The 72089-nt window shown below is 36.3% G+C and overlaps 3 protein-coding genes across 3 annotated transcripts; all 3 read right to left on the bottom strand.

The window, feature by feature from the left end:
• Positions 1-18150: 18150 nt before the first annotated feature.
• LOC108358477 (odorant receptor 2a-like) lies at positions 18151-19413 on the bottom strand. The gene is made up of 2 exons (XM_017609838.1): positions 18620-19413; positions 18151-18532 (listed from the first exon to the last, which is right to left on the bottom strand). The coding sequence occupies exons 1-2, from the start codon at positions 19411-19413 to the stop codon at positions 18151-18153; spliced, it is 1176 nt and encodes a 391-aa protein (XP_017465327.1).
• Positions 19414-29083: 9670 nt separating this feature from the next.
• On the bottom strand, positions 29084-32264 carry LOC108358483 (odorant receptor 7a-like). The gene is made up of 3 exons (XM_017609852.1): positions 31513-32264; positions 29398-29758; positions 29084-29166 (listed from the first exon to the last, which is right to left on the bottom strand). Exons 1-3 carry the CDS (start codon positions 32262-32264, stop codon positions 29122-29124), a joined length of 1158 nt encoding a protein of 385 aa, XP_017465341.1. The 3' UTR covers positions 29084-29121.
• Positions 32265-67710: 35446 nt separating this feature from the next.
• CCDC151 (Coiled-coil domain containing protein 151) lies at positions 67711-71516 on the bottom strand. Its single transcript, XM_017610219.1, has 8 exons — positions 71354-71516; positions 70826-71280; positions 70576-70761; positions 70011-70516; positions 69693-69945; positions 68217-68303; positions 67967-68129; positions 67711-67852 (listed from the first exon to the last, which is right to left on the bottom strand). The coding sequence occupies exons 1-8, from the start codon at positions 71439-71441 to the stop codon at positions 67725-67727; spliced, it is 1866 nt and encodes a 621-aa protein (XP_017465708.1). The 5' UTR covers positions 71442-71516; the 3' UTR covers positions 67711-67724.
• Positions 71517-72089: the final 573 nt, after the last annotated feature.

Raw genomic sequence — 72089 nt, forward strand, 5'->3', positions numbered from 1 at the left:
GCCATAAAGGAGTCTTTAATTATTCATAAGTGCTTTGCGGCCTGCATTTGTGTTTGCTTACCCTACACTGATATGTACATATGTACATACATATGTTGCGTATAGTTAAATGTAATGCCAAGATTGTGTCAAGTAAGAATTTGTAAATAGTTATGTGCTAAGCATTAGGCCCACATGTGTACTCAGGAGTGTGTGTGTTTACGATTACTTGCCATCATGCACTTAAACACGTCTTAGATATTTCGCCTACGGCAACACATGCAATTGTCACAATTATAGAAATGTGGCCGGATGTGCGGAAATGCATTGCTATTTACCTCACTACCTGTTTAGCATACCATCGCTTTTACAGGCACCTCGGCTTTGTATTGCCCTCTCGAGATTTCGAAATGGTGATACCGCACCCCTCCTAATTTAATTTCGAATACTAAATACAACGATTATTGCCACTCGGCACTTGTCAACAAATCATACATTTATTACTGCGCAACAGCAGCTACGTAGCGCAACAACATGCAAATCAACAAACAACAACAGCAGCAGCAATAAACGCCAAAACAATAAACATAACCATTATAATAATAATAAAATTGTTGCAGCAAAATCATCAACATTTTGCCGCCGCACTACAAATGTCTGGCATATTAAGTGTTTTATGTTGATGATTGTCACTGCAATTGTTGTTATACTTCGTTATTATTATTGTCGCACCAACTTGACAGCTGCATTTGTTGCATTTTCAATCTTAAATAATAAACACTTTCATATTTGTGTGCGAACATGCAGCGCTGTAAGGAGTCAGTGTGATGAAAGCTTTTGCGATGGAGTTCTCTCGCCCTTTATCAAAGTTTCTCTTATCCTCGCTTCTCTTCGCTTCAGTCTTTCCTTGCGTAACTTTTATAATAAATTCACATATTTCCAGGAACTTCTCACCCCATTTCCTTTGATAATAATTTATTTGGACTTAACGACTCTATTTGCATTGCCTTCACCGTTATCGGTGAATATACTGCCTTTAGTTGTTAGTGTTGTTGTTCTTGCCTTCCCCGTTTGTGGCTCTGTCTCCTATGCTACAAACGGACAACGCCATTGAAGTCATAAATCCTTGTCAGCGTTGCACACTGGTCATAATTGTCTGCTTTTTATCTCCTTCGGGTCTCCGCCTCTATCTTCCACTCTTTGAGTCAAATAGAAAAAAGCGTTGTAGCACTTGAGTGCGCATGGGTAATAAAAATATGCGTATGTATGTATGTTAAAGACTACATGTGTATAGATATATAAATGGTTCTGTTAAAATAACTTTGGGACGAATCGTTGGGTCAAAGGTTAATTAAATATGCTGTAATTTATATTCGGGAAAAGCCATGAAGCATGAAAGCATATCGAATGCGGTCTAGAAAAACTAGAATAAACGATGGTCGTCCTCTTCCCTGGGTGCAGAAATGCTGGGTATATAAACAGTCCTGTGACAGAACCCCCTAATACCCATAAGCAAGGTAGTCCAGTTGATAGAATTATTACTGAGGATAAAGTAGCTTGGGCCATCAGATCCTTCTAACCCTATAAATCTCCGGGTCGGGATGGTGTCATACCAACCGAGCCACAACAAACAATCGCCACAATGTCTCCCTGATTAACGATTATTCTTAGTCTGTAGATCACGCGACACCTTACTTCAGCGTGGACCAACTTTCTCACCGCAAGGATAGTTAGGTTGAATCAGCTTTGCACGGGTTTGTTGGGAGTATAAAGAAAGCGTTATACCACAAGTAATGCTCAGTAGCAGCCTTTTTGAACGTGAATTGTGCCTTTAACAATGCTAGTTTTTATCCATACAGTCTTCATGCCGCGGTAGGACTGCACACACTGATAAATTTCAGGGTCGAGAAACGATTTGAAAAAACCGAGTCCACCACCCTAGTCATGCCACCATCCTCGAAAGAGTGGGGAATAAGTTCAGTAGCTGTGATTATCATGTCACAGTCACGGACTTCGTCCGAAACTTCGTTACCTATTTTCCCGACGGAAGTAATGTTGTTGAAATCTCCGTTTTCACGAACGGCTCCAAAATGGACACTTTAATAATATCTGGCGTCTTCTTTGAGGACGCAACGTTTTCAGCTGGAAATACCGAAGATACCAACAAGCTCTAACAATACATAATCAATCTTTATTGGGTAACTGGGACATACGATGGAGAAATGAAAAAGCCGCCGAACGTGCTTGGAAAAGCTCTGAGATGATAGGGATGGGGTCAGCGAGCCAGATCGTTAAATCACCTCAATAATTATTGTTTTGGAAATTTTAATATTTTTTAAGGAATTTATTATGCATTCAAAAACAATAACACGCAAGGTAAATTTACTTATTTCATCGTATTAGCAGAGCTGTCAATAAGTGTGTATTGATTTAAAATATCTCGAATTACCTTACCACAAAAATTTTTGAAAAATATTAAGAAATTTAGTTAGTAGTTGTTGCTTTAATTTAGATCCTTTTTAGTGGAAATATGAACAATGCAATGGTTAAAAAGTTGCTTACCGTGAATGAAAGCACCATGGAAGCATAACATTATTTGTGATAATGCATGATGCAGTCATGAAGATGGATGTAAAAAAATGTCTGCTGAAAATTTTCTGCCGAAAAGTGGTTGGAACAAAAACAAAACAACACCTTTGTGAAGTTACCATGCACGTGTCCATCCCAAAATATGCTAATCGTACTAAATAATCTCGAAAATAATGGTATAACCAAATATATTCTCTATGTGCATTACACAGTGTAGTACGAGTATTTTACTCGTCTTCCGTTTTATATTTAATTTTAGAAATAAATCACTAAAAATTTGATATAAAATTATGCTCAAAATAACAAAAAACAAAAAAATTACAAAACCATAGTTTTTATTCAAATACTTAGTTATAAAAAAGTATTTGGTATTTTCCAGATTTGGTAGATCTTTTCAAGTGAACGGTAAGCATTTTTTTCGTCAGTGGCAACCCTGGTCACAAGCACAGTTTACGTCAAATGGGAGCAGTGGTGAATAAGAAGAAGTGAAATAACCTTTAAGTATTTGTATCATGTGTGGCGGTATATTTTGCTTTCAGAGCACAAAAAAAAATATCTTAGGCAAATCTATTTATCAGTAATAAATATGACATGGAATTACCCATTTACGAATTTAATAAACTTCAGGCAAGAGAAAGATTTTTGGGACTAAGTTGTTCTGAAACAAAATCAATATGAGATGATTTGCGCGTTTGCAATATTTTTGCTTATTCAAAAGGATCATCTAAAATTTTTGCTTTCCTTTTTAGACTTCCGTACTTTTTCTCATAAAAAGCAATGGTAAATCACATTTATTCTATAAATCTCAATCTTAATAATAAGCAGTTAGAAAAATCAAGTATTTAATTGCCAATAAAGCTGAAATAAGAAAAAACTTAAAAATTATATCCAATTAAAATCACAAGCATTGAAATAGCATCAACAATCTTCCACGAAAGTCTTAATTATTTTAAGTGAATTTTCTGCACTAAAAGCTAGCAAGACAATTATAAAGTGAAAATTGTAGGAGTAAGGATACAAAAAGGACGCTACGATGCACAAAAATGATGCACTACAACAATTAGTCTACTGATGTTGCTTCATATTCAGCACAAAAATCCGCTCACAATGTTTTAATCCTGACAGTCGACAATCAATGCAAGCAATTACAAGACTAAAACAATATAAACACACTTCATACGTACACCTGTGTAAACCTACATAAAAAAGGCACAGGAAGGCGTGGAAGGAGGCAGAAATGATTTTAGATGAATATTTTTGCCTGCTCACGTGCTAGGGCATTGGCATGTACGCATCTTCTACATACATATGTATATGCAGATATGTACATATCTAAGTATTTATGAATCCTGCTCATCCAGTGCAATCGTTATATTACTCTACTCGACTGAGTGCAAATGTTACAGGACTGTATATCATTACACACTTACTGACTACTACAAAAACAACAAACCAACATTCCTGTCTATAAATGCTGCTTCTATTTGTAGAATAATAAACACGATGCCATCGTAAATCCTCAATAGGAATGCTTCGAACAACGTGGCATTGAACTAAAACAATTTCATAAGCAAAGCAAACACAACAAAGGATATGCCCATACAAATTATTGTGAGCAGCACTCACTTAGATTTACAAGAATGCAAGTGTATGTGGAACAAAACTAAAAAAAAAAATCCATACATGCAACAACATACATCGAAAAATTTGCGCTGTGCGAAATAAATACAAAACAAAAAATGCATATTTGTGAAAACGAAAAACCATTGAAAAGATTTCTCTAGAGTGCAGTTAAAATCTTTGATTTCTCTTGATAATATTTATACATATGTACGAGCATATATTTTTAGTATGTAGGTAAGATTGTATCTTTGTCTATATGTATGCTTGTTTACGTATAAATACGGTGACCAGATTGCTGTGGAGAAAAATCAGTAGATTTGTATTGCATCGAATCCGAACATACAATTTTGTTTTTAGAATAAAAAGACATAACATATTTTAACACAGTTTTATTTAAAACAAAACAGAGAGATAAATACTTGAAAAATTATCGCAAAAATGTATACACAAAATATATGCGGTGGCGAGAATATCATTAGGAAGGGGAAATTTTTGGCAAATTTTGGCTACTTTTCTTTGTTTAAAAAATGTTTCTTATTTGTTTAGGAAAATATAGCTTACTATCTAAAAAAAACTATGTAAATCAAAATTTAAAAATTTTGAATTTTGACAAATGCTGTTAGAAATTTTAAACAGATTTTTTACAGCCAATTTCACGAAAGCAATTTAAGTGAAAAATGATTTTAATATTTTGAATTTTAGATAGAAATTGACAGAAAATAAAAAAATCATTTTCCATTTAATTTTCTGGTGAAATTGGCTGTTAGAATTGTTTTGAGTATGCGCATTCAATTCAAAGTGCAAGTTTGAAGTAGCTTGTACTTACCATTGATTTTTGGCAACTTTTTTGTTCGCGCGTTTTAATTGTTTTTGGGTACTCTTTTTAAGTTAATAAAGGAAACACTGAAAATCGGGACATAATCGGTATAAATATGAAAAATCGGGGCACTTATACGTCCCGACATTTAAAAAATATTCAGTGGCACAATTTTCTCAAAATCGGTACGAATGGTCACCGTACGTATGCATTTACTACTACATACCGGCTGTTGTTGCATTTCTAACTAAGATGCTAGAATGTGTTGCCCACTTGACCCTTAATAAGAATTCCAAGTCAAAAGCCTGCATAAAAGATGTTGTGTTGGTATGTATGTATGTACGTCAATGTACAAGTAAATGCCAATAGTTGGAACACTTGAGTGCTCCAATGTCCACTGGTGGTATTTCATTGTTGCCCTTAGGTTAGAATTGAAACAGTTTTGCGTTCTTGCATTTTATCAAGAACTTCCATTTCAATTCTCTTTGTAAGTTTTTAAGAGGACGCTTTGAATTTGAGTGCTCATTTGGGAGTTACGCGCAGATATTGAGCTTACAAGGTGTATGTAGTTAAATTTTGAGCATATTATATTAACTTTGGTGTATAGTAATAAATATTTTACAGTCACTTTATTTTAGTTATAATTTTTTAAAACTCCATAGCTCGATTAGTTTCTTACGGCCTCAATAATACCACCACTAACATGGCGATTTTTTTTATTACATTTCAAAGAAAAATAACCTTCTAAGTATTTAGTTACAAATCTCAACGGAATTTTTATTTTTTTGATTTGGGAAATTGCTGCAGTTTCTTCTAACAGCGGTAACCTTCGGCAGCCCTACGAGTGTATTTTTGTCATGAAAAAGCTTCTCGTAAGACTATTTTCCATTCGAAGGCAGCGTGAAATTGTAGGTTCTGCAAGCACTACAGATAGAGGGAGAGAAAGCTTTAGTAAGGTCACTCCGATGTAATCGGTTAAAGGTTTCACTGAAATTTGCCTCGACTGTCTGCAGCGAAGAGTGCGACTGCAAGAGGGCGTCTGTCTCGTAGCAAGCTACTGGCTATTTAAAGGCGTACCGGTTTCTGGTTGTGCTCTGGGTTTTGGACCAGCCAGGTAAAATAAACTTTAATTGAAAACAAAAAAAATATTTATTTAATTAAACGACTTTCTTTGCATTATAACCACCGCCAACACGTAAGTGAATATGATCTGAGGGCATGCACCTGAAATGTTTGGACGTGAAATGTTCTAGGTCACCTAAAAAGTTCATGATCAGTGTTAGACCGTGTAATATTCTTCTTCTTCTTTGTGGCTATAACCACTTACGCGGCTTTGGCGATAAAGCTCGCAAGTCTTTTCCCCACTTTTTTTGCCAACTGATACCAATCGGAAAAGGCCCTGACATCATAAGCGTGTACCATATTGACTACTTTCAGGGCTGGAGTATTTGTGTGCAAAAATTAAGATTTATTTTCGGAGCAAAAGATAACAATTATTTTCCAAGCATTTTGTAGTATTGTGTAGCCACTTTAAACTTGCACTTATTTATACTAGAATTCGTAGGGCTATAAAAGCGCATACCAACAAATTTTCTACAAAATTTCAATAAAAGTTTGAAATGTGGATGAAACTTTGTTGGTTTTTCTGGCTATTCTGATTGTAGATTCGGATTCAGCGAAAAAATATACTGAAATACACTAGCGTAGTGTCTCCGTTATTTTTTTTTGTGCCTTTGAATTGAGGAAAACGCATTGCAGTTAGTGTGCAGATAATCGTTATAGGGCCCCCAGATTTCCTCCCTACATTGACTTCGTAACACTTTTTTCAAGGTAGTCCCAAAAGCGCCGATTGAGGCTGCTTACTTCAGCCCCTTTTGGGAGTAAGTAGAAGAAAATAAAATGAAAGATTAGAAAATAAATTAAGCTAGAATTGATAACTTAAAGCGTTCTTCTGTAAAAGGGTTTTTATATTACACTAACTAACTAACGTTTTAGGTTTCCTTTATCCTGTTTTACAACAACAGTATTTTTTGGGCTTCAGCCATCTAAAGCTCTGTGAAGCCTGAGCTGTATAATAAACAAACTTTATGCTTAGAACAAAGAAAGAGAACCCATTTTGTTCAAAATTCATCCTTAGACAAACTTAAAAACAAACAAGTAAGCTACCAACAACAACAGGTGGTAAAAGTGAGCACAACATCACCAACAATAGCTACAACATTGACAACAAACTAATATAGCACTTAATAACTTTTCAATCAGTGTTCTCAATATCTAAAATATCCTGCATGTCCTTCAAAGCTTTTGGACAGAAACGTATCATCATCACTCAAGCAGTTGGTTGCGAATGACACGCATACATTTACGCACTACCTATTAAGCTGCACCACAAAGGCAGGGTATACACAGTTGCATACATACATACGTGCTATATGCATCTGCAACATCCTTGCTTTCGCGTGCTCTCACAAACTCGCCGCCAATACTGCAACTGAAAACTCTGCCAATCTGCTGGCAGGTCAGCAAACACTTATTCGTGTTGACTTCTTCCCGCCCACCAAAGTACCAAAGCAGCAACTGACCAAATTTTGTTTGCCTGGTTGGTCGTTTGTTTGACTTGAGCTACGCTTCTACTGCCAGCGACAGCGCCGATGCAACTTTCCTTGATCCTTTTGCCACTTTAACTCTTATGGGTTTCTTATTGTTGTTGTGTGTGTGTGTGTGTGTGTGTGTGTGGTGTACGAAATGCCTTTTCAATCGGCTGTTAAGCGTGTTCCCCATAAACCTTTGCATACACATGGGCGCACAATCGTGCAACGTTTAAACAGTGTACGGCAAACGTTAAGCCAACGATCACCACCACTTGGTAGTATTGCACAAACAACATGCATGCAGAAGGCTAGCAGGCTAACTCGTGAGTTGAGTGGCTGGATTTTTAAAATGTGTCACTCTGTTGTTGGTGCTTTTATGCAAATGCAGAGGACACAGTAAATTTGGCAAGAAGTGATGATGGCGACTGACATTAAAGCGCCCATCATCCTCTTGCCCTTCCACCAGTGGCCATCAACTGCCGCCCTCGACAACCAACCAAAGTGCATGGGCACAAACGGAACATGACTGAAATTGATTATTCTAACAATTTTGACCGTAGCGCACCCAACACGATTTGATATTCAGGAGCACTTTAGCCATTTTGACCGCAGTTTTCAACTGATTTTGCAGCAAAGAGTGTGTGCGTTTGTGTGTTTGCTTACATGCGCCTTTGTATACATAAGTATACATATGTACATATTTACATTAGACCGAACCTCCTTACAAGAAAACAAAAAAATCCGTCACACACTCCTGAGCCTAAATTATTTTTCCAAGTCGATTTTAAAGTTTTTCTAAAATTTTTGACTGAATCCAGGGGTCATATTTTCATATTTTTTGCTGACACCTATGTTCGTCAAAAATTGTTTTTTAAATACTTCCTTACAAAAAGTTTAATATTTTTTTAAATTTATTCATCTTAGGGTGGTACGCTAGGATGATAATAGCTGCGAATTGCTGTGTGAGTACTAGAACGTGGAGATCAATTAACTGAGGAACAAAAAAAATTTCCCCTGGAGCAAAGAAAACCGACATGTCACACGATCGAAAAATATTGATTTTCCAGAATTCTACACCATTTCTACGAAAAGTTGTTTTTTACCCATATAAAATACATTGAAAACTTTGACCGCTTTGAGCACTCCCTCTTTTTAACCGACTTTAAAAAAAGGAGGAGGTTATCAATTCGTTGGAATATTTTTTTTTATGTATGTTACCGCATAACTTTGGACCACGCCAACCGATTTCGAAAATTCTTTTTGCATCCGAAAGGTAGTGTCTCAAAGGTGGTCATCTGGCTTAGATCCGATCATTGGATCATGAAAAAATCAACGATACTCCTAAATTTTTATATGAGATTTGAAGTCGGTTATGTTTTTTGCTTACAAATTACTTGCTTTTATCCCAAAACAAAAAAATAATAGTATATATTTTGGGTATAAAACAATCCTAGGGGGTGGCGGCATTAAAATTCCGACTGTACTTTTTCAAATATATATTTGGACCACCCTAATATACATATGCACATACATACATGCGTATATGCGGCCTTGTTCTCAATAGTAGCGCAGTTAGTCGGTCCAAAATTCATGTCACTGACATTTTCCTGCTCTTTGATACTCACACACACATCTTAGCTACGTGGCCATCACAAGTGGTGAAGGGAAGCGTTACTTGTGTGTTGTGAAAATTTGTGTACTTTTATGTGCTTTTATTGGATTCACTCTGAAAGGGCCGTGAAGTCATATTTACATACAAAAAGTTCGTGATCGGTGAATTATTTTGTCATCCGTTTGTAGAGAAGAGAGGAACGTAGTTATTTACGGTGGCGGCAGACAAATAGGAGCGAGACATTTTAACAAGTTCTAGTTATTTTGCTTTTGTTTATCTAATGTTTATTTTTTTATTACAAAAGTGCAGCCCAATATCTTACAAAACCATGTAGGTAAAAATTTTAAACTTTGTACAAGATTTATAAAAAATCTAAGAATTTCAACAAATGCTAATTCAAAATTTAAACTTTTTATTCAGAATATAAAAAAAGTTCAGATATGCTTAAAAAAGTTTTCCAATATAAGTAAGTACTTTGTATAGAAAAGGATGCGTTTCGCCGCCAGCAAAAATAAAATCCGAAAATCAACGGTAAGTGCTACCGTAGTAAGTAGCTACCTAAAACTTGCACTTTAGTATAGGTACCAAAATTTAATCGGCTACAAAACTTAATTCCGATTAATAAGTTTCAAATAAGGGGTTTCGCACAGACGTGTTGACCGTCGTAAAATCAGAAGCTTAAAATTTTTTTTTATGTAAAATACAGGTTAAAATGATATTAGAGGATTTCTAACTACACCGAAATATTTTGAATCTGGTATAAAAAATATAAATTTAGCCCTCCTAAAAAATTTTAAGCTTAAGATTTTACGACGGTTAACATGTCTTTTGAATCTCCTAATTGTATTATAAAGTTATGTGTGATAAGATTTAAAGAACTTTGTTTTTCTATTTTTGTCGTCGTATTTAGTCACATTGTTCTAATATGCCGGGTAAAATGTTCGGTTTCGCCTGAACTTGGACTACGATACTCGTTCCCTTTTTTAAGGCAAAAATAAAGGCAAAGTTCTAAGGAAACTTGAAAGAAAATGAAATCTCTCGGCATTTGATGGAGACTGCCCAGGATTTTTGGGAATTCTTTTTGCATAATTCGTTGAGTCTTTGTGGAATCTTTTGGGTTTTTTTCTTTCTTTCAGAGCCTTTTGCGGGATTTTGTTGCTCTTCGTGATTTATTCTTTAGTTATTATCGGAGTTTTTCGGGATCTTTTTTGGGACTATTGTGATTCTCCTGAGTTATTGCGGTTTAGTTATATTTTCAAGTTCAAAAATTGGTGACAGGTAACAAAATCGTCTGAAATAACGTCAATTGACACTATTTCGCGCACTGGTGGGAAATAAAATCAATTGACATTATTTGCTCTTCAAGAGCGAAATAAAATCCGGTGACATTATTGCTCTTTCAAAGATTAAATTTGCGTAGCTTCGCGTCGTCCCATGCAAGACAATTTTTCGTTTTGAATCGGAATACTTTAAGCATTTTTAACGCTAATTTACATTTTTTTAATTTTTGTTTACTTTGTTTCGCTTTTGAAAAGGTAATAATGCCAATTGATTTTATGAGAAATAGTGTCAATTGACGTTCTTTTCGTTGACCTTGTTCGTGTTACCCAAAAATTTATTGAAGTTTTAACTTTTTTTTTGTGGATGCCGAAAATGAAAGCTAAGATTATTTTTAAATTAGCCTATTCCCTGTTCAAAGAATTGCACGCAAGAAACAAACGGGTTTATTGCTCAAATAAATAATAATCAAATAATTATAAAAAACAAAATATTTTTAATTCCCCCTTGCTAGGTACCCGTCAAGTCGTTCATGATAAGTGTCATTGCCGTTAGAAAAAAAATATCAAATCTAATTTTAACAAAAAATCATAGTTAATACTGCTTATTACAATTATGTAATAGGTTGACGTTTTCTTTAAATGATACAGGTGCACTTACTTAACAAGCTCCCGTTCAACAATAGAATAAATATTACAAAATATTCAAAATATTCAAAATATTAATATTAGATATGTAGATGCATTAAAATGAGCAGGACTTCCTTACTAATAGAAATGCACTCACGCATTTAATATCCCAACCGCAATTGTCCACTTATCATTCGTCTTCGGTGCACAATTTTCCGAAGTCAGCCATTTCCAAGTCACTAAATGTCACTCACACGCACCGTTACCCTAATGTGACTTAATTTCCTCCACGCTTTCACGAACATAGAGCAAACAAACCAAACAAAGTGGGCTACGATTTGATATAGCTTTAATATACGAATTTTCGACAATTATAACGCCATGACCAAGGCCATTTCCATCGTTTGCTCCAGCATCTAATCTGCATGCAAGCAAATTACCACAGCGTAGCCATTCATAAATTAACATATTAAGGTGGCTGGCAAACAGCTATCAAGTGTTGGGCAGCCAGGGAGGTCAGAGGCAGAGAGGTTTATGAATCTCCAACAATTCGACTGTACCTACCTACACACTGAGTAAATGCTCTGCTGGAGCGCGCGAGGTTAAACCAAAGCATCGGAGCAGCAGCAGTGCAGGCAAGCAGAAAACCGAAGATATTCATGTGACCAGGGCCATTAAGCATGATGGATCTGCTGTAAAATTGAAATGAAAATGTACCAACGCAGTGCACATGAGCGCCCTCTTCATACCCAAAGGAGCCGAGCAAGGCAGCGAACGAACACCCAGCGCACAACAACAATAAAAATAATAGCCTAAACGATAAGCAAATGGGCACAGGCGACAAGCAGTAGAGTATGAGCGAGTTAAGTTGTAGTGGGGGCGTGGTAGTTGGTGGTATTCATGCTTGAAGTGGCACAAACAAGAAGCAACGAACGTATGGACGTATGTGCATTTTTAAGTGTAAGCGAATGGCTGAGCGACCAAGTTGAAGGACTCTCGAGTAACAGTAAGATATGCAAGAATTTTGTAAGGTCGTGGAAGATGGGTCAGCGCCTGAGCAATGTCTCTAGGTACAAATACATACCTACAAACAAATAGTTATAATATACTTACATATTTATCTAATAAATTTGTGAATTTTTGTTGGCTTTTGTAAGTCGCATGTAAGCGACTGAGAGAAGTGGTATTCAAAGGGCGAAACCAACCAGCGCCAAAATCAGTGGCGGATTTAAGAAAAAGGGCTCAGTCAGCAATCTCTTGGAGGGCCCAGTTTTGTTATACATATATACATATGATGAACCGACAAATATTTTATTGAATACAGAAAAGTTTTACTATGCAACTTATGCAAATATTTCCATTGCGGAATCCAAACTCATTGAATTTGCCACTAATATTTCAATACATATAAAGGGCAGAGAAATTATTGAGTGTATATTCAGCTAAAGAAGCACGGCGGTTCTTTAACGATCCCACATTACTAGCGTCCCACATGGCTCGCGTTGATCGCAGCGTGGCCCCGTAGGCGGAATCTTTTTCTCTGCAGCCTCTTGGCTGAAACGAGATAGTGGTCTGAGTCGATGTTTGACTCTGGGAGTGTATGTACACTGAGGGAAAAAAATTTTAGAATTAAAACAAAACGTGCAAAATTAAAAAAAATACGCATATGAAAGAGCACCAACCCAACTCGTTTTAAAATTGAATATGTACGTTATAAAATATGTCGTTGCGAAGTGCACAGAAGCTTTTTCGTTATACGAAATTAAAATTAAGAAAAAAAATAATACTTTTATGTTCCGTCTGATGGTAATTGAACCCGGACGCTCTTGGTAGCAACCAATTGTATCAAGCGTCTTTGCACACTCAGCTACAGCCATACATGTAAATGTGTTTTCAAATGTTGAGTTTGAATCACCATCACAGCGCGCGATTAGTGCATGATGTCGTACGATGTATGTATGTACATATGTATGTATTTATGTGTTGTCACCGCTTTGTATGCTTTGTATACATATGCTTTCTTAATTACATATGAAAAAGAATCCGTGCAGTGAAAATGCTTCATTTTAATACGGGCGTATTTGATTTGAATATTTCCATTATACGTAGTGAAAAAATCCATTTTGTTAAGACTTTTCACTTTATCTAAAAACGAACATTTTTAAACGGTAATCAAATAAAATTTTTTTATTCTTACAACGCGTTTTTTTCTCAGTGTACGTCTAAAACAGTGGAAGCATGCATTCCGTCTCCCAAAAAATGGTCGATTTGTTTTCTTGTGTTTCGATCTCGAGACAGTCATGCAGTTTGATGGATCTTTTAATGCTAGAACCTAGCACTGTAAAACGCAAAAGTAATTGGAAATGCGAGCCAGACTATAGGCCAGTATGCAGCTCTTAAAAAAACGGACAAGAAAAATTGCCATTATTTCGTGTATGTCCAAGGACTTTTGATATCGGATACTTTACAGCCTGTTGCCTCGCTCTTTCCCCAAGAAATAATTGAACGGGAATATACATATTTCTGTTGCATACATGGGTTGCCTTGTGCTTATTACGGAAAATATATAAAATATACAAAATATAAAAACTTCATAAAATATTCTTAAAAATTTCAGCCATACCACGACTTTTTTAATTAGTTAGAATTTATTAATGCAAACAATTCTTCCTAATTAAAAAAAGTCGTGTTAACGTTTACGTAGCCACAAGTGTATGTATGCATGTATGCTCTTTTGGTTTTAAGATCTGAAGACATAACTTAAAGTTTTATCATACCCTTAAGTCCCTGAATGCAAAAGTAATGCAACGGATTAATAAAATAAAAAAAAAAATTAAAAAACAAAATATGTACTCACCTTTTTACTGCACACATTTTTTGGAATTCGTTGGAGAGATTCTCTTTCTTTCTATGTACATTTTCGTTTCATTTTTGCTAAGCCACACATTTCACTTCATCACAATTCATTTTATAAAACAACACAACACTTTGCAAATATTTTGCATGAATTAATTTACCATAAATTAGCGCTTCTTGCGCACAAAGAGATTAACCGGTCGACCGCGACCCTCTAACAAATTTAAAACATCCACAGCCACTTCCGATTTAATACTGAATTTTCTCGCACTGGAATTACCGAGTATTATTTTCTCAATGATGGAATATCTCCTCACACTCTTTCAATACTCCTCAACTAGTTACATATTGCACCTTCTTCAAAATTATTCGCATGATATTTTCGTTGCTCTATTTTTATTCTTCAACAGGTTTGTGTATACATGACATTTTTTTCTAATTGCTATGCTCCTCTCAGTGACACAAACATACATTCACACTGCTACAGGTATGTGGGTGGCTGCGTCGCAGTCGCATACTCCCCAACAGCGCTGCTTTGTCTATCATCGCCAGCTCAGTTGAAAATCGGTTGCTGTCGTGTCAAATTACTGTTGTGGGCGTCGGTACGCGTTCGGTCAAGTTTATTGATATTTAATTGCAAATTGTTTGTGATTTAATTAGCTTTTGCAAATTAGTAATGTTTCGCCAATAGTTTTGTGTAATAAAAGTGAAAGTGTGAAGTGGGCAGAAATGTGCTTTAATAGTGTAGTTCAAAGAAAGAATTGTTGTGCTAAGTGCTTTCCAAGCGATTGGAAATCAAAATGCCTGGAAAAGCATAAGTTCCAAGTGCGTGCAATTTTTGTTGTTGCATGCCGTTTAAATGTGGTTTTATACATATGAACATACATACATATGTTTTTAGTACCATCGTTCGATCGCTTCTATCTCAATAATTTAATACAAATCTATTTTGCGGAAAGGAGGGCAAAAATAATCAACATTTATACAGCGGTTGGTAAACTTCAAGGTAAGTCAACTTTGACCTGTGTATGTACATCGAATAGGTACTATTTAAATGAATTTTTAATGGCATTTGTTAAAAAAAAAATAATTTCAGGATGCGTAATACTTTTTATTTTTAATAAAAATTCAAATCCCCGATTTGCAGAGTATCGGGGATTTGAATTTTTAATTTAATATCGGGGATTTAAATTTTTAATTTAATATCGGGGATTTTGTAGAGCATATATTTTTTCCCCAAAAATATGAATCTAAATGTCGTAGTGAGCGTATAGTAAATGTGGGTACAAACATTAACTTGGTTTTGACTTCGATGACAGATCCATGGTCCTTCAATATGCAGAAGTTCTGATTTTAATTTTGCTAAGAAAAAATTTCCGAGAAAAATTATGTGACATTTTCTGGCAGATCAGAAATTTTCGATAATTTTTTACTCTCGAGTTTTAATGTTTTTTTTCTTCTTCAATTGCAATTTTACTTATGAGTACGGCATACCTCAGAAAAATTAATTCATTTCTACTTATGTAGCAAATAACTTCAAATTGATGTATAATCACTTAGAAGATTCATTGAGGTAAACCAAATGCTTACACTTTTGATACATATTTTTGCGAATAATTGCACTAATCGCGTGTTGTGGTGTTGATTGAAACTCAACATTTGAAAAAACATTTATATGTCTGGCTGTAGCTCAGATGCTTGCCATAATTCGTTGATATCCAGAGAGGGTCGGGGTTCGAAAACCAACGTGCAAGTTAAATATTGTTTTTTTTTTTTGGTTTTTTGTCTTGGCTATTCACTTCGCGGATGCTTTTTCAGAACGAACTTCATAGCATCATAATTGGCCCCCAGCTCGAGTGAATAAGTATATGTATGAATGAATGTTTGTCAACAAAATTCCTTTTCTAGAAAACGTTTAGCTTCAAATTTCACATTTATATACATATTCATATCGTACGTTTAATAATATCAACTCAAAACTTACGTTTTTGGAGATTATGCCCAAATATGGCGAAGATATGTGTCTTTACATCTATCTTTTTGTATACCAACTGTATGAATTGATAAAACTTAGATTACGTTTTCCCATAAAATTTAAATTTTGAAATATTTCGTTGTATTATTAAACGTGCGATAGGTACTTATTAACGGTAATGTGGCAGATTAATACACAAACGAAAAACATTTTCTGTGCAAATTTTCCTGATTTTTCACTTAAGCTAGTTGTTGCTGAGAGCACTGGGGCAATCCTGTTGGGGGCCCAGTGAGCATTGCCTGTTTTGTTGACCATTAAATCCGCCACTGGCTACAATGCAATTAACTTTGGAATATTAACTTTTTGCCCGTTTTGGTTTGTTCGAGTGTACATGCATAATATGTATGTATTTCCAGCTGTTCCTGGTGCTAGCTGTAAATGGCTCATTTTTTGGGTCCCTCTCTGGCTAGCTGTATGTATGTGCCACTTACCATTTGTGTGGACAGAAATTTATGCGCCTTCTGATTCGTTAATGCTGTAAAATCAGCATTTTTCGTATAATTTATGGTGTCGCTGACTAAGTTTAAATTTTACTATTTTCTCTCACTTTTTGCAAGGCTGTTGACATAAAAGTGCGTACATACATGTTTAATCAAATATAAACCCTTTTTTCTCACAATTTACTGTTATGGTTGTTTTTTTCAGAATATAGATGTAATTAGGCTTCACTAATGCATCTCCATGAAGAGACTTATCAGTGTGCACTGATAATGTTTTTAAACATATGAGTAATTTTTTGCTTTGCTGACCGTTGGAATTTCTTACTTAAATTATTAAATGTCAGCAAAGCTATATTAGGCACTGGTAGAGAATGGTATATATGGAAAAGAGGCTGTAGAAAAAGTTTATTCTCTCAAAAAATCGCAGTAATTAACGAAAGTAAAAGAAAAAAGACAAGAAAATCTTTCTCACACCAAAAAAAATTGGTCGCAGTTGATAAACGCTTCTTAGTGGTAAAACTGCTCAGAATAAAATTACTTCGCTTGGTCCCAAAACACTGGCACCATAACCTTGTAGGCCTTCTTGTGCACGTTAATGATTAAACTTCTTAGAAACAGCTTTTTGCTAAGATGAAAGAGAACAGTGCTATTCATATAAATTAGTTTTAATTAGTTCACCCTGCCGGGAATTCGTGGGTGCGAATCCCACTGGCAGGAAAAATTTTTTTAAATATATTTTTTTGTTCTTGTGGAATGAGCCATATATAAATCTTAAGTTTTTGTAACAAACGTTTTATTTTATTGTTAGTATATCGATGGCTGAGTGGAAGATCGACCTATCTCGGCTGCCAGTTCGAAAACGCCCTATCTCAAAAAAATTTTCAAGAACGCCCTATTTCAGAATTTTATTCAAAAACACCCTACTTCGAAATTCGGTTCAAAAACGCCCTATCTCAATTCAAAATGTATTGAAAATATGCTAATATAGGGCGTTTTTGAACCGAATTTCGAAGTAGGGTGTTTTTGAATAAAATTCTGAAATAGGGCGTTCTTGAAAATTTTTTTGAGATAGGGCGTTTTCGAACTGGCTGCCGAGATAGGTCGATCTTCCACTCAGCCATCGATATGTTTTTGCTTTGAGTCTACAAATTGTACAGTTGTACAGATTTTGACATTTTCACAGTTACAGAGTGGTGTTGTTCGGAAAGCTTCCATTGAGCTGAACTCGTTCTCGATACAACTTTCTAGAAAACATCACGCTGTGGCTGCCAAATGTGCAAATTTTATTATTTGTGTGTAAAATCTTGTGGTTTTCCTCGTATTCGTTGGCCTTAATAAACAGAGTCGCCTCTGATGAAGCACAAGCATAACACCAAGCCACATACTGAATGTTAGAGGAGAAGCTGAACAAATAATAGTTTTTGATTAAAAATATTAATTTTCGAAGTGGTTCAAATTTTTTTTTTTTGCAGATATGTGAAATGTGCCAAGATTTTTTAATATAATTTAATAGATAAAACCATTTTTGCGTTTTTCTGCTGTTTTAGAAGCCAAGTATGCTCGCTTCATTAGTGTCCCTCCAAATGGTTTATTTAAGAATTTAGTTGATTCAATAACAGAAAAAGTGAGCACGAAAATTTAATAATCTGAAAAAAAGTACCGAACTCTTACAAATGCTGTTACATATATGTATGTAATTAGTTAACATAAATTCTCACTCACACTTCTAAAAGTCTCTAGGGATACTGCCGTGATGTTGCCAGCAATAATTTTATCCTCTTTTTGTGAACGTTGCATGAAAATTATCAAATCACGACGAAATCTTGGGCTCTGTTCATACCAAGAACACGAAAACAGGGCTGTGGTCAATTGGCGCATTTCCGCCATTACTTCATCCATAAACCAACAACAGGGCGCCACTTCAATTATGATAGCAAAAAAGAAAATTATAAATTTCAACAACTGAAATAAGTCGAAGTCGCCACCAACAAAAGCAATGGCGGGTGCGCAAAGTCCCAAGGCGGTGCTGAGAAACTGTACGAAAAGTGTGCCGGAAATAGCGGGACGTATGCAATTGTAGTAGCTGGAAGATAAGCATGCACATAATCTAAGTACTGAATATGCAAATAACTATTACATCTGTGTGATGTACATATATTTCTTTGCTCACCACATACATTCCCGGTGATCTTGCACGCAAGCGATTAGTTCCCCATAGAGGTCCGTCTCGGTGCGCGTATTGCAGTTTCCAATGCGTTCAATGCGTGCATTTAAGACACGCAAATGAGCCACCAGCAATGCTAAATATGTAACCGAGTAGGTGTCAATGCACACGGCATTCGTTACTTGCGAACAAAAGCAGAACATTTGCAGAGTACACGCTAATGTATAAGCGCCTCGCGAGTGCTGCCAATCGAAGGGCAACCAACCTTCAAAGGGTAATTTGTGACTCATCACGCCGAGTAGCCCATAAACGAGTAAAGCCAACCAAAATCCAGCATAATTTACAATAAATATTCGGTGACAATAGCGAACTGTACGCTTAAGGTAAGCGCAATCTTCTATATGCCCCTCGGCACGTCTGTCCATAGCGTGTAGGTGATGAGCGGCTTTTTGCAAATCACCTTGAATGTAGTAAAATATAATTGCCTGCTTTGCTGTGGTGTAGAGCAAAGGCAGCGCCACACTAAGATTGGCAAGCCTATCAGCAAAGTCGATATGCACAAATAACGATATCACGTAAAACAGCGGAAAGAGTATGGCGCCGTAAAAAATTATTAGCACCGAGTATGCATAGTAGATGTAGCTGCTCTGCATGAACGGGAGCATTCCTAAATAGCGCCAACACAGCCAGATATATCTAAGCGCATCGTGCGTGTCCAGCTTTGGAGATGGTGATGACAGTGTTGTTTGCGACGACGACATTAGCCTCTGGTCGTCCAGAGATATTTGCTTAATAGACATGTTTGGCTTGTCTCCGAGAAGCTATGTATTTTATTTGTATAGGATTCGTCTAACTTTATTGAAGGAAGGATGTTAGTTGCTGAAAATAAACTGACAAACTATTTAAATAGTTACACAGTTGAAACTTTTTTGGTTGTCTAGAAATGCGTTACTCTTTGAAGGTCAACCTTTTGGCTTAAAGCACCAATTGGGTCTGAGAGTTTGTGCTTGTCTCATATAAAAAGAAAAAGAAAAAGGGTTGCATGAATTAATTAATGTTTGACTGAAATGACAGCGATAAAAAAACAGTGGTATGTTTCCGTACTTTATGTGAAATTTCCCGAATTAAGACTAAAAATGTTGTAAGACCAAGAAGTATTTCTGAAGCTTAAACCTTCAAAATTATTGAGTTAAAGCAGTGTTTGCATTGTTCACACTGAAACTGAAACATGGATCAACGATAAACTTTCTTCCTCCGAATGTTTTCATGACCATTACCGTGTGTAACGACAAGATCGTTGTGCTGCCATCACAGTTCAAGTAAGGGGTGCTTTAGTATTGCTTGCAGTCAGAGCGGATTTTAGCAGTACTCGAAATACTTTAAACTCCTAAGATAGCTCCTTAGAACAAATATGTGTTAGAGTAAAGTTCTCAAATTGTAATGGCCTTATTCATAAAAAATAAATTAGCTTTAAAAAATGTTTATAAACAGAAAAATTTATGAAGATGCCATTTTATAAATCTCTTTAAATCTACTTTATTTTTTATGAATAAGGCCATAAATCTATATTTTTTACACTGTCCTATATTCCTCCAATGAGTGGCATAGAAATTTACCAAAAGCATCTAGATAATGTGATGTTTAGTATCTTTGATAATCTGAAAAACACTGATGATCAAGATATACTTCTAGGTGATTTTAGTTTAAGTAACATTTACAGGGCATATTATAATAAAAATTTAATACCAACCAATGTCAAATCTGAAATGGAAATCTTAGTTTGTATGTAGCGATTTATTCTCCATCGGGCTTAATCAATTTAATAGATAATAGTTTAAATGACAATGGTCGTATTTTAGATTTGGTTTTCGCATTCAATGAGCTAAACATATCTTATTATGAAGGCTTATCGCCCGCATCCGCCAATAGCTTACATCACAAGGCTATTATTATCAATTTTAACTTCTATGACCGTAGTTCTACTAATAATGTTTCTGACTATGCCAAAGTTGATATTTCCGCTATCAATGAAGTTCTTAGTTCTGTCTATTTTAAACTCTTTCGACTATCCTATTGATTCATATATAACAATTCATATTCGCCAAAATATTTCATAACATCTTAAATACTTTACCTTTTCAACAAGCTAAAGACGAATTTAATGGCTTTCAACACGGGTTTCTTCCTAATAGATCCATATGCACTAGTCTTTTAATTATCACGAATCAAATTGTTAAGGCTCTGGAACAAAAACATCAACTGGATGTCTTAAATACCGACTTCTCTAAAGATTTTCACAAAGTTAACCTTCTATCTCAGCATTCGGTTCAAAACTGCCTTTTACCAAACGAAAATCTGTATATTGAAAATGTGCTAAGATAGGGCGTTTTCGAACCGAATTCTTCAACCAAATCCTGAAATAGGGTGTTGTTGAAAAATTTTCTGAAATAGGGCGTTTTCGAACTGACTGCCGAGATAGGTCGATCTCCCACTCAGCATTTTTTTTCTTATATGGGGAAATCTTTTGAGATGAATGAATATTTTGCAACTGCCAGGTGCGGTTTCTATACCTTTGCTAATACTAATAAATAAATGTCAGTAAATAATTTTTCATAAAAAAACTAATGGTTTAAATGACTAATGTACTTGCCAAAAAAGAGAAAATCAGGAATGTTTGAGTGCAATCCGCATAAAATCTACTTTTTATTAAGGAGCTCGGGATTTTCAGACATTTATTTATATACATATGTATGTATGTATATGTAGGTATGTAGTATAGGTTACTTCATTTCACATTCAAATGATATTAGTCTGAAGAAAATTGTAGGCTGTAATTATTTATTATAATAAGATGGTGTCATGCAATTGTGGTATCCTTTTACAGAATTCAGCTTATTCCACGCTTCTAATATTTGGAGAATATTGATTTGAGAAAAGTATCATTTATTGTGCAGTAGCTCATATACGCACATAATCTTCAGAGAGGTTGTACTAATATTCAAAGTTACCAAAACTGCCAATATATATCATCAAGAGTACCTACCTCAAGGTTGAGCTTGAAGTGTGAGCCAAGATACTTCAACCTTACCTTCGCGACAGCTGGAAAAACTAGTAGTGGTAAAAAGTGTAGTTCTGATTCACGTCATGGAATTTGATCGATTTACCACATGGTTATCATACTTACCTCTTCTCTAGACTTCATAAGCTCTTAAGCAGTGTGTTTACTTTTTCTTAATTAATACCCACATTTGTTGTTGTTGAAAGTTTCTGTCAGAGGACCTTCCACCAAACCTTCCGTTTCAAGCTTCGACTCATCCGTTAAAATATTTATTGCTCTTGTCCTTCAGTCACCTTTCCTAACCCAATATTTAATCCCTTGCGCAGATAAAAAGCTTTTGACGCCATTTCAAAAAGCGCGATTTTATTCAAGACGAAATCGAAACCTTCAAGAATTTGAGAATGTTCATACACCCACATTTTGCTCTAATTTCTCTAAGCCTGATTGCTGCATGCCCTGCGAAAGTTCTCGCTGCAGAGTCAATAGGCATTATGTTGGGCATAACGTTAAGCGCTGCGAGTGAAATTGGTACACAATGAATCACTGGTATCAATGAGAGTCACCGGTTTCTATGAGATTTGGCTGATCTAGGGTAGAGGTTGGAGGCCCCTAACTCTACGATGGAAACAGGCATGCATGCATGTTGAGCTTTTGAGAGTCATTATAGAAGAGTCTCGTTTCTTTTGTGTGGATTAATAAGTCTTTCTGGCCTTTTAAGCAGGAACGAAAAGAGACTGATGGCCTGATGTGCTTGAGCATTCGGCCTTTGAGATAAGCTCAACTTGGGCGATCTTTCATGTTCAAAGAAAGTAGGGATCATGGGAAAAGGGAATCAGAAAGAAGCTCTAGCAATGGCGTAGCCCATCAATTCACAAAAACCATTCATTCAAATTTTAGAGTTATTGGCTATTCGGAATTTTATTTATGTGTTTAAATAATACACAACAGATATTTACTACAAATTTATTCCTTCAATTGTTTGAGTAAAGTAAACAAGGAAAAGGCGAATTTTATAATCTGCAATAAAGAAAATAAAATACATTACTGAAAAAACTTGGCGTGAACTTACTTTATACCCACGCCGAGAAATGTTTCTAGTGATACCGTTGCAATATTGCCTGCCAATATTTTTTCCACCAACTGCGTACGTTGCATGAAAATAACCAAAGAACTGCGAAATTTTCTACTCTGCTCGTACCAGCGGCAAGAAAACAATGAATTGGTTAAATTTCGCATTTGTGCTGCAGCTTCGTCCATAAACCAACAACAAGGTGCTACTTCGAGTAGTACAACTAAAAGATAGGGAACAAATTTCAGCAGCTCGGAAAAGCTAAAATCAGAGCTCATAAAAGTAATGGCAGAAGTGCAGAGCGCAAAAGCGGTGCTAAGAAATTGAATGAAGATTGTGGCACCTATCGAAGGGCGAATGCAATTGTAGAAGCTGAAAAAGTACAAGAAGTTCAGCAAGTATGTGCATAGTTATAAATACTTAAGAAACATGTCACCACATGCACTCCCAGTGATCTCGAACACAGGCCGCGAGTTGTTGATAGTTTTCCTCTGCGTTATGCCTGCCATCCGCTTCCGTCATACCTATCTCAGTTATACGCGAATTCAAAATGCGCAGATGAAAGACCAAAAGTAATAAATAAATAATCGAAGCGGTATCGCTGCTGACAGCATATATTGTTTGCACGCAAAGGCAGAACATCTGGAAAGCGCATACTAATGTGTAAGCTCCCGCCGAATGCTGCCAATCGAAGGGCATCCAGCCACCAAAAGGTAACTTGTGTCGCGATATGCCCACCATTCCGTACAGAAGCGCGCATATTAAAACCCCTGTTAAAGCTGTGGTGAAAATTAATTGACAGTGGCGCACTTTTCGCTTCAGGTAGTCGCTAACCTGCGGTTGCTGCTGCTCAGCGCGCCTATCCAGCGCTTGTAAGTGTAATGCTGCCTTTTGTAAGCTTCCGCTATGGATGTGATAGCAAATAATCGCATGCTTTGTCGAGGTGTAGATTAACGGCACTAGCACGCTAAGATTCGATAACTCTTCATCTAAATCGTTTTGTACAACGAAGCTAACAGTGTAAAGTCCTATTAACAGCAATGTGGCGCAGAAGTTCAGCAGCAGTGAGTAGGCGAAATAGATGTGCGTGTGTGTTTTGAGCGGATGTATGCCTGTCAAGCGCCAAAAGAGCCAATGATAACGCAGCGCATCGTGTGAGTCCAACGGAGTATTTTTCGGTGGTGGTAATGGCAAATATTTTTGAAAGCGCATTTTGAATCTTTACTTGTTCAATGACTTATTGTATTTAAAAAATTTAGTTATTTGAAGTTCATATTTATATCAATGAAACAAACAACAGAGGCAACACTTAAAGTCGCCGAAGTATGAGCTTACCGAAAGTCATACATATATTTAAATATGTAATTAAAATGTCAACATTAAAATTAAGAAAACAATAATAGAGGGTTTTTTAGAACAAGAGGCAGGAAATTGATCCAACTACGAGCTAATGAAGTGTTGGCATGCAATAATTTGGTGTGATACGAAGTGAAAGGAATTAAAATAAGAACATGACAGCAATTGAAAGAATTCTGTCGGTGTAATTAATTTTCATGGAGCTTTGTTGCGATTCAGGTTGCTTATGCACATATGTACATATTTTAAAATTTCCCTAAATAATTGGTAGTCTCTTTTCCTTCCGTACTTGTTAACAAATGGGCAAATCCAAGGGTAGCGGGCGTTATGATCGAAAGTTTCTTTTAATAATTTTGTCGGCAAAACCAGTACGAGTTAACAAATTTTTTGTGATATAAGGGAAGGTTTAAAACGGCGATTTTCATATGGCTATCAAAGTCAAATATTTTTTGCAAATTGTCATGTATTGAGAGCACAAACTACAAAAATACTTTGAATATAAAATATAGTCTCAATCAAAGCTCGTTTATTATTTACCCCTGAGATTATTAGCTATAAAATTTGTTGTGCTTGTTTATTTTACATGTCAAGGAAAAACTAAGTCCTTCTCTGTCCACCGTGATCCCTTTTTTCTGCTATATTAAGCAATTTAAATTTATTTTAACTTAATATTTGTTAAAAACACCCTTTACAAACCTCTTTTTCCTTGCTAGCGTTCATTTTTGTTTACTTTCTGATTTGGCATTTCTCCTCTTCTTCGCAAAAATAATCGATAAAACTAGGTTGGATACCGAAAAATTATCGGTTTAATCTGAAATTATTTTATAATTATAGATTAAGGAGGGACGAATTTTGTATGGCTAATCTCTTTTCCAATTTACAGATTAGGGAGTTAAGCTCAAAAATTAGGAAAATCTACTTATATGTAAACCTAGTATAACAAAATGTATTACATAAGCAACCTAAAGTTTGGATTAACTTTAAAACAATTGTCGTTGGAAAAATTTATTTATTTTTTGTTGACGACGAAGAAAGGCGCGTAATTAAGGATGTATAAATGGCCAAGTATCAGCATAATTCCCCAAATATTTACCGCGAAAATAAGTTTCTTCGCTGAAGTTTTTTCATGTGTCTTTTTTCGCGTTCAGTTACTGAGTTCGCTCGCGCCTTTATTCGTGTCTAGTGACGATATGTAGTTGTCCATTGTAAGTGAGTGCCAAGTGGCAGCACTTTCCCTTTACAAGGGTTTCGTTTGTAAAGAGAAAAGTCAGAATGATCAAGTCATTAATCTGCTGAACCACATTGTCTGAATTACCTTCTTTTAGCCGTATCTGACATCAAGCATGTTACACCAACAATAATATATATATTGTACCTGGAGAGGCTAATCCGCCAAACTGCCCAGAGCTAAGACCAGTGGAACGCTATTGGGCTGTAATTAAACGGAAACTGAAGGCCACGAAAGGAGTATCGAAGGACATAGGGGAGTTCAAAACTAAGTGTACTGCAGCTTCTAAAGCCATTCCCTACTTAATATTTTGATTTTTCTTTGTTACAGTTTTTTTAATAAACTGGTTAAAAATGCAGTAAAAGGTTACAGTTATATTTTCTGATATTCATATAAAGTATGGATCCTTCCCCATTTCGGAATGGTATGGATCACTAAACAGTGGTTGTACCTATACATATATTTTCCTGCCTTAAATGTTGGCATCTCAAAGCCATCTCAAAGCCATACCTGCCCGTCAACTATCTCGTTTCCTTCTATGTTGCTATGTCCTGGAACCTAGCAAATAAAAATGTGAATGTGACTCAGTGAAGCCAACGCAACACGCTATTTGCGTACAATCGTCGATTTTGCTAATTTGGATCCTCTTGCTTTCAAAGCCTCTTGGCTGTTGGTGAAGATAGCGACTTTTCTTGCTGAAGTCGTGCTAAGTATAAATCTCATCTTGGAACGAGGTACACAGAATGGAGGGAGGCCAGTGATGTTTCTCTGCTCAACCTTTGAACCATCCAGTGTTAATAGATAACCTTTATCTAACAACTATTCTTAAGGCTTCGTCACATTCTTCAGTGGTCGAAAATCTTATGTGATTGTCAGTCATTCTGCGTTTTCCTAAGTTGGTTGGTTTTCATGAGTTTGCTTTTCTAAGTCTGAGGACGCATTTTGCCGCCACATTATGAAAAAGATTTTACAGCAGTTGAAGGTAAAATATCGTGTTAAGCTTCTACTAAGTTGCGCTTTTGTGGTTTTCAATATCTCGCCAAGTGAGGACAAAGCCAATATCCAAACAAGGCTTGATAGCGAATGATAAAATGATTGAGTATAATTTGATAATAATTGATCGGCCGACAATAATAGTTAAGTATCTAGATTTAACTCTAAGAAACTAATAAATTTCGTAGACAAGTGGGTTCTGGTATTAAAAATTAACCACAAAATTATTTGTAAGAAATAAAGTAACCCGTTTAGCAAGACCTACATTTGTAAGAAAATTTCTTTGCCCTTTTTACCCCTTGCATGCGGCGAAAGAGTGTTTCGGTGTGTATATAAGGAAATATGTGCGTTTATTTCTTAATTTCCTGAAATCCAATATTTCAATTAAACAACAACAAATATTGCAGCGGGTAAACCTATACTCTTCGTCCCCAATTGTAAAAATTTTTGTACTTTATTAATTAACTTTAATTATTACGCAACGTTATCGATGTACATACAAAATTACATAAATACTGATTTATTATTAAAATTACGGTATCGGTCTTTCTTACGCAAAGTATAGTTTACTTAAAAATAAGTAATTAACAGCAGATGTGTGAATCAAAGGCAAAAGCGAAACTTCTATAATTTTAGTATTATACATATATGTAATTGTTGTAATACAAAATTTTACGACACTAGCAATTGGTGAGCGTGATAATTACTAGGATCGGCTAGACATGCATGCCGAATTATGGAATATATGGAAAACAGGGTCCTAATATCGTATCCTTTATATGTACATACATACATGCTAGTTTCAAAATTATTTCTTTGACCCTGCTGTTAGAATAAAATAAGTATTTTTTAAGCAAAACCACAACCGACTTTAATTCTCATGTACCGTTAATTTTTCATGATCCAATGTTCGGATCTAAATTAGTATGGGACCACCTGTGAGACACTATTATCGAAATCGGTTGACGTGGTCCAAAGTTATAAAGTTATGCGGTAACATACATACATACAAAAAAATGTTCCGATGAATGGATAACCTTCTCCTTTTTTTGAAGTCGGTTAAAAAGGAATTAAATTAAAGAGTCAAAGTAAACAATGAGATTATTTGTAATGAAAATTTTGTTAAAAACATTGAAATATAGTTATTAAAAAAGTTATGATAATTTATCCTTATTAATTTTTTCTCTTTTTATTGTACTAAACCCTTCAAAGTAATTAACATTTTTTGAAGTTTACTATACACCTATTGAATAGTTAGAATACAATTTTTGTTAGTTACCTTAATTGCATACAAATTTTAAAATGCTCCTTAGTTTTTACACTAAAATCGTAATTTATTCATTATTCTTTATTTAAACAATAGTCTTCGAGGATCTTCCGCAAATAGATCAATTGATTCTGTGTTGATTTCATTTTTTTTTTTCTACAAAACCTCTGCGAACGATAGGCATACATAAACCTAAATTACAAGTACAAAGTAAGTAGAAAATATTAAAATATTAAAATTACACCGACACCTACTGACAGGTATTACGACTCGTTGAATACGAATCAAAGGTCCGTTTGACTTGTACACCCTCAAAATATCAAGTAACTTGCGAAAATTGAGAAAAAAATGGAAGAAAATTAACAACTGAATTAAAATCTTGCGCCCCACTCACCCCATACCTGCGTACGCTCAAGGCTAGAACTTCTACCATTTGTAAACTCTTGTGTTTCCTGCAATAATTTTTCAATACAAATGGCCTCAAGCACAATTAAGTTGTTGAATATGTTGTAGCTGTGATAAGATGGAACTACATCCCTTCAAATTGTGACTAGCTCTTATTATTTGTTAAAATTGATTGGTTGGGTTGATGATTTGGAGAATACAACTAAGTCATTTTACTTAATTAAAATCGAATATATAGTTACAAATTTCGCGTCATTGTGTTTGTGGTCGAACTCCTGCGAAACGGCTTGACCGATTTCAACGAAATTTTTTTTGCGTGTTTGAGTGGGTCCCTGGATGCACTTTTTTTTGACAGCAACGCAAGTGTTTGCTATATTGAAAACGTTGAATTCCTTTTCATTTTATCATGTGAAATTTAAAGACAAAAATAATGAAATTAAAAATAAAATAAATATTGCGAAAATTATTCCATTGTTCCTGAGTTAATTTGTGTGCATTTATCTATTTATTTGAAGAAATATGCTAACTATTAGCTTATAGTTTTAGATGTTGTGAGAGGCAGTAGCAAAACAAAAATACTTTGAAGATATTTCTAAATGAAAAATTTCTCAAATACATACGCTACACGTATTGTAATACATAGTTTATCTTATCGATTTAACTGAATTAAATTTATCAAATAGGTGGCAAACCTCTTCGAGATGAAATTTTCTAAAACCTTTTGTCATTAAATTGTCTAAAACCCATAAAACTATGTTCACATTACAGTATAAATTACTTTTTTTCGATCAAATTACTTCACAAAAACTAAGTACGTTCAAATTTTCTTTCATAATTTCTTGCAATAAACCCGTGTACGTACGAGTGTGTGATTTGTATTTGTTAACAAAAAAAAATAAATTAATTAAAAAATAGTTGCATACCTTTAGGCATTTGTTCAAATTTCCAAATAACAGTGGGGGCTATAATAAATAAAAAATCTTTTTTTTCTTCATTTGGTGCTTGATTTATGACAAATTATGTCATTTATATTTAATTTATTGACAATAAAAACTTCGCATATTTTATTTTTATATGATATTGAGGATACATTTGCATATTTTACAGAATTACGTCTACGCCACGTGGAATTTTACCCTTTTAAAATCGTGTACATTGAAAACGAAAATTTAATGATCTGCAAAAATTAAATAAAAATATTTATTTATTAGTTATATGCTCTTACATATATATATACCTATCGCACACGTTCTTCTAAAGTATATTAACTCTTAATTTGGAATTTCGGACGTTATGCGCTTAAAATATTTTTACTTAGTAAAATCTGTTCGAATTTTGCTTTTTATGCTTTTAGTCAATATACCATTGAAGATAATGTGCGATATGCATAAGTCATTCAAATATTTACATTTAAGAAAGTCTGTAGAGTAATCGGCACCAAATTACCAGCCATTAGAACAGTTGCTCGTTGTGAGCGTTGCATAAAAACGATGAGTATTTTACGAAATTCCTTGCTCTGTTCAAACCACTGGCAACTGTATATAGCCAAGGTTAGTTGACCACACTCCTCCAAGAGAGCATTGACGTACCAGCAGCAAGGTAAGGCTTCAATCAAAACTGCGAATATATAGGTGATAGCGATCAGCATTTGTGCGGTATCAACGCCGAAGGCCACATATTTGACGGCGGTGAGGCAGAGCACGAAGGCAGTGATGCCAAATTGCATGAAAATGGTACGTGAGATAACCGGACGTATGCAGGCAAAGTAGCTGCAATGAATTATTTATTAAAGAAACTTAAGTTAAAGTGTAAAATGTTGAGTAAAACTAAAAACAAAAAATAAAAAAGCACCCTATATTTAAGAACAAGCTTTTCTAACTTCTCACTTATATAATTATAAAGTTGAATTATAAAGGCGTGCGTGTGAAAGTGTGCATACGTGTGCTTCTGACACGCAACGCGAACCAGTATCTATTCGCGTTGGCACCTGAGTGTTTAGCGGTCTCTGGCTGCGTTGTTTGTTGCATACCTGCGTGCGTTCAAGTTAGACAAGTTTAGTTCGCAGTAGTGGTCGCTAAAGGAACGCTGGCAGCAAATATTTAAGTCCTTTGCTCTTGTTTTTTTTTTATAGTTGGCTAGTGCAGTTGTCGATGTTGCCGCGGTGGTGCCGTGGTTGCCACAATGTGCTAAAAAGCACTAAGTAAAATGCGCTTAAAAGCGCTGCTAAAAGTTTTGTGGCTACCTGATTTAAATGTTGATGATATGCTAAGTAGCTTTGCAGTCAAAAGTTTGCGTTATTTCGCGTGAGACTTGCAACGTGCCGCAAGCGAACGTGCAACATGCAAGTACAGCGGCTGCTGATGAGGGCAGCAAGCGGCAAGCGCAACTATTAGTTGTCGCAGCGTCATCAATAGTTCATAGAATGGCGGAATTAATTTTGTTGTTATTTGTCTGCGTGGCACTTTTGGAGGGTTGCGACTGACGCTGCAACGTCTTCATTGCCTTCTGCAACGTTTGGTGTTGGTGGTCTTACTTTCTACCGATATTTTGTTGTCGTCGATGGTTTTTGCTATTCAAAAAGTTTCGTTTATTGCATTTATAGTTAATCTAAGGTGCTATATATATATCACATTGTGGTTGTTGCTGCCGCCTGCGCTGCTATTTTGTGGCGTGCATATTCAACTTTCCGCATATTTTAGTCGCTGGAATTTTCAATAAATACCGAAATGCTCCTCAGAATTTGCTTTAGTGATTTGTGTTATCGACATGACGTCGCTCCCGCAGGAGCATGTTAATTCAATTCATAACTAACGGATTATGGCTGCGAGGGGATTTAGTAAATAATTGTTATTGCATGAATAGAGACGCAAAACTTTGGCGACAGAAAAAAGTATAAATAAGCGAAATGCAATTTTTGAAATTGAAAATTTGTGTGGCTAGAAAATTTGTGTTGCCAAAAGGTATGTAAAAGTTTGGTAAAATATTTTAAGAAACTATTAAATATTTATATTGAGGAAGACATCTTAGTTACTTGCGAGCAAAGGCAAATTATGCAGTCACAAGCAAAGTTAGATTAATTTTGTATGAAACTTCGTTTATTCTGTTCTGAAGCGCTTAGTTGTATTAAGTAGGGTGATTGCCTCTGAAGCGCTTAGTTGTATTAAGTAGGGTGATTACCTCGGTGTTTTCAAACCGGTTTTAAATGATTTTTTTTCCAAATATTTTCTGGCGGTTTGTTTGAAATATTGATTTTTTAATACCGAGTAAACTGGATTTTTACTATCGAATAAACCTGCTTTTTAACTTGTTTATTTATAAACCAGAATCTAGACATTCTAGATAATTATTTTAGAGTTTTGGGAGGGAGTAACAACATAAAAATACTTTTAAGGTGTAGCGAAGCACGCCTGGTATTTGGTAGTATTTCTATGAAGAAAAAAAAGAAAAAAAATTCCTATTACTTTCTAATTTTTTCTCATTCTTCTTCATTAAAAACTCAACATTCTCTCAAATTTCAACTCACCTTAACAAGTTCTTGTGATCTTCTATACAATTCTTTAGCTCCTCAATATTATCTTCCACTGAGAGTGCGCCATCCTTGCCGACTCGACTAATACGCGCCGAAAGTGCACGCATATGACCAATCATTACAGCCAAATAACATTGCGGATACATATCGTTGTTGACATTTTGTAATACAAAAAATGTCATTACCGCGAAATTTTGATAAATCAAAGTTATAGTTAGGTTCTTATCGGCATCTTCGTACAATTTCGGAAACCAAGCATCATAAACCAACTGGCGCAACGAAAAGCCAATATATGCGAAACCGCTGCTGCTTAACTCATACACAAACATATAGGCGACATAGTAGAAGTGACAAATACGTATGGCCCAGAGTAGGTGTTGACGATCCACGGCATGGTGATTACAGCGCGCATCCAACTTCGCCAAATACAAGTTGACGTCCAGCAGCTTAGAGCGATGCAGCCAAAGGGAAAATTGCTTGGCCGTGGCCATTGTGAGTGTGACGCCCAGGTATAGGAGTCCAATGAGTTGTGGTAGATTTTCTATAAAACACAGTTTAGCGATCATTGTGGCGGGCAAGAGTATGCCGAAGACGCTGTTGATGGACGCTGAGTAGGCAAGGTAGAGACAGCGATGACGGCGCGTCGGATGCATGCCAATCAAGCGCCAATTGAGCCAGAGATAGCGAAAGGCGCGAGCTGAATTAAGCGGAGCGCCAGTATCGGTTACTTGCAGCAGAGCAGACATGCCAGAGTGGTGGGCAACTTGTGTGCGTTGACGGTGCGTATGAGTGACTTTCGATTAAGCCGATTGCTTTTATATTATCTAGACTAGATGGCTGAGTGGGTGTCAAGTGTGAAAAGTATTGCGTATTTGATGGTTTAAATTTTTAAGTGACGCGCATAAGTTGCATAAGTTTTTGGTGAAAACTTTGCAGACATTAATGGCAGTTTTTGTATTTTTATACTTCATTATTTTTGGCCAGACGGAGGCGGCAATTTATTATCGAGTTGATTATAGAAAACTTCATTGATTAAACGCGCAAATGGAATTGGTGACTTGCCAAATGTGTGGTTGGTTGTCAGCTGACCACTAGCGCAGCAAATGCCGTACGTGCAACAAATCTGTACGAGCAAATAAATGTCTGACTTGTGCAACGAAGTAGAAAAAAACAAAAAAAAAAATACTGTACAAATTATAACAATAAAAGCAAAACAAAACGCAATTGCAGAAATAATGAAACTTCGAAAAAAATTCAGCCAAATGCAATAAGAAACACAATAGCTTAAATGAAAAAAAAGAAAAGGAAAAATCTGCTGAAATGCGGAAAAAATTGCGAAAACTCAATTAGAGCCGGGAAAATGTTGCACCTTCCGCCAACAGCAGCACCAGCGCAAATGTGTAGCAACAACAAAAAGTAATTGCAGCACCGCCACAAAAGCCCGACAAATCCAGGAAAAAAAGAGGTAGAAGGGAGAAAAAATGCGAGAAGTGGAGGAAATGGCTGGGCGCCTACGACGATGAACGGAGATCAAATCGAATTTATTACAGCATTACGAGACTAAGCAACAAAGAAAAAAACAGCAACAACAAGCACAAAAGCAACAGCAACACTAATATGTAGCAAGTGTGAGAAGGGGGAAAAGGTTAACGGTAATACCACATAAATGCGAAAAAATCCAGGTAAAAGCAAAAGAATAAAGCCAACAGGAATTCAGCGGCACTGACGAAGAAGGCAAGGCAAAGAAAGCACCACACACAAATGCTGAATAACTACGGTAACTTAACTCATTTAAGCTTGTCGCTTCATTAAGTTGGAAATTTTGCTGGCGATGCAATCGACAAAATAGCAACAACAGCAACAATAGTTTGCCAGCTAGTGGACACAGCCTAGACATAACAATCAGCAGGAGTATTTTCGCGTGGAGACATGGAACAGAACGAACCACCTGCCAGCAGTGAAGTGAGCCAAGTTGAGAGCTGTGCTTATGTTTGTATGCTCCTGATCAGGTTGAGGCCTCAATTATGGCCGCGTAATTGCATTTGCACAACGACAATTGAACTGAAATGGAAATGAACTTGCAATGGCGGCAACGGCTACGTTAAGTGGTAGTGGCTTTTGTGGAGATGCCTAATGGAGTCATCAGCATAAAATAAACACACAAACGCAAGCACTTTGCTTGGTGTTTTTTTTTTGTTGAATGTATGCACATACACACATACCTACATACCTAAGAGTATGTGATTGCAGTTATTTAGTAGGCATCGATCGAGAAGTGCTGAGAAAACAGGATTACGCGCTGCACAAAGCACATTTTCCAAAGCATTGCTTATTCTACAGCCGGGCTGGTGCGTTGCGCTAAGTGCTGGACAAATAAGTCGCCGTTGAGTGACCGGTTTTAGAGTGAAGTGTTTAGTGCTTGAGTACTGCGATTTGCATGTGAAAGATGACAGGTGTGGGGCATATAAGGGTTAAGTTAGTAAACAATCACTTATGATTGGGTGGATTGTAGACGGACACACATGCATACATACAACTGTTGATTGAGATTTGCCTTCAATAAAAAACTTGCCGCGTTGCCATTTTATCTAAGTTTTTTAAGAGGCCCATTTAACTGTGTGCCGTACAGTTGTGCTGTGTGACAGTAGTTTGCACTTTTAAAAAATATTTAGATTTTCGCTTAAACTCGCATTGTTTGTATGAGGTTTTCACGATTTACTTGAGTGTTGTAGGAATTGCATGGACATCGATTTTCGCAATTATAATTGAACTATATATCCCCAGCAATTTAAAAAAAATGAAACTTATGTAATTTCGACAAATTTAAGTTTAAGTTTAAATAGCTCATCATTGCACAGTTGTTCCACTTGTATGGAGCATCGGTCAAAAAGGGTTTTCTCTGAAATTACTTCATCCAACTTTTTTCCTATTGTCTACTAAAAAAATACAAATACAATTTTTTGTATCACATTAGCTCTGAATTAAATGTAAAAAATAATGAAAAAAGGTATTTAAGTTTGTTGATATTTTTATAATATTGTACAAGATTTGAAACTTGGATTTATGCTTTTTTTAAGAATAGACTGTATTTTTATAAAACAATAACTATAAGTTAATAACCAAAAAAAAAATGTTACTACGTGGTGAGGTTATGATTTTGACACGGAGTGTACTGCTCTTCAATACTCATTTCCAATAAATTATCATACATAAAATTTTAATTACGCCAAAATCCTCAGCAAGGGGCAACCACTTTCTTCATTCAATCCCCTGAATTTGATGACTAATATTTTGTAATATTTATGCAATTTGCATTCGGCTCCTGGATCTTTGCCCACTAGTACACTCCATACTTTACAAAAAGTAATAGCTCCACCTTCTCACCCAATCAACCGAAACGATGGGGCTTTTGGATGAATGAAATTATCATTCACTACAATGCAGACATTTTTTTTTAAGTGTAACTTCAAAGCGATTTTATCTAATAAATTGTAATTAATTAGTTTAGTATAAAGCAACAAAAGGACTAAATAGTAATTTTGCAATATGTTTGGTGTATGTCAACATAAAAATATATATGTGGATTGGTTTACTGGATGCGCAAAGGCAAAATAAGAGTAATTAAATAGCCATATATTTGTGAAATTTAAAAAAGTGCGTATAATCAAACCAAAATTGTTAATAAATTAGCGCTCGAAATTTGTAATTTTTTTCCAAAAGTAAACTCTTTGATTCAGTACACGCAAGTGAACACAGTAAGCCAAAATGAATGGGCAAATAACTAAGCCGTTCCCTTTGTAAATGTTGTGCTAAAATTATTAAAAATGCTTCATATATTTCTGCCGCTGTCATATATTTCTCACATAACTATTCATTTTTTTTCACATCTGATACATTCTGCTATATATGTATATCAAATGCATCCGTGCATATTTTTTGTGAATAATATTTTTGGGTAACCGATTTTTGCACAGCACTATTCTAATAAGTACTATTCCAATTTTGATTGAAAAAAGAGTAAACCGTTTTTTCTTGCATTTTATTTCCATAAATCTCAGTTTTGTTAGCTTTGGTTGGTGGAAAATTTTCTGCATAAATGAATGCTGTTCACTTTGCAAATTTATGACTTGTATTGCAAATTCCATAACGTATGACTATTGCAGGAATTGAAAAAAAAAAATAAAATAAAATAAAAACAAAAAGAAAAGGGTTGATATATGCATATGTATGTAAAATCTAATGTATGTATGTATATATGAACTAGGGATGTTGCGAATGTGGAATTCTAGAATGCGGATGCGGAAGCCAAGTATTTTTAAGAAATGATTTAGGTAGGTAAATTATTTTATGTTTGGTTCGGGCCAAGTTTCTATGTAATTGCTTGTAAATAATCTTGTTAAAAAACAATAAAAAACTTAAAATAGTTATTGTTTTAGAAGATTATTTATGTAAGCTCTATATTCTTTGACTTAATAAATATTCCAAAATAAGTATTTTTGAATCGAGTTGTGCTTTTTTTATTCGTTCATTCAGTGACTACAACTACAAAAAGACGATTTTGAAAATATGTAGAACTTACAGCTGTAAGGCTCAACAATTGAAAAATAATTTTAGTAACTTTTTCTAACATGGAATTACAATTTTCAGGATTTTTGTAAAAAATTGTGCAATATTTAATGATAATTTTAATTATTTTACCTCCAATAGGAGAAAAACTGTAATAATGACATAAATTTAACTTTAAGTTTGAATAACCGTTAAACCAGCAGGCATCTTTTGACATTACTCCGGAGGTATTGAAAAGGGGGCTATTAAAAAAGTTAAAGTCAGTCGATTTTTTTGAATCAGTCCAATGTACATATATATCCCTGTGTTTCTCGAAAACGGCTCCAACGATTTAGATCAAATTTTGTATAGCGATAACGGTTTGAATTCTGCGGTTATCTAAGTAGGTGTTATATCCCAGAATGGTCGTACAAAGATGCCACCTATTCCAAATTAGTTGCAAATTAAATAAAATATCATAATACGTGTATCAAATATAAGGTATTTTAAAAGTCCCCAATTTAAAAAATTTTGCATACGGTTTCCACCTTTTTTTGAATCGGATATAATTTTTTGTTTAGAATATAAAAGTACAATATTACTTTTTATGGATACAACAAGAAGGCTCTTAAGCAATGCCATGCCTATATAATAAGTGTTATCCCTTAGGATATTTGTGTAAGTTTGCAACTTATTCAACATCGTTTTATCAGTGCACTTGCACAACATTCGCATTCTCAAAAGCTTCGAATTGATCATTGCGAATGCGAATATTAAAATTAATGCTGAAGCTCCGCGGTTGCGAATGCGAATAAGAATATTCGGAACAACCCTGTTATAAACATCCGTTTATAGTGCATGGTGTTAGTATAGTTGAGTGTAGACTCGAAAGTTTAACCAAATGTTCTATCTTTATAATTTTATGACTTGATATCGAATATGGCAAGTTGGAATTGTTTTGAATACTTTGAAATCCTGATATCTACTTTAAAAGAGTAGAAAATGAGTAATGACGATACCCTGCAAATACATTTGTAATTCACTCATCACTGGATGAATCAAATGGACTCAGTAGCGATTCAAGTCAGGTTTTTTAGACTTTTTAAAAAATCTCAAATTTAAAATTTTACAGCGAGATTTATAGTTTACTGACTTAAAGTCTAAAGGTCACAGCATTCTAGCTGATGGTGAATTATGATGTTTTTCGGGATTAAAAACAGGAAACGAATTTTATATTTGAAGGGTTCATTAGGGATGTATAGAAGCAAGAAAAAAAATTTTGTATAAGCAATTAGAGCAAAATTTTGGCTACACAGACAATCTAATAGAATCGCTTTTTTAGTATCAAAACGGGTGAAAGTATGTATCCGAAATTATAAAAGCTGGAACAAAAACCAAAAGAATTATTCGGCCCTATTATGGTTGTCGACTTCGACGTCGATGTAACACCTTTCCCGTAAAATACTGTGGTCAGCGCAACTGGAGGTGGACTTACCACGGCTATTTTATTATGGAAAAATTACATCGACGTCGAAGTCGACAACCATAATAGGGCCGATTAATTTAATGCTATTGGCTTACTTCTGTAGCCAAGTAGGAATTTTTTGGTGAACTTCAAAAACATCTAATTTTACAAAAAAAAATAGCCGTAAATAGCTAATAAAAATAAGAACTGATTACCCTGAAAGAGTCCCGAAAGGGGCCCAACTAAATCCGTAAAGTTCCTGAAATAGTCCTGAACTGGTCCCGAACTGAAATCCTGGTCTCGAACTAAACCCTAAAAGTCCTCAACTAGTCCCTAAATAGTCGTGTATTTTTCCCGAACTAACGTCATATTTTCTTAAAGTTTAGGGCCGTTTTCACCATCTCTGGTTAACACTAATCCCCATCTAAACATTGTTACCGGCGTTACCGACCCAATGTTAAATGAATGGAGTCAGTACCGTCGGTAACGATGTTTAACTGGGGATTAGTGTTAACCAGAGATGGTGAAAACGGCCCTTAGATTATGCTCTTCTAACGGGTCTTAGTTGCCGCAAACCCTCCCTTCCGCCTTCAACACAAAACCATTGTACAAATAACCGAATATTTCCCAATTCATTTTTTATAGCGGCCGAATTTTATTTTATTATTGCGGTCTTAATACACGGAGCCAAAATTATTTCTTAACCCTGCTTTCTTGGTCTTCATTTGCCTTAATTGTATGGTAATAGAGATTCTTAAATTTTTTATTCGAAGATATGGAGTTTTTGAATATTTATTTATTATTTAAATGCATTTTATTTTGAAATATTCTTCAATTAAAATGAAAATACTACCAATTTCCAGAAAGAGAGAGAGAAAAGTTTAAAAAGCATACGGCTCACAGACGTAGGTTATCGAAGCTGGGTTAAATTTACTTGGCAACCGCATGCGCGACATTACTGACGGTTTACTCAAATTTTTTCCATGCCGAAAGCAAAGATATTTACACTATACATCAAATAAACAAATAAATTACATTCAATAAAAAAATAAATAAATAAAAAAGGCTATGTACTTCTCTAAAGAATGTATTTTTCAAGCTACTGTTACAAATACAAATCGATCCGTGTAATATCATAGTGGGCTAAGTGGTTTCCAGAAAAAAACGTTGAAAGTTTTACAAATGCTCAGGTGGATTAATGTGAGGTAAACTCGTAAGCTCCGAATTTGATTTCAAAAACTTTTATATGAGAATACATGCTGGGTATAAAAACATTTTTAGACCTTCGCTTTTTCTCTTTCTCACCTCAGCTTCCGGTGACTTCAGCATGCACGATTTCATAATTTACTGCAATTCTGCTGACCGTTCACATTTTGCATTCAGCGTTGCTCAGCGTGTGGTTTCTTTAGGTTGCTGGTGTAAAGCGTGCATCCATTGTAGTTGGTGGGCAAAGTCTTTGAAGAAAAATTGNGGGGGGGGGGGGGGGGGGGGGGGGGGGGGGGGGGGGGGCACGTCGGAATATGTTGTGTCCAATGCAGTGAATGATCCTCCATGTGTTAGTCATTAGCGCAAGCCGCGTTGCCGAGTTAAAGACTTTTTTAAATGCACACACACGTACATATTTATACTCATGCATTTATACTCTCAAGCATGCAGTGGTCGCTTTGTGACTTGCTACGCTCGGTCAACTCGTTGGTGCAAATATTTGCACGCATTCACAAAATGTTTAATAATCATACATGCATGCATACGCAATGCCACCTTGTTAAAGGACAAATAGATGCATACACAAGCCTAACAAACAAACATACATACAGACTCGTTTTCTATGCATTTCTGAGTTTGAGTGCCTTTATCGCGCTTTCCCTTTACAAATATTTTTACTTGCATGTGTTTGTGTGTGTGTGTGTGTGTGTGTGTGTGTTGCTTTGGATGTAGTGTCCCCTTTTTAATTAAAATTTTATGGAAAAAAACTGCTGCTCTATTGCAAAATGGGACGCTGCTATGTGCCTGCCTCCCTTTGGCTTCTACGCTACTACTACGATCATGGGATTTATTGTCCTTCTGACTCGCCACGCTACCTTTTTGCTAGTAGTTGTGTTTGTTCGGACATTTCATGAAATTTTACTGTGCTTTGTTTTGTTATGCTGCTGCTGCTGACTGTTGGTTGCTAGCTATTTTGCCTGGCCAGTACGCTTCCGCTGCTTAATTTCCTTCAACAGCCATTCTGCAATTCCTTTCACGCTCTCGTCCGCTCTCGTCCGCTGCTCATACTCAGCAACACCAGCCGAAGTTCAAATTAAGTTGCACTTTTATGGGCGCATCGAGTATTTTTTTTTGGTGTTTCGCTGTTATTATTTTTATTGTCTTCAATTTCTGTGCTGTTTTTGCTATTTTTGTTGTATGCCACAGCACTATCTGATGAAGTTGCAGCAGACTGCGCAAATAACGAAAAATAATCGGGAGCACAATAAAGCTGTTCACATTTTTTGGCGCATTCGCCTACTGTTTGTTGCCTCTGTTAGCATATACTACAAATGTACGTACATACAAGCATTAGGGTGGTACAAAAAAGGAATGCCGAAATTTTATTGCTCTCACCCTTTTTATTTTTTTCTCTCTTTATAATCAATAAATACTTATTTAGAGGTATTGTAACGCATTCAAGTTTCCCATGTATTTTATACGGGAATAAAACCATTTTTCATATAAACGGTATAGAATCTTTAAAAATCTATATGGTTCAATTCGCAAACTCTGTTTCTCGCCATGATACTTCAAAGAATAATACCAACTTGTTTATATATATATTTTTTTTTGGGTCCTTAAAAACCCCAAAAATTGCAATGGAAAGCATACAAAAATCGTTTGTATTAAAAAATGGTTAAATAAACAAATGGGTATTATTCTTTGAAGTCTGCTTAAGAGAAATAGAGTTTCCCGAATGAAAAATATAAATTCTCATTGATTTTATACCATTTCTACGAAAAATTGTTTTCCCTGTATAAAATACATGGGAAACTTTGAGTGCAATGCCGACAAGAATTTTGACAAAAAATAACGGCAAATGATGTGATAGGATATTATGTTGTATAATGTCAGGTAATACAATGTGAAGTGATAGGATGCCATGCCCCCATTAGCGCACACAAGGGGTGCGTTTTGGGGTTCAAACCCCCCCTAAAGCTAATAACCTCAAATACAATATGTATCTTAAAGCTAAGAATCCAGCTCTCAAGGAAATTATAAGAAATATTTATTATAATTTCTGTTGCTTGAAAAAGCGCGAAAATATACGAGCTTTTTTTTCTTGAGAGCTGCAAATTGATTTAAGAAATTTTGGTAGAAGAATATTTCTGTTCCATTTCTCGTCCGTCGTTTTATTTGAATTTTTCGTTTTTCTTGAGAGTTCAGTTAATTTTTTCGGTATTTGAAATATTAAAAAAATTTAGCAATTGTGAAAAATCACCATCTCTATCGAAAACCAGAAATCAAAAAATGAACATAGAAGTGCAAAAATTCATGGAATCAGTAAATGTATTTTTACTGACACTTTTTTAAAATTTTTGATTAGGTACTTTTGAAAGTTGAGCGCATCTTGAGTTTATAGAACTTTTTATTAAACAAGTAGTTTTTAAGGAAAGAACACAACCGACTTCAATTCTCATATTCAAATTTAGGGGTACCGTTAATTTCTTCATGATCCAATCATCGGATCTCTAAAACAAATTACGGGACGAACCTTGAGGTACTATCTTTCTAATAAAAAAAGGATTATTGAAAACGGTTCACGTGGTCCAAAGTTATGTATTCCGGCGAGATGATAACCTCCCTTTTTTTTGAAGTCGGTTAAAAGCGTTAGAGTTCTGTTTATCCGTAAATAAAGGGCAGTTTATGAATTTTAAAACGTTTATTTATTTATTACATAATGTACATAAAACTTGCATAAATGTATTTTAAAGAGGGTATTATCTGAAGCAAATTTTCAGTATTTTCCGGTGATATATCTTCAGAAATATAATACCGCCCCTAAAATATATTCCTGGGTACGCCCCTGCATGCCCCTTTGTAATTTTATATTATGTTACGTTGTGCCATGTGGTATTATGTCATATTAAGTGATATTATGTCGTGTGATGAACATGATGATGTCATGTAGTGAAATAAGGTGTGGCGAGGTAAGGAGAGGTGTGGTGAATTTAAGCGTGGTAAGGTCAAGTATAACGAATTTTGGCGTCGTTAATTAAGGTGTAGGGAATTGCGGTGATGCAAGTTGAAGTGAGATTAGGCGAGGCTAGATAAGGTGAGGCTCGATCAGGTCATGTCAGGTGAGCAGAGGTCAGTGGTGAGTTTTTATGTGGTGAGTTGAGTTTAATGAAGTAAGGTGTGCACATAAACTGACATAGCAAATATTTATCTCCAGTTTTATCGTTACCTTTGTTGTCTCTTTATCTCTACCTCTGTCTTTGTTTGTCTCCTTTTCTTTAGCTTCTTCTTTATTCCCATCTTTGTTCTTATTTTTATACCCGAGCGCACTTGTGCACAAGGGTATATTAATTTTGTTCACATANTAAGTATATCGGTAACCGTTCTACCAATTTGTACCAAACTCGGTATGGTTATTGTACTTGCCACGTGTAAGCAAAACGTTGAAAATTATTGAAATCGGACTAAAATAACGGCCGATTCTCATATAACGGTAAATTTAAGAAATGCTTGAAACTTCAATATTTCGAAATTGAAGGACGCTAATTTACTCAAAATTGATACACCTCGGCTTACCATCTAGCGGAAGGTTTCGGAAGGGTGAAAAAACATATATTTAATACTTGCGCCGGGTATTTAATGTTCGGCTCCGCCCGAACTTAGACTTTCTTACTTGTTTATCTTAACTATTTGCTTCATTTAGATACATGTTCAACCAACTTTTATTCTTATAAAAAGCCTTCATCTTTGCCCTTATATTTACGTATAGTTGGCGTTATTTTTAATTTATTTATCTTTGCGTTTATTCCTTTCTTCATCTACATATTCAACTTTATTTTTATCATTAAGGCCAGTATGCAGCTCTCAAGAAAACGGTCAATAGACAAAATGCCTTTATTTCGCGTGGGTTTCCAAGGAATTTTGAAATTTGATACTTCACAGCCTGTTGCCTCACTCTTACCTCAAGAAATAATGCAAAGGGCATATATTTCTGTTGCAAACATGGGTTGCCTTGTGCTATTTTTTTAATCAGTAACCCAAATTTTACGCTTGAACCGCTGTTTTGCACGTTTCTTTAATTCCGTATCAAGATTGAAGCATACATTTAGGAGGCATTTCTGCCCCAATCATGAATGTATTTTTCACTCATGCATTTTAGGTACCAGCCTAGTGTACATACCTATGTATGCATATGCATGTGTGTGGCTTGTGGCATGCGACTGCTGGTCATCAACTACCGGTGGATAACCAGTATGAGCTTTTCGCGTTGCACGGAAATTAAATTGTACAGCTATCTTCAACGATGGCTAACCATTTGTGCATGCGCTGCACACACATACATATAATGTGCATTTGTGTATATGTGTAAGTGTTCTAGCTACTGTTTTAATGGAATGTAATGACTTGATTGGAAACAGATTATCGCCGACACTATGCGCCGAAACTGGTGTACAGTTATAATAACACACGTTGCCACTTCCCCACACATGTACATACCCTTGTATTTATCCAACTTCTGCTCTATATTTGTTCAGAGTTTCGTAATTCTATTCAATTTTGTTTGCCTTATTTTTAGTACAATCACAATTTTACTTTGTTTTGATTTTTTGGCTTTACTCTTTTACGTTTATGTTTTTTACATTGCCGACCATTTTTTCCAGTTTATTTTGTGATTGCAATTTTAATTTGTCCAAATTGTTATGGTGGATTAAATAAGAACTCACAGATGGGCACATTGCTGCGAATTGCATACACTTTTCGAGTAATAAAAATTTGTGCCGATTGAATTGGTTTGCAAATTGGTGTGAACCCATCCATTGTACAGATTACATATTTTTGAAATTTTGATAAAACAATTTTTTCATATTAGTATTGCCAGAGTAACGTGATGTTTTGCATAAATTTTTAGACTATTGGTAAGACTTTTAGCTGAGATTAAATTTCGTTAATATTATTTTTAATTAAACCTCAATAATTGATTCGACTTTTTAACTGCTTCTGTTGAACTTTGATGGAAAACTTGTTGTTAGACTTTTCTACAAAAACGTGTTGTTGGGTCAATATGGTGGCACACCATGCCTAAAGAACAACACTCAATCGCGAAACGGTATTGAAATTAAATCTTAAAAAAGATACATACATATATTAGAAAAGTAAAATATAACAACCCCTACTCATATACCAGTAATTTTGTATGTAACGTATACGCCCCGTAGCTCTTATCGTTTGCTACGCGCAGTCAACTACGCATTTACTCGCAAGCCTTAACTAAAAAGCCATATTAATTAAAAGTAATTAAATACTGGCAGTGGAATAGTACTCTCCAGTGTTGCCAACTTGTGGGATTTCACTCAATATTTGAGATTTTCACACCATAAAAGGGTGCGTTTCATTGTGGGATTTCTAGCTATATACGATTTTTTGGTTTATTTGCTTTTCAGTCATTGATTTTAAAGTAAGAATAGAGATTTGAGTCAAAAGTGAAGTAATTCATTCCCAGGTGAATGGGATTTTTAGCATCGAAGTTGGCATTACTGGTATTCTTTATGTATATAACAATTTTAGTATGAATTTCGAGTTTGCCAATAAAAATTGTAAAATTGGAATTTTTGTTTAGAAAATCATCGTCATCTTATAAAAACGTGCGACAGAAATAAAAAAATTTAATACACACATCAATCAATATATATATATATATTGTATAGCAAAACTTCGTTTAGAATTTCTCTCTGGCGTCAGGATTTTATTTAAAAAGGACTTTATAATTCAAATATATGATTATATAAGTCCCAAAAAATATGCTGTGCTATGGGGATCTACAATATGGGTGCCAAATGAAAGGAAATTCTGTAGAGGTTAAACATTTTTTTTTTTTTGTTGCACAAGGATGAATAGGTATTGAAAATGCTAATTTAATTAATTTTATTATTTTAAGCTAATGAAGTTAGAAGGGAGAAATTCGAGGACGTGGTCGAGTGTATATTAGTACATACTTAAAATACAATTTTTACAAATATAAATTTCGTTAAGTGAAATTTCCAATAACTAATCGACCATATTGCGCCGAATGTTTTAAATAACTTTTTAAAGTAATAATGTTTTTTAAATTTAAATTTTTTTTTTACTTAATAAAACCTAGTTGAAAATAACTGTAGAGCTCTTCTAAAATGAAAAAAAATAGATATTATAAAAAAATGCTGTCAGCTTACAATAAAAAAAGTATAATTAATAAAATCGAGTGAAAAATGAAGGCTCCAGTGAATTGTGAAAACAAAATTCCAGCTACGGTAAATAGCTTTTACTATATTTGCCTGATAATTTTATAGACCAATACTGAACAACGGATATGTAATGCTTTTTAATGCTGAAATATAGCGAAAGTGAGAGTAAACCCTAAGGCACAAATAAGAATTGTCGACAAAAAGTTTAAAAGGGACATATTTCTTTCAGTCTTTGTAGGTAGAATTGCCTCAACTCAGCCAACGCTGAATTTGCATGCACATACACTTTCTCAAATTAATATTTCACATCGAAAATTCATTACTAAATGGACAAGTATGCTTACATATTCCACTCACAAACACAAATGCAAACAAAGAGCAGGATAATCTAAATTGCGACAGGAATCAAGCAAGGATTTTATGCTGCAATTCCTGAAAGATTGAAAAAGGGCGATTACTGCCGCAACAGAGACAGGGTCAAAGTGCATGTAAAGTCGACAGACCTTAGCGTTCGTTAGAAAAATGACATTTGTGCTGAAATAAAAATAATAACAGAAATGCGTAGAACAGCTAGAAATACAAAAACAAAAAAAACAAAAAATGAAGTGAGTGAAGAAATGCGGGGAAAAAATATTACAAAATCTATGCAACGTTAAACGAGAGTGAAACAGGATGAGAAAAAAAATATCAACTTAGCAACATGCAGTTGACGAGCTTAGCAGCTGACGAATGCAACGTAGAAAAGTGTCATTAAAAGAGAAAACAAGATGAGGGAGTAAGGTATAGGATAAGCATAAAGTTGACAAACACATTTAGCCCGGGGAGGAAAAGAAATGTTATGAATTCTTGTTTGAGCTTCAACGCTTCAAAAAAAAAAGAATTCCTTCGAAATGACGTGCCACCATTTTAATGTTATGTATTTGTTGTTGTTTCTTGTGCTATTCATAACGCTTACTAAGAACGCACCTAAGCTGGTGACAGATACTGAGTGGAAATGAGGCCACCTCTGCGATATTGTGTCCAAAGAACGGTATGAGAGCTGTGTGCTTTCTACGTTGGATTACAAAGTACAGTGCAAATATGAGATACTGATATGAATGTGGAAAATCGGATAAGAGCATATCTACAAATAGAAAAAGCAATGCAAAATGCATTGCAGCAGCTATTAATGGAGTAGAATTGCAATACGTACACTGGGCGAAATAGGTGGTTAAGGAAATGAATATAAGCAAGATTTTTGGAAAGTTATTATTATTATTATTATAGGGCCATATAAGTTTCACGGAATGACACCTACTAATTTATGAATTGAAAAAAATTTCTTAAATAAGCAACTTGGCCGGACATAAATCTTGATGCTGGATAGATGCTAGTCAGATTTGTTTTGCGCCGTCTAGCGCCGGACAGAGATAACTATCCAGGCGCTAGACACAAAGGCAACGCTCGCTCTCAGCAGCCACAGTCCAGTGATTATAAACAACTTCCATCTAATGAACTGTCGAATTACTAATCAGAATTCCCATACAGTGCCTTCGAAGAATTTCTCTATATGCCCTCTCCTATATTTCGCAACAGAGTATATCCTGAAATTTAATCTAGCCACGAATGCATCGTGGAGGATGGTTCCCTACGCAGAAGTCCACATAAGCGGCAAAATCTTCTGACTGCCATTCACCTGGGAGTAGCCAGGAGTGATTCTCTTGCGTACGGTTCAAATCGCAGCTCACTACGTCCAGAGGGAGAGACTTCGACGCCGACTACTGACGTGCACCCAGGTGGACGAAAGTGAGATTCTTCCACATCTCGTTCATCTGCGCCCATGACCTGACGGAGGAAGAGGACGAGGCGTCCAAAAATCACTTCTATGAGCGATTGGGGCGTACATATGAGCGACGCCCCCAACACGATATCAAAATTGTCCTTAGCGATTTCAATGGCAAAGTATGCTAGGATGGGATCTTAGACGGAACTGTCGGAAAATTCAGCCTCCAGGACGGAATGAAAATTTTCGTTATGTATTTTTTGTCTGCAAAAATATTTTTCACAGTGCCCCGCCAGCTATGTAACTCTTGTCGGGTTTAAGTCAACTTTAGCGCTGTTAAGCTCTCTTAAAATACCATCATATATTCTGAGGAAGAAGTTAATACGAAACTAAAGAGTGAAGGCATTAAGAATAACACAAAGCTGACAAGATAATCAGTTTTAAAAAGGGATTGGTTTAGGGAGAAGAGCCCTGTGAATATTGTAATTAAATCCTAAAATTTTTATTAAAACCTATTTTTAGAACCTAAATTCCAATCGTTTATTAATTCCAGTTAACTTCTGCAATCAATCTCGGAATTTTATGCAACTAACAAGTATATTACTTGAAACTTGCAACATGCAGCATTAAGTCTAATATCGTGTTGCAGCCTGGCAACAGAACACCTCCATTGGCAAACTTTCATAAATTTTACTACATGCATATATGTATATGCATACACACATACATACATTAACATTATATTATTACTGCAGTGTCCTGTTGGCGCGGCTTTACTAGTAAAAATGCTGTAATGACTTTTAATGTTGCCAACTTAGCCGCGAGCAATTTTTCCTGTGTGTCGCCCTCTTGTTGTGTATGTATTTCTCTCTTTTCTAAATATGCCGCTTTTTAATATTGCTTCTTAATACACAATGTATTTTTTTCCACAATTTCTAGCCGTTTTGTGTTTCACTACTTAACATTTTTCCTACTTTTATTATTTGTGTTGTAGTATTTTTTGATATTGCTTACTAGCCCCCCCCGCAAGCGTGACACACCCGATCAACAGTTGCAAAAGTGTGTTCACACAGGATTTGTGCCTATTTATATTTTCCCTTCCGGCTTGGCAGCAAGGATTTATTCATATTCCATAATTTAACATTTTCTATGTGTCCATATTGAAATTTTCCCTGCAACAGCTGCAGTAGTTGTTGGCATGATGTTGTTGATTGAGCGTGTAGCAGTGAAGTGAGTCTGTGTGGATTTGCTGAAGTGCGGTTTACTGCCAGGAAATGCAAAATTTTAATAAATCATAAGCTTTCATTCTCTTGCCAGCAATACGATGTTGGCTGCTTACCGTGCTACTTTTTTCTCATTTCACTGCAGCTCTTCAGCTGGTGATATGGCAGTTGAATAGTGCGGCCAGCGGCTGGTCAAGTATTAAAATGAGAAACATTTCAAATGAAATGCGGAATTCACTGAAAAGAAGTAGACATTTGTACGCCCAACTAGTAAGCAAAATATATGAACGAAGTCCTCTATTTTTTTTGTTTTTTGAAATATGCAGACTTTTTTTTACCTCTTAAATTGTTTTTGCTTTGCTGCTTTATCCAACGTGACAGAAGCGGAATGAACGTCGTGGTTGCTGAGGCCGCTGAAATTGTTGTCAGTTATTGAATGGCCATTCATTTAATTTCCCTTTATTCATTCAATTATAACATTTAAATTTTTTGATGTTGTTTTTAGTTAGTTGTTTTTGACTTTTTTAGTAAAATTTAACTCTAAAAATTTTAATTGATTAATTACAACGTAAAAACTGTGAAATAAAATAAAACAAACGAAAATAAAATAAGGTAAAATTAAATATATAGTCAAATAAAATAAAAAAAATAAAAGATATAATAAAAACAAAATTTTTTTTGGCAGTCGCTCCAACCGAGGACCGAACCTGGGACCTGGGCAGGCTTGTACTACGCAGCTGTCACCACTCGACAACCGCTAATGAAGCAATCGGCTGCTTTGTTAGCATATTTGTTTGCTCAGGAGGCGTAGACCACAAAGAAAACGCAAAACTAGCATGGAAATACACCTTGTTGTCAGTATTGCAGTCGCCGTATTAATTCAAATAAGTTCTTATTCAATTTAAATTGGACTACTATCTGAGATAGTATAGTGGCTGCATTACCGGTAAAAAGGAATATGTTCTTGCTAGTTTCGCATATTCTCTGCATTCTACGCTCTCTGAGTTTTGGTCAGTGTATCCCTCAAAATTCCCTTGATCCGAGTTAAGTTTGGGTATTAACTCTAGGATTTAATTCGGATCAACTGCAGTTGATTCCCGAGATAATTTCAAATTAACGGGTTGATCGGTATCAACGCTGCCGTTTTTCTATGCTTTAACTTAATTAATAAACGCTACCGTAGGTTTACTTCAAAACCTAAACAACTGTTACCTATTGTCTGTTTAAACCTTTTGTTAGTAACTGGAATTGTTGCATTGTGTTGTTAGTTTCTCAATTGAAATTTATTTTTTTTCGAAAAATTGTATGAAAAAGCAGGGTTGAAAAATCTTCAGGAATCTATATAAGTTTTAGTTATCATATTGAAGGAGGCATAGGCTCAGCGGGATATTGTTGAGCATCTATATCGCCACATGATTTTTAACAACTTTTTCGCGTCCTACTACCGTATCCGGATGGTCACATTAGCACGTACAACTGGAAGTCCATCCTGATGGATGTTTCCAGAAGTACCCTGGCCCTGCAACAGTCGTCCGTGATGTCATTAAGGGCAAGTTTAACTGGTAGGGTGCGCAGATGAGCGCGCGGTCCAGCTATACAAGGAAGCTATCTCCACGGAATTTATCCGACTGGGCAAAGAAGGACTGCCCGCCAGCAGCATTTTATTGGCTTTGCCATCAACGATGCTTCCGTTCCCGTTCTCGAGGATTGTGGTGGGGTAATTAGCTATGGCTTTTACACTATCACTATAAAAATCTACCGGAAAGCGGAGCAATAAGGAAAGGAGATGGCCATCGCCTCGAGCGAACACGTTCCTTCCGACATTTCTACCGACGAAGAGGCCAACAAAACAGGCAATGCTTCACAGTGTTTCTACTATATGGAGGCAGATGCAAGTAATAGTTATCCTGCACCGATTTCGCTGAAACTTAGCATTTGCCCTAGTTTTACTTAGAAATAGAGAATTGTGAAATTTGGTAAAGATGGGATAATTGCCACGCCCTCATCCGATTTCGATGGCAACACTGGCCTCACTCCTTCACGTCAAAACCTCTCGCTGCTTGGTTCCTGGACATAGTAATATAGAAGGGAAAGAAATAGCGCATGAGATGGCTAGACACGGCTCGGAAATGAACGGCTCGGAGGTGACAGACTTTATACTGACATTGTGGCTTAAACTCGGTTGGAAGAATGTGCCTGCTCCTTGTACTCACAGAGGGCCTTCATAATGGCCAAATCTACCTCCAAGTGGAGTGGAACGAGTCATTCGTAGGCGCCTTCCTAACTTAACCTCACCTTGAATGCTATTGAGTATTTTTAGATAGAAAATTATAAAAACAAATAAATAGATACATTAAAACAAGCAATAAGACTTCTTGGTCTTGGTGGTACAGCAGCTATATACATACATACATTGCTTCGAATATTCTTTGCTACTCCGCCATTACTCCATTTACATTTTCACGCAGTCAAGAATTTTATTTAATTTTCTCAAGAAAGCAACTAAGCCGCAGACATTGTCAAACGAACCATAATAGCATCACCCTACCGAAAAACCAATTTTGCTTCACATTTTATCCCCATCAAGGCACAAAGCCCGGCTGCATTAACCTTAGCCGTCTGGTATTTATCCCCTTTCCGCTATTAGATTCACTTCTTTTGTTTCGCTTTTCTTTTGGACAATTTAGCCAAGCGTATCATTGCATTATGTGCCTAAGTAATAAGTTGCTCATCCGCCATGGCAGCCAGCTTTGAAGTCGCGGTTGCGACAGGAAACGATTTACTGATTGCCTTTGACTTGGCAAAGTATGGAAGCGTGGAGGGCTAAGGCCGACATTTTTTGCAATTTTTATGTTTGTGTACTGTTAGGCTGCAGATGTTAGTAGGCTTTTTGCCACCAAAAGGTTAGAGATTTTGTGCAGCCACATTTTTTATGGCAAAAGTACTATTCGATATTGAAAATTGGTTAAGGTTACAGCTAAGCACATAAAATCGAGGTTTAGAACGCAAGACTAAAAACAGATATGTCAAACGCAAAAGGCACTCAAACGTTTAAGGCAGCCTTAATCTTCACAGCTCACTCAAAATTCGAAAAGGATTTATATTTGTTTTTTTTTTCATTTTCTTCTTGGTATAGAGGCCGGCATATTATAAAAACTTTTAAGTAAATTTCCACAGCTTAACATCAAATATGCAATAAACGCATTTTGCATACATAAACGAAGATCTTTCATAACTTTTGGCATTTGAACCTTTTCAACTTTTGACTTCATTAAAATTCACAGCAATAAAAGTTTTGCCTAAACTTAACAACGCTTCCCTGCATAATTACGAACATTTTTTTTTTTTGGCTAAATGAGTAGAAATTGGAATTGCATACTCCGCCTTTACCTTGTTTCCTTTTTTATTTTGCGTTAGTTATACATTTTCTGTTCCATCACTTCCTGCTCCTCTACTCGGCAGCAATGCAATTTCAATTTGTCGCATTCGCACTTGCAGAAATTATTTCATTGTCTACGCAACAGCCACACTTGTCGACTATGCAATGTCGCTGATGCATACAATGCGTTGCTAATGGTAACAAAACGACGCCGGCAATGTACAACATCAATAGCTGCAACAACCATCACAATATGCAGGATAATTAAGCTGTGCCCATATATGTAGGTACATATGTGAGGCTGTTCTTTGATTGCACCACATGTAAAGTATGTACATTTATAAAACCTCATTCCTGCATGTTTGTTTAATACCAAGCAAGGTGCTGAAGCATCGACAAGCAGACATTTTTTAATTGAATGAAATATGCAATTTGTCATACACGTGAATGTATGTACTTGGAGCGTACCCGAAAAAAGTTCGCCGTAAACCCCTGAGTCTGAAGTATATTCGCGAAGCAATTTCAAAAAAAAAAGTCTTTTGTGTTTTTTTTTTGCGTAACGTAGGTGTCGCCATTTTACACCCTTCTTCATATCTTTTGCATTTAGAGTCGAATCTCTTATAATATGATATATCGTTTTTTTTTTTGTTCCAAAGTTCATTGACCTCTAGGACCCCGTTCTTATATTTATCTATCAGATCCCAGTCCTTACCTAATGTTGGTAAAATAAAGCTCATTAAAAATCACTAAATTTAAGTTATGGAAGTATTTTCATTATTTCAGTAGAATTACACCGGATCACAAATTTTTTTATTTTTGCCACTGTCCAATTCCTATGAAGAATTGCTCGGTGATTCCAAAAATTAAATTAATTTTTTCTGTAGTTTCTGAGCAATTAACTAATCATTGCAGTTTGTTTTTTGTTTTTTGACGAAATTAAAAATTTTAACATTAACAGGGAAGAAAGTAACAGATTCTGTATAAAATTTTTATATTTGTGTTAAAGCCTATTCTGTTACAAAAAATTAATGTACCAACGAAAAAAATCAATGGATAAATAAGAAAGGAATGCGTGTTCAAATAAAAATGCTCAACGATTTTTTGTATGAATAATGAGCAGGAAATAATGATACGCATACGCCATATACACTTGAGTAACACTCTTTTGTGCTCATATTTCATATGAAAGATCCTTACGCATTTTCATTTGACCACTCATTCCTTGATTATTTATCCATTGAATTTCTTCATTGGTAGCTTTATCTTTTGGTAACAAAACCGGCTTTAACTTTAATGCAAAAAAATTACACAGAATTTGTTATTTATAAAGTTTTTTTCCTATTAAAGTTTGATTTTTTTTAAATTTTTTATTAAAATTAACAAAAAATCTAGATTAATTAATTTCTCTGAAACTATCAGGCCTATCGAAAAGTGATGTATATGCTTATGGAGGATTTCGTTAGCTTTTATTTGCCGTACCACTTTTTTGAAGCCGAATAACGGTAAATTGCAAATTGCAAAAATTTCAAAAAAAATTTTTAAAGGACATTTTCAATACTTCCAAGTCCTTGTGCACCAAAAAATTTAATCTGATTAAATTCTGCAGTATTTCATCTTTAACTTGATACCCATACTTCTTCTGTAAGCACATTTCACGGAATTGTTTAATAACTTTTGAAGTGCTTACGTCAGAGTGGAAAACTAAAAGCGGCATTTTACTATATTTGGCCCATGGTTTCGCGAATATATTGATTTTTGTGTGTAATATTTACTATCGCGCGGTGTTATATATATTATGAGATAGACATTTATAAAAAATATAAATTATTAAATAACAAAAAAGAAATATAGCCAATATTGGTCAAGAAAAGGAGTTTCTATTATTGCCATCAGTGCAAATGTCAAATCCTGAAAATCCCGGGAATATTTGCCAGGAATCCCGGCATTTTCGAGAACATTCCTAATAACTACATTTCAAGCAAAAATTTTCATTATTAAGTAATTTAAGGCAGGAAAACGTCGTTCGGTCGTTCGGGTTTGCTGGTATTTTTATAAAAATTTAAAGGGGATTCTTATTTCGCAAATAGTTAGGTACACAAGATTTTCCAAATCTATTGTGGTTTTCAGTCGCTGCAATATACAAGCACATTTGGAAAATTGAATATGAAAAGAAATCGCCGAAAGTGTACAAAAAAAAGGGAAACAAATCGAATGCGATATACAATTTGTCCTTTGTTAATGTAAATTGAATGCCATTATCCTGGCAAATCCAGTTTGGTTGACTGGCTGTATGGTGCCGCACTGATTGCCTGAATGGCTAGCTATTGGTCGGTGCTCGGTGCTGCAACGGTTGTTTGGTTGCCTGGTTCAATGAGCGCTAACAAACAAAAGCGAATTTGTATTGTTACGCGGTCTATAAAAATGTATGAGTGTTTACATGTATACAAACATATACATACATATATGTATGCATGTGTTTGTATGTATTTACGGTCGATTATTGGTGGTGGCCTGAACGTTTGAATTTGCTGTTGCTATTGTCATTGCTGTTGCGCTGTTGTGGTGTCAACGTGGCTGGTGTTGCTGCAGACAAACAGATAGCGACAAAAGCAGACACCGAGCAGACAAAAAGCTTGGTAAATAGGCAACGAACTGAAAAATAAAATGTTTGCTGTTGTTTTTAACAATTGTATTAAATTTAAATATTTTTCAGTGCGTTCAGAGTTCATTTTATCATTGCTATTGAATATACGTGCAAAAAGCTGAAATATAAAAACTGCCATGTAAAAAAAAAAATAATACGCGTAAATGGTTTGCGGTAAATTCATTTGGGGAAATGTACAAACAAATGAGCGCCATTATTCGCAAATTTATTTGCCATACACATTTCCCAACGAGCGATTGCGTTGCTTATGCTATACCACAACTAATGCACGATGCACGCCACTTAATAAACCGATTATGTCACATTGCTAGCCAAGCTGTCTGTCAGCCAGGCACCATACAAAATCAGCCAGCTGGTAGCGTTGGCAAAGCGTTTAATGAGCCATTAAGTGCCACAAGCGTACCGCAACCAATCGAATGTTGGTTGGTCATTAATTTTTTTTCCAAGCATTTCGTAGCATACGCCTATTCACATACACATACACACTCACACATTTGTATAAGTCTGTTCTGAAATTGTCCTAAGCAAAAGCTGCTTTAATCCTTGCCGCTCCAATCCCACGCCTTGTCATCATTTCAATTGTATCATTGCATCAAATCCTTTTGGCCACATAAAGTTCTTATGTGACCTGTGTGTCGTTGCATGCCACATTGCCACTGATCAATTAGCTAGCAGCTTTGCAGCTCTCACTACGACTGCTTTCTCACTCACTCTCCCTTTCTTCCTCACTAGTGGTGTGTGTCAGTGTAATTTAGCCAATTCAGCTTCGGTTGCCTGCTAATTGCACATTTACTGTCATATGTGGCACAGCCAAGTTCTTAAGTGTTGCAGGTAGGTTGCGGCTCATTTGTTGTTATTGCACATCGCTCAGCTGTCCTTACAATTGTATTCTGAAAGCATTGTGGTCTACGGATTAAGGCCATTAACACACAGGCACTTTGTGTGAGACATCTCTGGCTTATCGAAATCAATCTAAATAATAAGAAACTTTCAATGGCAAATATGTGTTTTAAGAATAATTGCTAATCTAAAACAGGTAAAGAGAAGTAAATTCGGAATAAGTTTTGAAAATTCTTTGATAAAATAGTCTTAAGAAATTTAAACAATTACTAAAAAATGTACCTAATAGATCGTAGGTCCTGCAGTGGTATTGAAATCTTGTTCAACATGGCTAGATGGAGAGAAGTTCTTAAAAAGTAAGAAATCGTAAAGCTAGGTTATTTTAAGAGATTTTATGATACCTGTTGCGAAGTCGAGGGTTTAGGCCTTGTTCGTGTAGACGCTCACTTTCTTATAAATCACGAGATGGTTACAGTGGGAATTTGAGAACCAGTGGTTTGTTAATCGAACTGTGGCGAATTAGATGTCTGTATTATCATATCCGCCCACGGAGAAGCCGAGCTCAAGAAATTACTTGAAGACAGTGTTTCTTTTTCCTACAAGCTCACTTAGCGAAGCCTATATGACAGCCGAGAGCAAAGCTCCAGCGCAAGACACAAATTGGTGTACGGTGAAGCTAATACTACTTAGTGAAACCTCTAGGATATCGGGTCAACATCAGAAGCCGCGGGTATTGAGACCATGGCTTTCAAGAGTCCTGCTCCTTCCAGCTTTCTGAAAATCTCACAAAGAAGGCGCACTAAAAACTGTCCCTAAATATTCAAATATCTCCTAGTTGGGGCAATATAGAGAAGACAGCCCATTTCATGGCTGCAAGCCTATCACTTAAAACCTAGGCCAGTCGATGAAATCTTCAGATGATAAGGTGGCTTGATCCATCATACCGAATGCAGGGAAGAATGTCCAAAACGCTGCGAAAGATTTTGGGCCTATCAGTCTCTCCTCGATTTTCCTCAATGTGATGGAGAATCTTCTGACCATTAGCGCACACAAGGGGTGGATTTTTGGGAGGAAGTGCTGTAAGATAGTATCGCCCTTTTCGCTGCCTGGCTGCCTATATAGAGATTCACAAGCTTGGTGTCCAGAATGTAGCTTCGGCGCCCTCCTTATGGCCAATACCTCTGCCTCGAAATTCTGCATTAGTTTGGTAGCTTATAATATTTGTTGAGGCCGAGCTCAGCACATACGACTGCCGTCACTACGCCCACGAGCCATTCTACTACATTCAACGAGCCAGCACTCTCTTGCCAAATTTTTCTCTCAGAGTTGAACTATTCAAAGAATCAACAAATTTTCATAATCTCTATACATTGCCAGCCAAATAAAGAAAGTCGAAGCTAGCAAAGCAACCTTCAGTGGCAGCCACAGTTTTGTAGTTCATAATATCATGGCGACTGAATATTTATGCTTAAGCCCTTCTACTTACTAACGCAGCAAAGCGCAGGGCCGCAGCTACTTACATAAATTAATTCAAAGTAGGATCATGCTACACACTCCATCCCGTCGGACGTCTACGCCGTTGGCGGTAAATGGCAATGTTGCGGTTCGTCTGCAAATGAAGCTACTAAACTCTTCAATGGTCACACGCGCACACATACCAAAAAATAAAAATTAAAAAATAATAGAATAAAAATAACTCAGCAATGAGTAACGATTTCAAAACGCAACAAGCCAACCAGCTAGGCAGCTGGCCAGCCAAGCCAGTCAGCCAGAAGAGGGTTGAGCAAAAAATGCAAACCGACAACTCAACTAAATTCCCGGAAAATGCAGCATATCCGGTCACAGACAGCCAGAAGGTCACTATCCTAACTGCCCACACAGCAAAGAAACAACAATTCTCTGCGGTCAAAGAAACACAACCATAGAATTCAGTTATCCACTTGTTTGTTCACTTCTTACTTTGCTGATTTTAGTCAGTCAGAAGCAAAGGCTTGACCCTTGACTTTGCCGAGCTCATTCAGCTCAACGCTCAACTCATACCGACTGCATAGCCACTGCTTTTTGTCTGCTTTGCAATGCTGCATAGTTATTATTTGGTAATCATGCCACATCGCACACATGATTCGACGCAGACATACATACATACATAAATTTCTACATACAAAAATATGTAGATGAATGTACATGTCCTGTAGAGGAACGCAGTAGTGCCGAGCTGGCTCGGTACTAGAGACTAGTGCGCGTTAATTCTCTTTTGCATGCTAGAAACTGGCGAATTTAACACTGCGAAGTCCTACGAAGTGTCAATTGCCCCCCGCTGCATCACTTTCGATAGTCCCGAACCAGTTCTAAGTTCGATACCTTGGAAATAGACTTACAGGGAAAAGGTTTTTTTTTATTCTTTGTGGTTAACACTTTTCTTGCGACTATTTTTGACTAAGCAAATCAGCGTATTACTGAGCAGAAAAAGCTAAGATCTAGTTACTGTTAGACTGGTCTATTTTTGGCGATAAAGATCGAGTACGAAACTAGAAGTTTGGTTCACTAGTTCGGGGTTTCCCTACAGGGTATATGTGGGAAATCGTATGGTGGTTTGCGGCTGTGCGATTTTATAATGACTATATTGTAGACGTCGCACAGTGTGCTCCGATGCTGCTGTAATATGTTTTCTGTAGTTTTTTACTTAGACATAAAGAAATCTGAAAAATCACATACTTAGAAATGCAAACTGTTTCACGTCCAGTGTTCTTCTGCTCACAGCTGGCATAGAGTCAAGCCTAGGAGTAGAGAGTCGCCACATGACTCACGGCACCTCTCCACATGCCTCCAAAATCCCACTCAGCTTACGCCCCTGTCTCTATGGTTAGCCCCAGCCAAGTTGGGGGTGTAGCTAACAAATGTTATGCGATTTTAATGAAATTCGGTTTGTGGCTTAGTTTTAGCAAGAAAGATTTAAATCTACAAGGTGGTCAAAATCGGCCAGCTGCCGCGCCCACCAGCCATACAAAAACCAATTCACCTTAAAACCGGATAATGTAGATTCCAGTAAAATCGGATCACCATTACTACTATATTTGCGGCTAGAAGAGTTTAATCAACGTTTTAATCGCTCCATGGTGCACGTTAGTTTCTCAGGGCTAAATCAAACGATTAGGGCCTTTGTACAGATTTGTACATTTTGGCAGTCACAGAGTCGTTTTTATAAGTTTGAGTTTCAAACAAAACCTTTCTGTAACCGAGTTATTTGGCCTTTACATGTTAGTGACCATATAAAAATGCAATATTACTGGAAGTTTTTTTTTCAAAACTTATCATAAAACTTATTTCAACAAAACACATCCAGAACAATTCGATAGAACACGCTGAAATAGCTAAAACTTATCTCCTGATTTTTAACAAAGTCGGAAATTTATGACATGATAAAAGGCTTTTATTGCATGACTCCTCTCTTGGTTATAAAACGAACTAAAATCAGTATGCTCAAAAACCTTTTCTCTTAAAACGTATTAGTGAATTATCTCGCTCATCAAAAATATAGTCAATATCCATTTTCTGCCCACCTCGAAAATGGGGGTTTTGGTCGCACCCAGCCCACTGTGCGCCACTGTAAATGGCGTGCGTCAGCCAGGATTCATTTCGATAAGGACATCCACCATACATTTGATGTGCCAGCGCACGTCCTGCAACAAAGTGGTAAACGCTGGAAAATTGTTATGCGCATAAAAAATTTAGCAATATTTTTATGGAAAATTTTTCGTTTATCTCAAATAATTTGCTCTTTTGCATATTTCATTTTTAAACTACGAGTATTTTATTTTGAATCGCATGTAATTTTCAAAAATGTTAATTCACATGGGCAATGCGCTGATGCAGATACATAGATACTGGATATTATGAATGTATTACACATACTCTTCAAAGAGCGAGTGATAACTGTGCGGGCGCATTTCTGTATCCACACTCACTCACAAACACTCACATACAAGTACATACGTACATATATACATACATAGTTGCAACAAAGTCAATGACTGCGCATTTCGGCTGCCACTGGCATTTAGATAGTTGCGACGGAAGTGAGTTGCATAGTTTCCGCTTTGCTAAATATGTTAATCAGCTCTTGGGTTTGCATGTTTTACAACTGTGGTTAATGGATACGAAATAAAACATGAATAAGACTTTGCAACTGATATGCTGTACATTGGTGGATCCTTTTGAAGAAGCATAAATTATGAATGGCATGTCCTGCCGGGGCGGATTATTTTGAAATTCATACGGGAGTTGGTAAATATATTTTATGCATAGATAAGAATTATATAAAAGAAAAATGCTAAAATGTATGATTAGTATTGAAGTGTTGTGCTTCCGTTAACACAACTAGTTTGAAATATCAGGAAGAGTTGCTCCCCAACCTGCTAACCCCAAAACCGGCAAGAACTCACACATAAATCCGAATAATCTCAGAACTAAAGTAAGTAAAGGTTGATGTTGGAGGCTGCAGACGCACAACATATTCGCCCTTAAGCTGCGGCTGAGGGAACAATTGGATTTCAGCGAGCCCGCAGAAGCAGTTGGGATGACGAGCCCGATAAAGCCTACGCTGCCTACATGGTCACGCTGCTAACGGTAGCAGTATGGTGGCTAGGAGTAGGTGAGGTGAATAGACAAACTTTTATGAAATATATAGTCCGACGAAAGCATGCCTCCCAATTTAAATTTTTGTATGCTCTGTCTTGTCAAAAAGAACGGCGATCTTGTCATATACGTCTACAAGGTTTTACGTTTAGGCGTATTGTGAGAAAGGCGAAAGTCCACTGTCGACGAACTGATTGGAACTTATTATTGTAACTTTAAACCTAATGCATCCACCACATGGACTCAAAAGTTCTAGTCCTGAAAGTACTCCGCCGCTGTTTGTAGCAGAGGAACCGTAAGTACCCTATGCGTTAGACAAATTTGCTGGAAAAGGATTTAAATCCATTAATTGTTTAGCTTTTTTTGCTAAATTTTTATCACATATTAGATTGATTTTTTACAAAAAAAAAAAAATAAATAAATAATTAAATATTGTATTTGGCACTCACTTTGTTACTAACTGTTGGGGCGTGTCTTGTTAAAGTTAAACAGAGTTGATTTTATTTGAAACGACTTTCTTAAAAACACGTTCAGTCAAAGGTTAAGCATTAAGCCAAGTGACGAGAATCATCTCGATGTGAGCTTTGATAATTTCGGGGTGGATGCAAGCTTTTTTTTTGTAGAAAAATATCTCAATCTGGGTACATATGTACACTAGGCGACAAATGAATGTGTACACCTTTTTCTAATATCAAATTCACAATTATGTTAGTGAAAAATTTTTTGCATTAATTATTTATGAAAATACACTTCATTCTATAATATAAACCATACGAGTCAAAGTTTCATACTTCATATATGTAAATTCAAAAAATGTTCATCAAAATTTTCAACTTTTCATTCAGAATTTCTGGAAATTTTTCAAGTACGCAGTTTTGTAGCCCATTCAATTTTTGACGCGTAAGTTTGAATCGGCTACAAACGTGCTCTGACTTTGGAGATTTGGTGACGGATTTTTGCACATTTTTCATATAAGCATGAATTTCTTATGAAATGAAATACGGGAGTTTTCGTAATTTGCACTGGTTATATGAAAAAAAAAATCGTCATATCTTCGGCGTTTGTGGTCGGATCTTAAACTATAATAAATCGAAGGGGAAATGGTTTTTGTTGAAAAGTTCATTGATCTCCAGTACCCCGTTCTAGTACTTATCAACTTATCAGATCTCAGTTATTTTCCCTTAAGTACTACCTACACCCAGTTTCACGAAATCAATTTAACTGAAAAATTATTTTTTAATTGGAATTTAATATGGAAGCTGACGGTAAACAAATCTTTTTTTACTTAAATTGCTTTCGTGAAACCGACAGTAAAGCTCTCCAAAAATAACTAAATTTTTCTAGGAAAGTATATTTTGATTATTCCAGTAGAACTATGTATCTAAAAAGTAAGTTTTATGCCGAAAGCAATACAAAAACTTAAAATGCTAGGTTCGGAAGTGTTTTTTTTTTTTTTGAAATTGCAAAAATACTTAGAACTCAAGGGTGGACGGCGAACTTTTTTTTCTGGTGAGGTGTTTCGATCTAATGCATGTGCATGTACACTTGAAAACTTTTAATCTCCGACACTTCATTTCGCTTATCTTTAATACCATCACTACAAATTCGAAGCAATTCAAGCTATTTATAAAACTTTGAAAATGTTGCTGTTTATTCCAACGATTATGCTTAAATAAAATAAAAGATCTATTTGCGATAGCAATTTGACTTGTGCTCACATGCAAACAAACAGAGATATAACTTCTTTCCCCGCATACTCATACAATCGCAAGTAAATTAGCCCTCTGGCTACCGACGTCTGTCCAACTAAATATTAGTCCATTCTTTCGCCTTATATCAAGCACTAGCTGCCAGGGCTTCTGCTACTTGATAAACACATTTTCATTGATGCATATCGTAATATACGGTCTCGGTGTGTGATTTTGCGAAATTTTCCAAAAAACAAATATGACTTTAAATTGGCAGATTATGCAAACTTTTAGCAGACAGTCAGATAAATAAAATGAAAAAAAGAAAAACAGAAAATAAAGAAAGTATATAAGAAATTGATAGACTATGCTGTAGTATACACGTTGGCGAATTTCGTAACTTTACAGAGCTCGTAGTGTAGGCGAAAATCTGAGTGAATGGCAAGGTGGCTATGACAGCAAATTCAAATTTGCATTTTCCAAACGTAACTGGCTATAAAAGCGTAATTACACAGCAACCGAATAAATAACGGTTTAAAAGCAGACAACAGAGGAGTGTTCCCAGTCTTCACCGGATGGTCAGCGCTCCACGCGCTCCTACGCGCGCATGTGCCGGGAAAAATAGGAAATTGCTGCCAAATTTCAGCTATGCTATTCGAAGAATTCTAATTTCCCTTTTTATTGGAAGTCAAAATGGGCGACGTTCTTTTTCTTTGAAGTGCAGAAACTTTATTTTTTGTTGAACGTAAAGCGATCTGAAGTCGCAGAGTAGAGTGGCACGTACACTGCACTAAAGTTTTATTTATTTCGCTACAGCTTTTATATTTTAAATGGGCATCGGAATTCAAAATTGAAATGCAAAAGAAAAGAGAAAACCCAAAAATCTGCTTTTCAACCGAAAAAGAAAAATTCCAAACACTGCGATTTTTGCTCGCTTTCCGAACGCAATTGAAATTACAATAATGTCCTTTTAGTGGTGACGTTTGATGCCGTACAACTTTTACGCAATTTGCCACTCAGCGCAGCAAAAGATGTGCGAGTATTATGTCTGTTCGAACTTACGGAGCCCGTAATCAAAAGCACTGCCGTAATTATGTATGCAGTCAGCGTTTCTGATTGAATTGAAAGCAGTGACGACGTTGCCGCTACGCCTGCTGCATATTTGAAATTTTTTTATATTCATAGTGGCTTGATTGGCCACAGCATTTGCTTGATGCTCAGCATAAGAGGTGTGAGTAATTGAAAAAGTGCGACAGCTACATACGCAAATTGGGGAAAGACAACCCTTTTTGTGAGAGGCGTCAAAAGCCTGCCTTGTATACAAAAAGAAAAAATTAAAAGCCATTAAACCTGGCTATTGACGACTTTTGTTTAATGTCAGAATATCGTAGTAATCCGAGGGTTATCGGCCAAGTATGAACACTATCCGTAACAAAATAGCTTCGAAACTATTACCTACTTAGTTTCAAACGCTTTGAAGCAATTTAACAGCTCTTTATCGTGATATAGAAAGCGCCTGTTAACTCGGTAATGTACTGTCCTCTACATATCGCCGGTATTTCCCAAGATTTTTCGCAAGGTTAAGCTGACGCAACTTTCACGGATATGACTTTCATGAAAAAATGGAAATTATTTCAGACTTAATTTCCACGCAGTCCAGAAATACATAACTTCAGTGGAAGTGAACTCAGAACATAATTTGTAGGAAAATCTCATGAAAGCTATTTTATGAATTAACTTTCACAAAAATTTGATCGCCAGTGAGGGGAGAGGATTCTATCGAAATCCGCAATAAAATATTACTTTTTGCAAAGACCCGATGTTTAACACCTTACCAAATATATCTTAACATAAGTTTTCGAAAAAAAATTACAAATATTTGTTGATTCTCACAAAATAAACCATCTCGTCATAAGGAGAAATATTTTAAATCAACTTCAAAAAGTTCAACTTTAAATAGCTAACATAGCATTCTTATGGATTCGACTGAGCACACTTAAGTACGTTCCAGTCGTCGGGCATGCTTTCATCAGTAGAGTTTAAGCGTGCACCTTATCAACTCCTCGACGCCATATTAGGTGCTTTTCGAGCACAAAATTGTTATTTGTACTATTTTTAATTCCTGAACTACCTCCCCACTGCTGGTCTGTCATTTGTGTCTGGCGGCTTAGATCTTGACTCCGTACACATCCATCATTCGTCGTCCTGTTAATTTAGCAATTTAATTTTTTAATTTAACTTTTCTGCGTTACCCGAAATAAGCTTGAGTGCGTTTGCATTTCAATTCACTGAGTGAAACGTCAAATCAAAAACCTATGCAAAACAAAAATTGGGAATGTAGTTAGCTTTTAACGCACTTCGTTCAATTTCGGTTGGTCATATACAAGCTGAATTAGCATGAGAAATTTTTTAAAGATAACACTGGTGTATACAAATATGCTTTACAAAGTTTCCTGGTAAAATACACTTCCGCTACCGTAGTCCTTATACCCACTTGCTTTACTATCTTGTGTACCTATGGTTCACTCAATTAGTGTTGCTGTTGGAAGGATGTAGAAGCATCACTATAATCACTAGACAACAAGATGCATACTGTGAACTTATTTAATGGTTGAGCATGTAATTACAAATGCATTAATTCATACTTGCTCTACCAGTTACTATTTGATTTCCATTCTGTCGATTGGTTTTTGCGTCCTTGCATATATATATGTACTATGCATACATATATACGAATTTTTCTCTGTGCCCCGGAAACCATCATCTGTATTGGCTATCCGAATCCTGTTGGTTTTCTTTGCCTCCAAGCATCACATTGTGATTAATTAACCACACAATAACAAACAGCATGATAACCATTCAGTGGCGGTGATTAAGTCCTGTAGCGTGACACCATCGCATACAGAGACATACACTAATCCACATTTCCTATTACACATGATCTTCATCCACTTACGGTGCACCGCACGCTACAGACTGCCAGTGATGAAAGTAACTCACTGTCAAGTTGATTATCCTCTTGCGGACAGTAGCTGCTATGTCTTTCAGACTGGACATGGCGCACGCTGTATGAATGTAAAAAGGCAAAAAAAACAATACCCGAACAACACCAAAAAACAAAAGTTTGAAAGCATCGCATTCGCATGCGGACCGCGTGTGCCTCTGGAAATGAAGAACTCAAGTGAAATAAAGAAGATGAGTAGGTAAGTGGAGAAGTGGCTGAAGTGGCAAGTTATCCATTAAAGGATAATGAAAAAAGTTATGTGCGAAAGCAAGTGAAAGCGATGGTTTACATGCAAGACAGCACTGCACATGCTTAAGAGTGAATAGATGTATTCGTATATCAGCCTGCTGAATCAGAATAACATTTTTCTGGTGCTGAGTTAGGTGGTACGCATCCATAATTAAGATCCTAGAACCCATTTCTTTGCACTTCTGAGCACAACTACATCTGTAGGTGGATACGTGGATACGTTACGGTTTGGAAGATATAAATAAGTCTTTGACTTAAATTAACTAAATGATGGAATTTAAATATCCTATCCAAATAAGACAAGAACAGACTAACCAGATTACTGAACATGGCGTTAAAAAGGATTATGGCGCTTTTCATTCTTACAAGAGAGTGTTAGGTAAGAAATAGAGTATCTCATGTATAAAAAGTTAGCTTAAGCCGTGAATAAATTTTTTCTTGAGCTTGAGCTCACTTCATCCGTGAGACCATCGACGCTATCATAAAATTTCCATGAAAAAATGGCTTTGGATGTATAATTTGAAACATTTTTTGAGGTTTTCGAATAGCGTTCCAACCCGTTCAAAATGTGAAATACAATTTTGGCATTTTAACGCCTTGCGGCTTCACTAGTATTTTTATATTTATTTTTATTTTTATTTTTATTTTTATTTTTATTTTTATTTTTATTTAGCGCTATAACCGCCTAAGCGATTTTGACCGAGTTCAACAAAGCAATTGGAAATGCTGAGTGAAGCCAAGTGCTTCTACACTTGGTCTTTTCATCGCAGTGCGGAGTCTCCCTTTTCCTCTGGTAACCACCAGAGGTTTCCGGATTGAACATTTTCAGAGCTGGAGCGTCAGTGTCCATCCAAAAGGCATGGCCAAGCCAGCGGAGCCACTGTGTTTTTTAACTCGCTGTACTGTACCTATGTATGTCATTGTAAAGCTCCATCGTCTGCGGTACTCACCGTCGCCAATGCGTAAAGGCACAGATGAGCGAAATGTTTAGGAATCTACCTTTGATGCCGATTGTGGCTAGACTTTTTCCACTGAGGTGAACGCCAATACTCGGCGACGGAGTCTCTCTCCTACCACGAATCCAACACCGAATTGGCGCTCCTTTACGTGGCAACTGTAGTAGGCGTCGAAAGGCTCCACACTTAGCTTGGATGGCGTTGATGCCAGCCTTTGTCTTCCCGAGGACATCAACCAGCCGTGCATTAAGGGTGCAGATATTCCAGGTGCATACCATCCAACCATAATCCTTTATAGGTTTCCGCGGTCGCCATCAAAAGAAGGGGGTCTCATCCGAGGCTTTTTTTAATTAGGCGGGGTTTGAACGTGGCGGGACGCTCGCGTGTTTGGGCGCGGTTATAAATATCCGGATGTTGTGAGCTGCGATTTTAACCCTACGCAAAATAATCACTTCTGGCCACTCCCAGGTGAATGACAGTCAAAGGTTTTGCCCACTTACGTGAACTTCTGCGCACGGAACCATCCACGTCGGTTCAATATGTATGTTCGTTATTATCACGGGGCCTACAAAAAACTATCAACTAAACTAAAAATGACAGCTTCATTTGGTCCAAGGTGTATTAACCAGCGCCTCGTTCAAATGCCGAGCACGGTATCTATAAATGTTTGCAAATCTAAAAATCTTTAACAAATATTTGTTCAACGCTTGGCAAGATACATATCTATGTATATGTATATGTTGTACTAAGCTAATGCAAACACATGAATTATGTCGCTATGCATATTTAAGCGATTCATATTTCAATCTGCGCTCACTGAAAGAAGTATATGTACACGTATGAGTATTGTGCGATTACATACATATGTATATCCATAAAAGCCCCAACTAACTAATTGCTTAAGGCACCCCTATGCCGAAATGAAAGCCACGCATTCGATTGTGAACTTGTCATCGTGACGGTCATTGGTGAAGGTACATAGCTCGAAATAAAGGTAGCTTCATACGCTGGCAAATGTTCATACTTAAGTGCATCCGCAAAGTGTGTGTGTGTGTGTTGAGCTTGCAATTAAATATTCCAGTCATATGCAAAAATACTTAGCATGCAATTAGGGGCGGTCAAGTAAACATTAGCAAATTATATGCTAACATGACGTTAGCTGTCTTCAATCTCATGCTCTTACTAATCCACCTAACGGCTTCCTTTGAAATCCATATTGCCCCCACTTATGATAGTTAGCTAGGTCGCTTGGTTGCATGGTTGGTTGGTTGGCTGACAGCTTAAACCGAATACCGACGACTATGCTGATGTTGGTAGCTAAATATGTCTGCACGTGCCAGAGGCAAGGGAATAAGAACACGAGTATTCACTTGTGTATGCGTGTCTGTACGATGAGTTAATGGCCATGGTGACTGCTGCTTGTTGTGCTCTTAACAAGTTCAACAGTTGTTGCAACAATGACAACAACAACAACAACAACAACGCATATAATATGTGCACCACAAAATCCTTTCATGTGACTCCTTTTATATCTCTTTTGAATTGGCTATATTTATTTCTTTATTTTTTTACCCTTAAACTACCCCGGTTGGCGCATCGAAACGTTAGCTTGTGCATGTTGCCTGCACTTGACCAACAAATGTGGTGGCAACAACAGCAGCAGGAGTAAATATTTGGCCAGTGTACTGAGCGTAATGAAAAAGTGCTGTTTTTCATAGCATGCCAACAGGCGCTGTAGCGCTGCTCATTGCAATTTGTTATTCTTCACGTTTAGTAACAGGGCAGGCCATGTTTTTCGTTTAACATTATTAGTGCATTTGCTGGCGCTGACTTCAAAAAGAAGCAAAACGCCACTGCAGTGCAACCGACCGAGCGGGCGAGTGGTCATTAAGCATGAGATACCTAAATAACAACAAAGCTCTTATTAACAACATCAAATTATATTCTCTGCTTCGAAACAGAAAATTCATTCATTCTATGCACAGATTCACAACGTTTCTGAATGGGAATCTGTGGTTCCAGCTTTACAATGTGAGATTAAAATTTAATGCATACTTTTGGGAGCTTGCATACACTTACTGCATACTTTTGCGCTGTAAGTCATATATTTTGATTTAATTAAGATGGACAGAATTTGCGGTTCAGCTGGAATTTCATGCTTCCAATATGCTCTTCATTTTAAGCTATGTACTTGCTCCTCGTGCCGTTAAGCCCTAACTGTTGTTGCACGGATGCAGTCTGCAACCACCATGCTTGAGTGGCGTAGCAAATTGTGTAAATTTTTGGTAGATTTCATTTTAAAATTATTTTTATTTTGTGTTTATTTTTGTTTTGTTGTTGTTGCAGCCACTCACGCCAGCACACACATTTATTTCCTTCTGCCAACGGGCGTTGGCCGAAAAGGTTTACGCCTCGACTTGGAATCCACAATGAGCACAGACTGCCGCTTCAGGTATTGACGCGTGGGCACCTCACTCTCCTCGTCCGGCGTAGCAGCTGTGTGGTAGAAAAAGAAGATGTATAAAATCCATATAAATTTAATTGGAAAATTGAGCTAAATAGGTGAGAAAAAAAATGCACGAAAACTGAGTTTTTCAATGTGCGGCCTACCTGCGGCCGGTGCCTGCTCCGGAGAAGAGGATGAGGTGCCAGCAGCACGTTGTGCGCGTCCGGCTAGTAGATTGTAATAGCATAAAGGCATCGGTTGCGGCTTCTCACCCTCAGCGACGATGGGCGACTTTGGTGGCTCCGCTGGTGGATAAAGTTCATCGCTCTATTCGTTAAAAAGAAGTGTAGAAAAAATGATAAAAAGCAAACAAGAAAGGTAGGCCGATCAAGTTAAATGTATTCTTTAACTCACCTCAATTTCCAATTTCGGTATGTCAGGTGGTGCTCCTTCGGGGGGTTTGCTCAGCTCTTGGCAACGCTGTAGTTTGAATTTTAAAATCTGTGTTGCAGGGGGGAAAAATAATTAAATAATTTCTCAACACATTACAAAAACATCAAAGAAAAATCACAAAAATGCAAGCAAAATAAGACTATAGTACCAGGTTGACCGAGCTTTGCGCGGAGTGCATATAATTTTCAAAGTTTTCAAAATTTGGACAGCTTTCAAAAAATATTTTGGAAGTAAAAAAAATTTTGAATTTCGATATCTATTAAGTAAATTTCTTACTCTAAAATTTAGGTGGCAACCCTATTCGGAAATACGTTCATTCCAGCGTATGGTACATATGTTGAGCGTATATGTACACATACAAAAATGCTGATTAAAATTAACAAAATACAAATTTTTATTACATAGAAGCGTGTCAACCCTGATGGAAAATATTTTCTGACCAAAGTTCTCAATAATAACTTTCGTTTGATGTCCATATTGCGATATGTAGAATCGAAACTAAGTGGCAACCTTACACTATTATCCTAAGAGATATCATTTTGTATATAGGGAATGCATTGTTTAAGAACCTTCTCTTGGTACCCATGATTCCAGGTATTTCGGCTTTTGAGTAACAGATGGAGCAATATTTATAACCTAATCGTAGCGTATGTATTTAAATACAGACCAACTCCAACTACTAAGTATCACTGCTGTGAACTATGGCCAGTAAGTAAGTAGATATCAGAAATTTATTTAATTACATATCCGGAGCTGTCGATATGATCAGTAACTCTAACAAAGAACGGTTACTAATAATTGACGAAACACTTTCAGGTTTCAAACCTTAGTGACTTCGTATTATACACCTCATGGAAAATTTTTGCTTGGCTGTTGTGATTGCCGATAACTTAGACTGCAAAAAACCAAAACATGGTGTACTAAAAATCCTCTTCAGGCCATGGTCTAAGGCCCAGAAAGCAGCAACTATTGAATTTTGAATACTTGAAAGCAGCGGATGGCGTAGCTTCAGTCAAAGAATTGTACTTCTGTACATTTTCAAGTTCATGGTTCCCGAATCAATATTCATGGAAGGTGCAACATGTAGCCAGAGGGAAGCTATGAGTTAAAGCGCAACATTCCACAAGGATTAAGTATTTATATAAAGCCGTTATTATAAAGAAAAACTAAAAGTTATCCGTCTTCTAATGTGTGTCGGAAGAGAAAAACACAGGGTTTACGCTTCCGTCTAAGCCCGTTGACTCAATGAAATAGTTTCGTGCGATGTATAGGTTTAGATTCGTTTGGTATTTATTACGCAGATCCCAACTACAGGCAATCATACATATGTATGAGTATGTGTGCTATAAGAAATGCAAAACCTAAAAATTCTATCCCAAACTAGTTAAAACTGGCTTAACCTTACTTCAGTAACTGATTAAGTACTTTCACACTCACCTCTATGAAGTCATCATCTTGCGCCTCGTTAGCCAAGAAATTGGGCAAATTTTCTACATGTATGTAAAGACCCTTCGCCTTTAGATTAATATGACTCTCGTCTACTTCCTGTAGCTTAAAAATCATTTCGCTCAAATGATCCTTGATGAATTTCGAAACAGTTAGCGTATGCTCTGAGTCTTCTATGTTCTTTTGACGCTCCATATCCAGATCGGCAATCGTTGTTTTTATTTTCTCGATTACCTCTTGGTTGCTAAAGAAAACCAAAGGTTAAGGTTAAAAAATACGACTGCAAAATCTCGACTTTCCACCACTTACACCTCACTTTCCTTTACATCTGAGAACTTCATTGCCTCTAATGAAAGTGTCAGTTGCTCCTTCTGCGCCTCCAATAGCGACTTCTCTTTCTCAGCAGCGTTTCGCAGATATGACAACCGTCCGGCAGATTCTTTTTGCGAACAGAAACGGTCGTAGACTTCAGCGGGCGTAGTTGCACCGCTTACCTCCATTAGATGTTTAAAAATATTCTCCATTTCCGCTGTCAAGTTCTGAAGCTGCGTTGTCTCATCCATTTCAGTTTCGGTTTTCGCTGTGAGCTGATCACCGGAACTCGAGCCAAGGCTGTCTTGATGCACAAGTGTTTTGTTTTCCACAAACAGTTTACGGCCAATACGTTCCAGCTCTAATTTACGCGCCTCTACCTGCTTACGGAAATCAAGCGCTTGGCGCTCACGTGTCTTCTGTGATAGATGCGCTTGCTGTTCTTGCCGCTGGAGTATCGCTTTGGCGGCATCGCGCATCTCGATGGCCTCGTTATGCACTTGCTGCAGGAGTAAAATGCCGGGTGTGTATGAAAGAGAAAAATTGGGGCAACTCCGCTTACCTGCAACCTATCGATCTCTGCTTGCTGCTCACTAAGCGCTGCCTCCAACTCGCGCAGACTACGCTCGAATCGCTCAGCATCATTCATTAGCGAGGCTTCAATGGAGCGATATTTCTTGCGTATGTGCTCCGCTTCCATCCACTGCACGTTGGTGCGATGTATTTCATTCTCTAGTTGACACACCAACTGTTTGGCAATAAAAACTGCACTCTAATCGAAAGTCAACTAAAGAAAATCGCCACTCACAAACCTTTCTATTGGCATCCTCTTCCAAAGTCTCTGGCGGCTTCTCACCCATATTCTGTGCCTTAGCCGATTTGGCTGTGTTCAACTCACGAAACTGCTGCACTAATTTACCTAAGCGCTCTTTACGGCACTTGAAGCGATGTCGCAGTAAATCCAATTGCTTGCGTTGTTCGGTGATTTTTAAATCGGTCAGGAAGATTGCGTCCTCTACACTTCGTGCCCCAATCGGGTAGCTCATCTTACCCACAGCGATTGCAGTGATGGTTGAAGCACTTTTTGCTTTGCGCACCTCTGCATTTGGTGGCTCTTCTTTGATAATGACCGCTCGCTGTAGTGGATTGCGCAGCTGTCCACATCTGTTGGTCAGCTCTTTAATCTCCTTCTTGAGCGTGGTGATGGTTTCGAGATTTATGCGATTTTGTTTCTGCCATTCGGCGGCATTAGCTGTCTTTTGTCCTTCTGGTGGTAGAAACGATAGAGTGGTTTAAGTCGAAAAGTGTTTATTTCTATTGTCTCAGTAGGTTACACTTACCTGCTAGTAATATACGTTTCTTCAGCTCAGCAATTTTCGCATTTATTTCACCAATCTTATCCACTTCCACAGCCTCTCGTAGGGGCATTTTTGTAGAAATTTACCTCCATCTAGTTTGGCGAAAATTTCAATAATCAATGCCAGAAATTGTTGACTTCCTTTGTCTTGGCAACGGAAGTGAATTTGTTGTAGCAACACTGCGTTTTAATTTGATTCCAAGGAACAAATTGTTGATATTTTTCTAGGGTAACCAGCTATACAAAAACAAAAAAATAACAATATTTTATTTCACTGAATCTGAAGCCGTTCTTACCGAAATGCTCGGCGTGAATTATGCGTTATATACCGGGTAAAGATATTATGTGAGTCGTGTGAAATATGTATGAAGTTCTTACAAAGAAAGTTAAAACTCTTACGAATACTAGAATTCCTTTCGTAACACGTCTAATGATATTTTATTGGTAATTTGCGAAATCTTTGAAACGGAATTTTCTCTTTCATTTGGTGCCCATACTACTATTTTACTTTACACTGAATTTTTTACATCATTTTTGAAATAAAGCATATCTCTAAAACTACAAAGTCCTTTACAAAAAAACCCTGACGTCGAACAAGAAACAGAAAACATAGTTTTACTATATTTGCCGATAGATTCGAAAGTATTTTGAATATTTTGTGTGTTTCGAAACCCTCACTTATATATTTCTGAATTTTAATCAATCGAAGTTACAAACTT

Source organism: Rhagoletis zephyria, unplaced genomic scaffold (genome assembly GCF_001687245.7).
Source record: "Rhagoletis zephyria isolate East Lansing unplaced genomic scaffold, Rhagoletis_zephyria_1.1 Rzeph_scaffold_00011, whole genome shotgun sequence".
NCBI classification, from domain to species: domain Eukaryota; kingdom Metazoa; phylum Arthropoda; class Insecta; order Diptera; family Tephritidae; genus Rhagoletis; species Rhagoletis zephyria.

What these genes read in the sequence shown, in the direction of transcription:
- LOC108358477 (XM_017609838.1), bottom strand. Translation starts at nt 19,413, where the DNA reads ATGTCTATTAAGCAAATATCTCTGGACGACCAGAGGCTAATGTCGTCG. An exon ending in GATCACCGGGAATGTATGTG is followed by an intron (nt 18,533 to 18,619) that starts GTGAGCAAAGAA and finishes CTTATCTTCCAG; the next exon opens with CTACTACAATTGCATACGTC.
- LOC108358483 (XM_017609852.1), bottom strand. Translation starts at nt 32,264, where the DNA reads ATGTCTGCTCTGCTGCAAGTAACCGATACTGGCGCTCCGCTTAATTCA. An exon ending in GATCACAAGAACTTGTTAAG is followed by an intron (nt 29,759 to 31,512) that starts GTGAGTTGAAAT and finishes AATTCATTGCAG; the next exon opens with CTACTTTGCCTGCATACGTC. An exon ending in CTCTACAGACTTTCTTAAAT is followed by an intron (nt 29,167 to 29,397) that starts GTAAATATTTGA and finishes TAATTTTTGCAG; the next exon opens with ATCATTAAATTTTCGTTTTC.
- CCDC151 (XM_017610219.1), bottom strand. Translation starts at nt 71,441, where the DNA reads ATGCCCCTACGAGAGGCTGTGGAAGTGGATAAGATTGGTGAAATAAAT. An exon ending in AAGAGGATGCCAATAGAAAG is followed by an intron (nt 70,762 to 70,825) that starts GTTTGTGAGTGG and finishes ATTGCCAAACAG; the next exon opens with TTGGTGTGTCAACTAGAGAA. An exon ending in TACCGAAATTGGAAATTGAG is followed by an intron (nt 68,130 to 68,216) that starts GTGAGTTAAAGA and finishes TTTAACGAATAG; the next exon opens with AGCGATGAACTTTATCCACC.